Here is a 72089-nt window from a genome sequence, read left to right on the forward strand (position 1 = left end):
TTCATATAAGTTCCTTTTATCTTCATATATGTTTAATTGTGTTTGATTACATTACTATATTATTGTTCATTTATGTTCATATATGTTTGTTTATCTTCGTTTGTTTATGTTCGTTTAGCATGTTCACGAACATAAACGAACGAACATGAACAATGTAATTTGTTAAACGAATGAGCATGAACAAGAAAACTTGTTCGTTTAACCATTCGTGTTCGTTTATTTGTTCAGTTAACTTAAACGAACGAACATGAACAATCCACGTTCGTGTTCGTTTGGTTCGTTTACAGCCCTACTAGTGGCCGATTTTGGGTGCTAAGGGAGTCCTTTTATAGTGTGGCAAAGTCTAGGGTTACATCTATGCAAACCCTAATCCCATGACCTTTCATATTACTTAGGCTTCATGGGTTAAACCTCCATGGACTATCCATGGACTACCATATTGGTTTAGCCCATTCTAAATAACAATTGGCCCACACTATAAGAATTATTGATTTACCAAATCGATCCTCATATATTTAATTAGTCTCTTTTGATCACATAATTAATTCCAAATTAATTCTTGATCAATACTAATTAAATAATATGATTTCATATTAATATATTAGAACTTATAATATATTAATAAATCATAAGTAACCTCTTACTCAAGTATCCATCCTATCAAATTGTCCTGGTGATATGCAACCCGAAATGGATCATGCTACTCTCGGGTCAAGTACATACTAATTATAGTTATGGGCTTAGACACCTAATCCAACATAGATATCACAGATTCCAACGGACGACTGTTGTCACACCCCCACCCGCCGTCAGAAACACTGAGATGCGCGACTTAAATTAGTGATCACGGTTATTGAATATACTGTTAGATGTATTCTATATGCATCTTTTAGCAGTTTTTGTTAGTGTTTTCTTATAAAAAGCTAGCTATCTCCCCTATTTTACTATGAATTGTGTATTTATCTTTATTTTCATAGAATGTTTGTACTACTCACTTTTGTTATTCTTTTCAAGCAGGGATTGAGAATACGACACCTTGAGGATGCGTTTGATGGAGCATTGGAGCCTAATTGGAGCTGGAAACTTATGAATGATGCTGAGGAATGTTTGGAAGCTGCTTTAATCAAAGAAAAATGAATGTTACGCTCGAAAGACGAAAATATTGATCATACTTCTACCCAAAGCACGATCGTGTGAAAGCCCCGCGGATGTTTTTCCTTGTTTTGAAGTCTCAGGAAGAAAACAAGAAAATTTTGATCGTGCTTCCTCCAGAAACACGATCATGTTGATGCTACGTAGTCCTGAAATCTTCGAAAAACATTTGGGTGCCTTCCATGAGCCTGGCACGATCAATTTCCAAAAATTCGAACGTGTTTTCCTTAGAAACATGATAATGTTTTTGTCAAGAGTGTTAGGAATGGAAGCACACTTCATTAAACGGGCTTTGGACACGCTTTAAAGAAAACATGATCGTGCCCATCAAAAACACAATCATGGATCGGGCCGACGACTCTCTATACGTATAAATAGCACTTTATAACACTTTTGTCACCCTAACTTCGACCAGAGGGTGCAGAGGAGCAATTTTCTGAAGATTCCAAGTGAAAAACGAGGATCTGAAGAACACAGTTCAATCTGTATCATCAGTTTAGTAAGATTAATCATTTAGGACTTAATTTTATCATCTGTAAATTGTTTTTAGCCATGTCAGGCTAAAACCCAAAGATTTTAGTTTCGCAAAAGACTCAACTTTTCATGCAAGTAATCATTAGGCACGACTTTTGGTTGTGATTTTGTTTAATTTGATCAGTTTTATGCTTAATTGAACGTTTGATTTTGATTCAATTTCTGTTGGCCACTTTAATTGCTATTGAGTCATTACAGTTATCTGATTGTTTAGATCCGTAATTGTCTTTATTGAGCAGTAAAAGTAACAAATATTTGATTGGTTCTGTGTTTAGGATTAACTCTGATATAAGCTTATCAGACTATTCGCATGATTAGGAGAGTCATCGCAAAACTAAAATTTGTTTTATTTCTGAATTTTTCTCAAGTATTTAAATTGCATTTTCTTTTATAATTTCTATTCAAATTAGTTTTAATAATCATCACCCCCCCCCCCATTTGATTTTCTGTCATACTAGTGCCTGCCTTACGCAATAAAGGCATAGACTTTAGGACGTGTCCCCTGTTGATTCGACCTTGCTTTCCTGTACGACCCCTTAGTGCATTTGAGCAACATTTTTCTTCATATTATTTATTTGTTTAGGCATAACGACACGTCTTTAACGCATACATTAAGCAGTACAAAAATAATCTTCTATTATTACCGAAATATAAATTACATTGTCGATGACTATTACTAAATCACGACACACGCCTAACAATTCGACGTTTACAAAGGTAGAGTAAAATAATCGAAAGTCTTTTGTGCAAACTCTTCCGACCTACTAATAAACCTGAGAATACACGCATTAAGATACGTTAATAAAAATTGTTGGTGAGTTTTACAGGTTTTGACACAAAGTACTTTTATAACCAAAAGTGTTTTATAAAATTTATCTGGTTGACTAGCTTTTATAAATTCATACTTTGCGATCGAAGGTATAAAAATAGATGAGTTATAAAAGTGTTTTTGGATTCATCCCTATCTTATATGAAAGTTTGGGGTTGTGAAGCCTATGTTAGACAAGAGGCTTCCAACAAACTCGAGCCTAGGTCTACCAAGTGTATCTTTGTAGGATATCCTAATATTTATATAGGATATTACTTCTACATCCCTAGTGAGAATAAGATCTTTATCTCACGAAAAGTTGAATTCTTAGAAAGAAAGTTTCTAATGGATGAAGCAAGTGGGAGGTGCATGGAACTTGAAGAAGATAAAGAACCACAAGCTGATGTAACTCAAGTTGACACTAGTACTGAACAAGAGGTTGTTGAAGATGAAGAGATCAATCAGATCATTACTCTTCAACCTATTGAAACACAAGGCGTTCGCATATCTGGTAGAATTAGTCAAGAACCTGAGAGGCATGGATTTCTCATTGATGAATGCTTCATGATGATGAATGTGTTGGATTAATGTCTAAGTCCATAACTATAATTGGTAAGACTTGACCCGACCCGTCATGGTCCATTTGGGTTGCATGGCATCATGCATTTGGATAGACTATAATGAGAGAAATAACACTTAAGGTTGGTTAATATATTATAAGTTCTAATATATTAATAAGGTTATTTAATTAGTATTGATCAAGAATTAATTTGGAATTAATTAAGTGATCAAAAGGAGACTAATTAAATATATGGGTTGATTGTGTAAATCATTCATTCTTATATATGTGGGCTTGTGATCCAAGATTCCTTATGTTGGACTAAGTCCATGGGGTGACCCATGGATACTCCATGGAGGTTAAAATCCATGGAGCATAAGGAATGGGTAAAGTTATGAGTTACATGGTGTAACCCTAATAGCCACCATATAAAAGAATCCCATGGCTCAAGAAATCGTGCACTAATGTGTGAGTGTGAGGGCTAGACGATTTCAAGGAGTGTTCAAGTTTCTCTCAAGTTATTCCAAGTGCATTTGGTGTTGTGTGAACCATTTGAGGTGTCACACTTGGGGCACTAGGCACTCAAGCTTCATGAAGACATTCTACATCAAATAGGTATGTATTCTATCTTGTTATATTTATTATTTTGTATGCTAGATTAGGATAATACCTTGGATGTTCATAATTGTATGTATAATAGAGAAAACACAGATCCAAGGTATTTAGGGTTGCATGTACACTTAGGAGTGTTAGAATGCTCATAACCCAACAGTGGTATCAGAGCCAGATTTGTTTTCTTGTTATACTTGCAAAAGTAGCTGAAAAATCGAGTTGGATGCATATATTCGATTGTTTTGGCTGGAATTGGACTAGGAACATTACCCTAAGATGTTTTTGGACTTATAAACTTGTTTTTGATGTGGTAATGTTCATGCTAATCCAATTTCTAAGATAATTGTCATAATTTCAAGATTTGTATTAGTTTGTATGTTCATGCTAATTTCTTGAAGATTGATGATTTGAATTATCTTGTTCTTATGAGGTTCTTAGATTAATAGAAAAGTTGTGTGAAATAGTTGTTTTCAATCCATTTTAATCTAAGAGTTGATTCCAAAGTGTGTTTTTGTAACTTGTCCTCAAGTTATATGAAAAGTCACATTTAAGAATCATAAAACTCATAAAAGTTGGCAAAGGTTACAAAATGAAGAGTCTCTTCATTAAATTTAAAAAAAAAAGTGTAACCTTAATTAGTTCCATAAGTTACAATAAAAAAAAGTTATTTTTTTTATTAATTAGTTTAAAGTCTTCCATAACTTGTCCTCAAGATATGGAACTTGAAGAGTTTTTTTTTTTTTAATTAAAACTACTTTAAACTCATAAGTTATAGAATTAATTAGTTTTGAATAGTTTCAAAACTTGCCCTCAAGTTTTGGAATTTGAAAAGTTTTCACTTATGAATACTTTAATTCCAAGTTAGCCCTTAGAATTTTAAAAGTTAAAATTCAACCCTTATACTTTATAATATTATAAGTTAATAATATTTATATATATGTATAAGAGTAAAGTCAGTCTTACCGTTAGTAGGCCTCATTCACGAAGTCGGTCTATAAGGGGGGTATAAGGTTACTGCCTATAAAATGGCAGTTTAATGGGTGTCCACTCTCACCCACCGCTTCCTTGACTGGTGGAGGGTCGTTAGCCGAACGGGTAGGACAATGACTATAATTCTCCTTTCATTAAAAGTATTAATGATAAATACTAAGTAACTAAACTCTTATTAATACCCAATCTTAGTTACTTAGGAAAATGTGAATTTGGTGCTAACCCATGAAATTACACTTTGCACTTTGCTTAAGTCGTTAGTGGAGCGTGTGTGGTTAACCGGCACACTAACCTTGACTTAACAAGGTAGGCAAAGGGTAACTTAATATTTATCATAGTATCGGTGGAGCGTGTGTGGTTAACCGGCACACTGATTAAGGGGTAAATATTAAGGGTACCAAGTATATTTGCATGGTTATTCACACCTTGTTTTGTGATCCTCGGCATCCCAGTCACAAAACCTGAAGGGCACACTCGAGATTGAAACATGCCTTTGAACAGTTCAATGAATCAAAAAGATCTAGGACTTTCAAATCCAATTAAAACCTAATAAATTATTTCGTTTTTCATGGTGGAAATTGGTGAATCGTCATTCACCTACCTTCAAATATTTTATAGCTTGGATTACGACATCCCTCTTCTAAGTTATAAAATAGTTTGTTGGGTCCTACCCTTAATATTTCATATTGGGTGTCATATTAAGGACTTTAAATCAACTATCTTGAATATCTCCCAAAAAGATGTCTGGTCTAGACATTTATGATCTTGCCAAATCTCTTGAAACAAGCTTTCCTAAATGAAGATGATGTCCCATGGATATCATACTTCTTTCACCTCCTCCAATTATTCTCCCTAACCCACAAGTTCCTAAAAAGTTTAAGGTCACTCAAGCCCTATTGGCAAGGCAAGGTCTAGGTGTGATCACATCTTGGAGATGTAGTCACATATTGACAAGCCGGGAGAGTTGGGTGTCAAAGTCTTGAGAAAGTTGGTGACTCAACTACTTTCTAAGTCACATAGTGAGTTCTTTTGGGAATCCTATGAAACAGACTAAGACAAGACCCTTAATGATCTTATCTATTTGCTAAGATCAACTTCCTAAAACGCTATGGACATTGACAATGATGACATTGGATATCCAGTAAAGCTCTCTCTTCCCAATGGAAAGGGATCGGCCATCGTCAACTCGGTTGACCCAATGGTAAAGAGAGAAGCGAAGTCTGAGATAGTCCCATTATCAAGGGTCCATAGGTAACTATTGCCAAAGGAAGGGGCATTGGTTACGAAGCTGCCAAATTTACCTAAGGATGTTAAAGTCAATAAGTTTGGCTCTACTTCAGGTAAAGTCCATTGTCTAACTCTATTAAGTATATGTTGATTCTGATCGCGAAGATGGATTTCAATCGCATGGTTCGGTGATCAGAATTTTGGGCTATTACTTAAGAGTTATGATATTTATATTGCGTAGGAATAGATAACAACAAGGTTTTCATATGGATTGTAAGGATAAGTTTTTCCGCAAAGTTTTAAAATAAAAGAAAAAGGTTTTGATTTTATTTATTTTAAGTATCCTTACAATGGCATTTGTGAAAAGTTGTTGCTTATAAGATTCCATTGATAGCAATATTGGAAAAATGGATTTGATTCTTTCGGTTGTGGTAGTGTCTAATATTACCAAATAAGGAAAGATTCTCATCACCCAAGGTTCAATTGGACCGAAACTTGGAATCATGCAAGTTGTATAGTATGATGAATGAGAACTTTCAGCTTGGAAAATTAAGACTAATTCCTTAAGTGAATAAGGAAAAGACTAAGGGATCGAGTACACATTCTTGTGCACTGGTCAAGTCCACCACAAAAGATCAAGAAGACTATTCGTCATGATTTACTTAAGTTCAGTAAATATGGTTATACTTATAAGTTTAAGTATAAGTGTGTAGCATTGGAGAAGTTTCAATGTGAGACAGAACGAATAAGAAGAATCAAAGTATGGCAGAAAGATAAAAGTTTCTCAAATCTGAAAAGATGGGAGAGTACTTTAGTATCATGTTTATGATCATCTTAATGATTAAGATACCATATCACAATTGGTCCTCTAAAGTCATCTTAGTGCATTCTTATGACTAAGAAGAGGAGTCATGAATTGTTGAAATGGTTAAATCAAAAAGATGAGTCATACTTCGTTCCAAAACAATTCTTAGAGTCATACTCCAAGATTGTAACTTGAGTGACATATCTTAAAGAGGGTTTGTTAACACTAGTCAAATGTAAGAGTAAAAGGTTATCTACTCTTGTACATTTGAAATTGGTAAGTTGTGATGTTTTGGATAAAACAGAGACCAACTTAGGCCAATTGTGTAAAGTGTTAGTCTTGATAAAGAATCCGCACTATCTCTTGAATATTTGACAAGGGAGTCTTATATGTCAAGAGGACAGTGGGAGTCTTAAAGCTCTTGAAAGTTTCAAGACTTAATCAAGAATAAAACCTAAAGTCCTTCACTAGCACACGACTTGAGGTTTATAACCTATCGTGTTGAAATTTTTGTGCCTATTCAAGTTGGCTTTGCATAGGAGTTATGAGAGTTCTCAATTGGTTGCACAACTACTTGGAAGCAATGGCAGGCACCTGAGCTGCCAAATGGCAAGAATTTAAGATTGCACAAGTTTAATCAATGAGTTTGGATTTATCACTAACCTTGTCTTGTGATTATGGTTTTGACAAATTCACATGGATAAGAACACATACACTATTAAATCTAAGTGTCATAAGGTTTCTCTCCGATTCATGAAAATGATGGTGAGGAAACACTTTCACTAAGTAGATTTTAGCTAGATAGCAATTGTGATATTTGCATTCTCAAAGTCGTTAGTGGAGCGTGTGTGGTTTACCGGCACACTAACATGGACTTGTGAGAAGTGGCAAAGGTCTAAACAATTAAGACTATGATTACGGCATCCCTTTTCATAGTTCTAAAATTATTTAGACACACATGTGAGCTATCTAAGAGAGGTGTATGATTTTGATAAAGTTTTATCAAAACAATCTAGTATCAGAAATCTGAACTTTGGTAAGAAAGTCAGCTGATTTCTGAGTACATGTCAAAGCTAGTGGGAGCATAAGTGTTATGCTAATAATCATCATGTTAGTGGGAGCATGATAATTATGACAAAGGTTGCAAGTTAGCAATGTTAATTATAGAAAACAAAAGTTTCAATTCGTGAGGTTGCAGGGGTTGAAAAAGTTGTTTTGCTATAATTAAGGGGGAGGAAATTATACTTCATTTCAATTCTAAAAGCTTAGATTGAGATTTTAATCGTATTTAATCAAGGATATATATATGAATTTCATGTTGGAATGGCTCAACATAAGGAAATTCTATATATGGGTCCATTATTTGCGTTCTAAAATTCGATTATGATTACGACATCCCTTTTCATAATCTGAATTTTGAGAACTTGGCAAATTGAAATGGAAATATTATAGCAAAAGACTGGTTTAGTCTTTATGTGAGACATCATGAATCGTGTCCCATATGCTTCGGATATAGGATCGATTACATGTGCTATATTCATCCTTTCTAAAATTTTCCAAATGCCTGGGGCATTATGAAGGGAAAAGGTCTAGAATTGGATATGACTAAAATGATTAAGCAATTGTCGAGGACAATCTAAGGTTTACCAAAGATTGGTTGCTCAAGGACAGTTGGAAGTATAATGTTAATTCTGGAAGGACCATATTGACATAATCTGTAAGGAGGCAACTCTTGTTCAGAAGTGATAGTCAAAATGGAATATGGAAATGTTTCAAAGTTAGAAATTATTCAATCTGTGTAAGATTAGGAAACTTAATGAAAGAAGGATGTTTCCAAGGAGCTGATCTCCTTTGGAATGCTCTGTAATGATTGTTGTCAAGTCTTTCTGACTTTGTGCCTAATCATTAAGAGGATCAATGCATATAAGTTTAGAATCTAACAGATTTCAGTAAATGGCATGAATTTGGAATTCTTGCATTTGCAGTAAGGATTTGGGACTGTGAAAAGAGGATCATTGGAGTGATGTTCAATTGATCTATTTTACAAAGTAAAGATCATAGACAAACATAGTATGCATACTTGGTGTATGGCATGACTAGTGTTTAGAAAACATAGTGTACATGCTTGGAGCATGGGACAACTATTGTTTTAAATTCAAGTATAAAGTTGATAAAACCGAAACAATGAATAATGAGTAATCAGTATGGTGATAAATAAAAGTGTTTATTTATATTCATAGGGTTTGATACCATATTTGGTTCATTTATTCTTGTGTTTCACTTTGCATGTTTTGACTTCCAGAATAACTAAGTCGCTCTTCCTGAATGATTAAGTTATTCAAACCATCCACAATCGGTCATATGTTGGAAGTAGATATGAATCAAGACTGTCATGGGTTGGTTTGTAGAGGTCCAAGTTGGTGGACAAAGTGGTGCTACAACACTCATGAGTGCTCATAGGTTCTGAGTATTGGATTCAACCCGCGCTCATTTGAATCACTTCATGGATTTTATCACGAGTGATCATGAGACGATAATATCTTATATTCTTCAAACCTAGAGATATGAGTTGTTACTATGAGTTGGTTATACATTGATTGCACGAAAATGCATTGGTAACTCGATGTTATAAAACGTGCCTTTGTGTATGATTCAACAAGTAGTAGAACAAGCCATATGAGTCGAAGTTTATCCAATCCTTTTACCTTCGGGATAAAAGCGATATTTGTGGGCCCCTCGATGATTTAAAGATGATACATGTGAGTGCTTGGCCAAGCCAGGACTGATTTGATTTGTTCAATCAGTCAGTCATCATGAATCGCAAATCGGGAAACAACAAATGGACAGAGAGAATGATTGATAATACATGTCTCAGTCCATATGATATCTAGAATGGAGGAATATATGATCCCTTATCTAATGGACAAGTCATTGACAAAGGTCAGAGTTCATCGACAAGGTCAGAGTTCGACAGAAGCTTTTGAGAGCTACGATTGCTGATCGGTTCCTGAATTCATACGCAATAATAGTTTTAGACTTATCCAAGTGGGAGACTGTTGGATTAATGTCTAAGTCCATAACTATAATTGGTAAGACTTGACCCGACCCGGCATGGTCCATTTGGGTTGCATGGCATCATGCATTTGGATAGACTATAATGAGAGAAATAACACTTAAGGTTGGTTAATATATTATAAGTTCTAATATATTAATAAGGTTATTTAATTAGTATTGATCAAGAATTAATTTGGAATTAATTAAGTGATCAAAAGGAGACTAATTAAATATATGGGTTGATTGTGTAAATCATTCATTCTTATATATGTGGGCTTGTGATCCAAGATTCCTTATGTTGGACTAAGTCCATGGGGTGACCCATGGATACTCCATGGAGGTTAAAATCCATGGAGCATAAGGAATGGGTAAAGTTATGAGTTACATGGTGTAACCCTAATAGCCACCATATAAAAGAATCCCATGGCTCAAGAAATCGTGCACTAATGTGTGAGTGTGAGGGCTAGACGATATCAAGGTGTGTTCAAGTTTCTCTCAAGTTATTCCAAGTGCATTTGGTGTTTTGTGAACCATTTGAGGTGTCACACTTGGGGCACTAGGCACTCAAGCTTCATGAAGACATTCTACATCAAATAGGTATGTATTCTATCTTGTTATATTTATTATTTTGTATGCTAGATTAGGATAATACCTTAGATGTTCATAATTGTATGTATAATAGAGAAAACATAGATCCAAGGTATTTAGGGTTGCATGTACACTTAGGAGTGTTAGAATGCTCATAACCCAACAGAATGCTAATGAGCCCGTCACCTACTGAAATGCAATGACAGATCTTGAATCTGATAAATGGCTTAAAGCCATGAACGTTGAGACGAAATCCATGAGAGAAAACCAAGTCTGGGATTTAGTTGAACTTCCTCCCTAATGTAAGATTGTAAGGAGTAAGTGGGTCTTCAAGAAGAAGACTGACATGGATGGCAATTTACACATATTCAAAGCAAGACTTGTTTCTAAAGGATTCACTTAAACCCAAGGGGCTGATTATAATGAAACCTTTTCACCAATTTCTATGATTAAATCTATTAGGAAACTACTTGCCATAGCTGTATATCATGACTATGAGATATGACAAATGGATGTCAAAACCGCTTTTCTAAATGGACACTTGGAAGAATATGTCTATATGGTTCATCCCAAAGGTTTTGCCGACCAAAAGCATCCTAATAAAGTGTGTAAGCTCAACATTTACGGGTTAAAGCAAGCATCTTGAAATTGGAATCATCGTTTTGATGATGAAATCACAAAGTATGGTTTTGTTAAAAAAAACAAAAATGAATCTTGTGTTTACATGAAAACTAGTGGGAGCTCGGTGACCTTCTTGGTCCAATATGTGGATGACATACTTATCATTGGAAATCACATTCCAACTTTACGAGGTGTAAAAGCTTGGCTTGGAAAGTGCTTCTCAATGAAGGATCTTGGTGAGGCTCAATATATTCTTGGAATCAAAATCTATAGAGATAGATCAAAACGATTAATAGGTTTAAGCCAAAGTACATACATTGACAAAGTCTTGAAACGGTTAAATATGGAAACTCTAAGAGAGGATTTGTACCTATGGCACATGGCACAGTACTAAGTACATCCCAATGTCCTAGCACAAAGTTTGAGCTGGACAAGATGAAAGATGTTCCATATGCTTTGGTAGTTGGATCCATCATGTATGCCATGAATTATACTAGACCTGATCTTTCCTATGCTATGAGCATGACAAGCAAGTTCTAACAAAATCCTGGGATGATTAATTGGATAGTTGTAAAGAACATCCTTAAGTACTTGCGTAGAACTAAAGCCATGTTCCTCGTCTATGAAGGCGTTGCTGAAAGCTTAAGTGTAAAGTGTTGCATTGATGCTTCATTTACAAAAAATGGAGATGATTGTAAGTCAAAATCAGGATACGTGTTAATTGTTAATGGGGGTGCAGTGTCTTGGAAAAGCTCCAAGCATAGTGTTGTAGCACAGTCCACTACATAGTCAGAATACATCGTTGCTTCAGAAGCTGTACAAGAGGCTGCTTGGATGAAGAAAGTCATTGGAGATCTAAGCGTGGTTCCTTCCATTCAGGATACCCTAGAAGTCTTATATGACAGTGAGGGTGCAATTGCTTTGGCAAAAGAACCCATATCACACAAGAAGATCAAGCATATTAGCCAGCGATTCAACTTCATTCGTTATAAAGTTGAAGATGGTGAAATCAGTATTCGCAAAGTTCACACTGATCAAAATTTGGCGAACTCTTTCACGAAGGCCCTTCCTCAAGCTAAGTTTGAAGGTCATGCTCGAGGAATTGGACTTTGCTATTCTAGTGATTGGATTTGATCTATGTATTAGTATTAAGTATTGGAACATTTTGTAGCATCATATATTGTAATGACTATGATATATATATATATATATATATATATATATATATATATATATATATATATGGCAAATGATCTTTTCATTAAATATTTGTTGAGTTCTTTATTAACATGTTTAATCCTTGAGTAAATTTAGTCACTCTAAAATCCATAGTCGGTTATTATTGTGGGAACAATAATGAAATAAGACTAATATGAATTGGAGTGGTTGACAAAGTGTTGTAACCAGTTTCATAAGTAATTGATAGAGAACAAGTTATTGGATGACCCGTTCAAGATCAATTCATGGATCGTTTTCATGAATGATACTTGATAAAAGGTAATATATGTATACCCTTAATGCCTTAGATACATATATGGGTCTTAAGTGTATGGAGTGTTATGTTTTGATATAGTCAAATGCTTTTCTTTAATCGGGCAGTTATAATTATCAGGCATGATATGAAGCATGCAAGAGGTGTACATAGTCAAGAATGGATTTGTTCCTCTAAGAGTTAAGACATATAAGGTCTGATGTAAGGTTGAACGCTTATATGAGATTGACTACGATATATATCTCATATTCAAGATAATGTATGTAGCAAAGGGATAACAGATAAACTTACCTTATACACCAATTGTAGCCTAGGGCTTCTGGGAATTGGGTGTTGATAGAATGGCACAAAGTCGTATGTTGATGGGGGCAGTGAAATGTTGCTAGACGTTCACCACTATCTATATCAATCTAATATGATTCTTGCGCAAGTGGGATATTGAAAGATCTAGTATGCTCAAGAGTCATATTAGAATGATATTTCTAATTAACATATGATCCTAAGGGTCACACTAACAAAAACTTGATACAATTGATTATTTATTAGAAATTGATTTTAATAAATATTCATCAAAACTCGTTTAATTAATTGGGAATTATTTACTGCATGGAAATATTAATTTTTAATGTCAAGTAACATAATATATGTCATATGGTATGATTTATTAAGTCATGTACATTATTTTGGACTAGAAAGACTCTTTTGTCTTTTTGCTAAAAGTTCAATTTTATATCTTATAAAGAGTTATAAGAATTTTATAAACTTATTTTCTCTTTTTTATACAAAAAAAAGGACGAGCTAGTTTCTAGGAAACAATACATGGTCTTTTGAATATAATAGGGAAAGTAAGCATGGCTTAAAAGGCATAAGAGACATGTAGGCTTTAGGGTATGGAGTGCTTAAAGTGTTAAGAACTCCTGGGTAATGATTTAGCTTTATGAAGGCTTTCATACCTTCATTTTTTGGCAAAAAACAAAAATTGTAGCTCCTCCTCCCTCACTCTCTCATTGTTCTTCCAAAGTGTTAGAAGAAGTTACTTACTCTCTTTAAGTCAAATTTTGGTTTTGGCTTAAAGCTTAATAGTTGTGACTAGCATATCTTCAAGTTGGTTCATTGTTGGTGTCTCAAAAGGTTTCACATTCTTCGTCAACTTCCTACCTCCCCTTGAGGATCTAAAGACAACAAATGTTGTTTATTCTTTTACTCTTCTATGGTTGGTGTTTTCTTTCTATTACTTGCAAGATGATCCTTGGTGGGTTGTAACTTGTTTATAACTATTCAAAAATTCAAGTCTTCCATTGCTAAAATATCATGTTTTTTAAACTTATTTTGAACATAAAACCCAACATTCTCCCCCACTTAGGGTTCGAAATACCACCGACATTGTAACAAACCAAATTCCAAACCAGCTTAACCAGATACATATCATCCCTGACTCTTGGAGTATATAACACAACGCAAGATGATCCTCCAGATAAAGACCAACCAACCTCAAAGAGATTTTGAATCTCAGGTGGATATCTTAGAAACTTACCAAGCATAACCACCCTTAACATCAAGAATCCCATGAAGATGCACAAGCAATAGTTCTGATAGTCCATTCATAGCACTGATTATCTATCTAACAACAAATGGACTACCACACTCCTCGCATACAAATCCCCAACCATCAATTCATCGCGAGAATCATTCATAATTACAAAGGGGTATCATTCTCATAGTCTGGATACATCAGAGACAACAAAAGTTATCGTTCCTTTTGAAACCAGAAGTACCTTAAAACATTTTAAACATAAACCGTAAGCATAAAGTTTAGTGAGTTCCCCAAAATACTACATACAACAAATATAAAAATGTGTAGCTGTACCAGATCTGTAACAACCCCGGGCCCGTATCAACCCTGAGTTCATAATGACTCCGAGCCCAGATCGGCTCCATCGGGTCCGTATCAACCCCGAGTATGTAATGACTCTGAGCCCAGATCAGATCTGTGCATACAACATACAATCATACCAACAATAATCACATAGACATGTGCATCGTACATACACAAATTAGTGGTCTGACATTGTTGCTTTCGACCCACGAGTATGGTGAGAAGACTCACCTCGATCGGTAAACGAATAGATCTCACACACAATTTGCTTCTGCTAAAGTCCACCCCCCCCCACTAAACATATCCACAAACCAAACTCTAATTATAAATTAAGGTAAATACCCCAACTCAGCAAGTCCAAATACCAAGATTAATCCTTACTTGGGCAAAAGACCATTTTGCCCTTCTAAGTCCTCAACCCCTCACAGTCAAACTGGTCAAAAAGTCAATTGTCAACCTTTTATTGACTTACGTGTGGCGTACACCTAGCTCTACGCAGGGCATAGAGCCTTATCCAAAAAACGGCTTAAAATCAGGCTACGCTGGACGTAGCCCAGATTACGCCCCGCATACAGTGTCTATTGCCAAACTTTATTTTAAGCACTTAATACATTAAGACCTTTCACTCAAGGCTCAGATCTGGTCCTAATAGCTTCATTATGGATAAAGTTTCTAACTTTATTCATTTGGATGGTCCGCACAAACAAGATCTAGTCTTTAAGTCTCAAAGGGACCAAAAGTGCATCTTTCTTAACTTAATCCATTAAGTCCAATTCTCTAACCTTCAGATCTGAATCAATATGATGTTTAGATGGATAAAGTTTCCAACTTTATCCGTAACAAGGTCACAAAATTTCAAGATCTAAACTTTATGCACTAAAATGACCAAAAAATGCTAACACAACTTGCATGGCATATTGAACAAGCACCAAACAACAACTTTCCAAGTCCAATAACTCCCAAGAGTGTTCCATATAGCTCAAAAGGTGTTGGAGTTCTTACAACTCCCAAAATACAAGCTCAAGGGACCAAAAGTGGCGATTATGACAAATAACTAGATCTATGAAACCAATGAGCAAGTTAGAAGCTTTTTACTCACAATGGTCCAGGAATGAAGTAACCTTGTTGGATCTATACTTGAACCCTTCTTCTAGGGGTGAGCAAAAACCGAACCGACTAAAGAAAAACCGACAAAACCGCAATAAACCGCAACCGAAAAACCGAAACCAATGCAAAAACCAATGGTGCGGATTTAATTTTTGCAAAAACCGAAGGTCAACGGTGCGGTGCGGTTTCTATCCTAAAAACCGGTCCACCAAAACCGAACCGCACCGCAAGTGTGTATAGTAATAAATCAATCAATGTATAGTATATACATGTTATTTAAAATATTTATAAACGATAATATATTTATTATATGTTTTTTTGTGTTTGTGTAAGACTATATGGGGTGCAAAAGAAATGTTCTATTGTTAGCCAAACGTACTAATCGATTACATGTAATAAGCTTGTAACAAATTAAGTCAAAATCAACCAACCTTCAATTATTAATTAGTTTGTGAGAGTAGTCACAAGTTGTATTTTAAGCGACTTACAATTTTTGATTATGTAATTTTGTTTTGAGCTGAAAATGAATGGTTTAAAAAAACAACACAAAACAAGCTTACATGCACATGGTTTTCAGTTCTTACAGTTTTAAAAAACCGCACCAAAAAACATAAAAAAACTGCACCAAATTCTTAACACGGTTTAAAACCGAAGCCGCACCGATACAAACCGAAACCGCATTTAAAAACCGAAAAACCGAACCATTACAAAACCGCACCCAACGGTTTTACGAATGCAAAAACCGCACCATGCGGTTTGCGGTTCGGTTTGGTCTGAAAACCGCACCAAACCGCACCATGCTCACTCCTACCTTCTTCTATACACTTTGCCACCACCTTGCTCTTCAAGATTCAACCTTCCAATGGAGAAAATAAGCTCATAAATGAAGTCAAGGATAAAAAACAAGTAAGAGGAGGCTAGGGTTTCTCAAGGAATGATCTTAGGTGATGGAGGCTGGTCATGAGAGGATTTCCCATAAGTTAGAGCCCTTAAATAGGGCTCAAAACCGAAGAATTAGGGTTTTGATCTGCCGCGATTATGCCCCGTGTAGCATTACCTACGTCATGTGTAGGTTATTAAACTTGTATCCAATATTTCAGCATTTATGCCCTGCATAATTTTCCTACGCCCTGCGTAAGACAAAACCCCCCCAATTTCCTCTTCAACTTCAAACAACCATAGCTTCTTCGTTTCAACTCCGTTTTCGGTGTTCTTTATATGTATGGAAAGGTATTGAAGATCCCTACAATTTTATTTATTTACCTTTGACTCAAAACATACCGAACTAAAATCCTTAGTTCACAAAAGAAGTTTGAAACATCACTTTTCCCATTTTACCCTTTGACTCCAAAACACAAACCAAGGGCTTGGATCTCATAACCAATACTATCAACGTCCAATAGGGTCGAAACCCTATTCCCTTGAAGTATAAGGCCTTTACGTGATCCATTTATTGTCTACAATCCCGAAATAAGAAACTTCTCAAAACATGATGTTACAGGCGAGCATCATGCCATGTCGTGGGCACGTCCGGACAAAACGGACGTGATAAATCTCGCCATCATGTTGTTGGCCTTCCTTAGCCACGTCGTGGTCTTCATTCTGAAAAGTTTTTCTTTAATAAGAGCTTAAACCATAAGGACCAAAGCTAAAATCATCAGATCTGATTCCTAATAGCTTTATAATGGATAAAGTTTCCAACTTTATCCATTAGGAAGGTCCAAACCACCAAGATCCAGAATTTAAGTCTCAAAGGATCCAAAAATGCATCTTTCTCTACTTAATCCATTAAGTCCAAGTCTCCAACCTTCATATCTGAATCAACATGATGTTTAGACAGATAAAGTTTCCAACTTTATCCATAACAATGTCACAAACTTTCAAGATCTAAAATTTAATACACCAAAATTACCTAAAGAACCAAGATAACTTGCACGGCTAAAAGGGAAGGTAAAAGATCATAAATTTCCTTGTCCACGAGATCCAAGAAGTATTCCAAACTGAACAAAAGATGCTGAAGTCCACTTAATTCCAAAATCACTCATAAAATGGACCAATAAATGAAGATATCTAAAGAACTAAAGAGCAAGATTGAAACTTTAAACTCACAATAGTCCAGAAATGTAGTGTCTTTGATGGATCCAAAATTGAAGCATCATTCTTTGCAACCAAAAGAACCTTCTTGATATTTAAACTTCATCAAAATATAATAAAAACATCCAAAAGAGGAGAGAAGAGAGAGGAGGAGATCAAATCTTGAAGGTGGAGGCCAGGGTTTCTCCCAAGGGATTCTAGAGGTGATGGAGGCTCAAAAAATGGCCAAAAAGTCGGAATCTTATACTTAAATGCGTTGAAACCCCTAAAAATCATGGGCTTGGGCCTAACAGCTTGTCGTGTCATGGAAACGCTTTCTCCGTACCGTGTCAACTGCCCTGTCGTAGCAATGTTTTCGTCGTGTCGTGGCGACGGGTTTTCACCCAAATTCATCTCTACTTCAAACAGCCATAACTTTTTCGTTTCAACTCTGTTTTCGGCGATCTTTATATCCATGGAAAGGTATTGATGAGCCCCACGACCCTATCTAGTTACTTTTGACTTAAAACATACCGAACTAAACTCATTAATTCATGCAATAATTCTGAGACATCACTTTTCCCATTTTACCCTTTGACTCCAAAACACAAACCAATGCTTAGATCCTATAACCAATATTATCAACATCCAATAAGGTCTAACCCCTATTCCCTTGAATCCCAAAGCCATTAATCGATCCATTTATTATCCAAAATCCCGAAATAATAAACTTTGAAACATGATGTTACATTTATGGCAATAACCCTAACTATATACTCTATTTTCTAACAAATCGACCCCTCCACTTTTTTTTAATGGGAAATATCCAGGAAAGTCCTAATATTTTAGTCTAATTTATGAAAATGTCTCAAACTAAATTTTGTTTACAAAAAATCACAACATAGAATACCGGCTAAACTTTAAAAAAAAAAAAAGCATTTTGGCCGATTTCGTAGATTTAGTCGGTATCTTATCATTTTTTGTTAGTTTGGTCAAAATATTGAGACTTTTCTGAAATTATATTATTTTTAATCAATAACCAAAATATTGAGACTTTTCTGAAAATTACCATGGAATTAATAGATATTATTATTAGTAAATCATTTATAAACATAACAAATTTTTTTTATTATAAACAAATGAATATTTTTGTTGCTAGTTTCTAGGAATAGAATGGTGGACTAAGTACTTCTCTATTGTTTGTTGAGCACTTCAAACTCTAGGTTTCTCCTATGCATCGTTGTGAGTGTTATGGTGAGATATACTATGTACGCTTCTCCAATTAAATACAATATTGAAAATATTTATTAATAATCAAATTAATTAATAAACAATCAATAAGTGTCTACTTGCTATAAGGTGTGACTCTATAGGATCATATATTATTCAAAAATATCATTACATAATGAGTATATAGATTTTTCATTATGTTCTTTAACCTAACTACCACCTAACCTCCGTACATTACCTGGTAACAACCACCGATCTACACACATCTATTGAGATTGAAAGGTGAAATTTAAATGACAATTTAAATAGATAATCACCCTTCACCTATTTCCATATAAACTGTCATTCGCGGTTCAAATTTCACACTCGATAGATGTGTATTAGCCGATCGTTGTTACCAGGTTGGGGTATGGATGTTGGGTGGTAGTTAGGTTAAAGAACATAAGAGGAACACTAACATTAGAGGAACACCCACATAGTACATCTCATCATGACACTCATAATGATGCATAGGAGGAACATAGAGAGTTCGAAGCGGTCAACAAGCAATAGAGAAGTATTTAGTCCACCATTCTATTTCTAGAAATTAGCAAAAATGTATTTCTTTTATTTATAATAAAAAATATATTTGTTATGTTTATAAATGATTTGCTAATAATAATATCCATTAATTTCATGGTAAGTTTCAGAAAAGTCCCAACATTTTGGTTATTGGTTAAAAATATGGTAATTTCCAAAAAAAAATCCAAATATTTTGACCAAACTAACAAAAAATGACAGGATACCGGCTAAATCTGCAAAATCGGCCAAAAAATGTTTTTTCGAAGTTTTAGCCGGTATTATTTCCTTTTTTGTAAACAAAATTTAGTTTGATATTTTTTCATAAATTATACTAAAATATTAAGACTTTACTAGAGATATTTTTTTTTTAATACTAGATTAAACATTGAAATTATTTCAAAGTTAATCCAAAAAAGAGGGCATATATTCGTGTAACTTAGAACCGGAAACCACTAAAATAAAAACTAGAATTTCAAAATACCTATATATCCTAATTTAAAGGCAGTGGGGAAATTGTACCAAAAATTAATTTTGAAATTTTGAACCATTTAATAACCTACATGGTAAAGAAGAAACATAAAAATATGTCAAAATTAAAATTGGAAATCTGGACCACTTAACCATCGTCTCCGACTATTTATTCTCCGACTCTTGAGTTGTTGAATCGCTGGGACTGCTCGGTCTCTCAGTCTTTCCGTCCGGAGTTCTTCTTGGACTTGCACAACTGTGTCTGCGATCGCCAAAGCACCTCCGGATTATGACCTCTCCATCTCACTACTACAATCTCGAACTCTCGATTAGTTGTAAGTCTTTTTGCCTCTCATTTTGTATCTTCTTATTATAGTGTTTAGGGTTTGTGTAAAGAGAAATAAGAAATTTTAAGAGGAGTTATGATATGATATTCCATGTTGGGTTGCACATAGCTGCATTTTTTTATTTGATAGTTTAACATTTAAAAGCTATGTTGTTATTATATTATAGTACACTTTATTAAATCATAGATTTAATTAATTATATAATTAAATGTAAAATGTTACATTAAATAAAGACGATGTTATATTATACATCAAGAAAATTGTTGGAACAAGTTAAAATTTAATTTTATTATTATTATATATGTTTATCTTGTAATACATGAATATGTTAAAAGTTACTAAAAAATACTTCAGTTCATTAACATAATAAAAGCACAAAGCTTTAGGGAAAAAAAAATCTAGGCTTACGGTATCACAGGACCAAAAAAATTGTGAATTACAAAATTTAAAGTCCATCAAACACGCTATTTTTTTTACAACTTGTTTGTCCTTTAAGAAAAAAAACAATCGTTTTTAGTGCTTACTTTTTGATATATTGATGTTAAAAAGAGTATAGTATATTATAGTACACTACACTAGCCGGAGGTACCCAAATTTGATCGAGTGCAATTAAACTTATTTATATGATTTTATTCTATATTTTTGGTTTCGGCCCCTTTGGTTATAGTGTTTGTGTTGCACCCTTGGCCATATGGTTGAGTAATTGCGACCATAAGTAGTTTACATGTTATAGTATTTAGCTTAAGTCCATTCATTCATTCCACTTCTCAATCTGTTTTGAGGATCGAATACTTAAAAACTAGTGCAGACGACTGTTTCATTGAACATGTAAAGTATTAACTTAAAAATGTTGGCAGGGGATTGCCTAAACCAACAATGTACATAACTTTATTTAATTATTTATCCTTCCTTTTGGGGGAAGGGATTAATTAGCATGCATGCCATTGCACCATATGAGACTAGCTGGAGGGAGGTGCGTTTTTGTGCCCCTTACCATCTGATGGTCCATCCTTTGCTGGCCTAAGAACCGGTGGGACTATTGGTGGTAATGGCCATAATCTGCCTCTAGATTTCCTTGGCTCATAAGCTCTGCTTTCTGTTGGAGAAAAAGGTGGTGGTGCTGCCTTAAGAACACCATGATGATTAAAGATCAAGGATTCATCTATGGTGGATTGCGTTGCTGATTTATTGATCTTTCCAAAAACTCTTGTTGCCTGAATCATAAAATGATCTTGATGTACAAACAAAAGAAGAAAACAAAGAGTTCGAATGAACATGGACAACATGATGATGGTTTTTTAGCTAGCAAATGTAGAACAAAATAAATAAATAAATAAACTCTTATACAAAGTAGCCGCAAATAAATGGACAACATGATGATTTATTGATTCTTTCTTGGTGCCCGGCCATGGGGGCGTTGAAGGGTGTAAAGTGGACAGTTGTACAGAACCTAATTTTTTTATTATATATTTTTATTTAAAAATAAAATCTTATAATAACGATAAGAGCCTTTTTTTATGGGTCGAGCCTTTAAAGATATTTAATTCTTCAGAATCAGCCATTTGCCTGACCCTGAAATTTATATACATGTCCACACATGTTTTGCACCCTTAAATTTGAAATTTCAGGGTAAAAACAATTTCTATTTTAAGTTTAAGTTGTTATCTTTTTTACTAGTTGAGTAAATTACACGAATGGTCCCTATGGTTTAGGGTAATTTGTACGTTTGGTCCCTAACTTATTTTTTTAACTCGGAAGGTCCCTACTATTTGTTTTTATTACGCGTTTGGTCTCTACCTTACCTAAAAATATTATTTTGCTCTTGATTTTTTAACTTATTTAAATAAACACACCTCCAACCCTACCCCCTCACCTTACCTTACTTGCCCCATCATTTTTCTCTATTTAAATAATAGTTTTTTTAGGTAAGACAGGGACCAAACGCATAACAAAAACAAACAGTAGGGACCAAGCGCGTAACAAAAACAAACAGTAAGGACTTTTCGAGTTAAAAAAATAAGTTAGGGATCAAACGCATAAATTATCCCAAACCATAGGGACCATTCGTGTAATTTACTCTTACTAGTTTGTAGTTAGAAGACAAAAGAAATGTCCATACATGTGAATGTATCACATTTATCTTCTTATCATTCACGACTTTGAACATAGTTCTCAAAAAGTAAATTATTTTATTGCGGAAAAAGCAAATACCATTTTTATTGCGAAATGGTAATGGTTTTGAAACTGGATCGCAGAATCCTATGTGAATGTCAAAGAGTTGGGTTATGCAACCGGGTCCGTTTAGGAACATAAAGTCCGGTTTGATGTTAAGCAATTTGGTCTCTTAAGGTTTGTGAAGTTTAACTAGCAGTTACAATTAATAAAATGATTAAATATGTAACTAATCCCCGGTTCCGATTAAGCAACTGGATTCATTTGAAAAAGTTAATAAATTATCATTGATCAAGGTTTCCTGTTTACAAAATTACAATCCGGATAGCAATGTACTTACAATTGTAACTCATAATGGCAACATATATACTTATAATTGTTACCCATAGGAGTTATCACCAATATGTAGCCTAAAACTTATAAAATATGACTTATTATTATACCTAATAACAATATACTCACATCTATTTCAGAATAACAATGTATGTACACTTTTTTATACATAATAACAACCGACCTACATATCTTTACACGTAAGAGCTATGTACTTATATTCTTTACACACAATAACAACGTACATACAATTCCTTATCAATAGTAGAAATGCTCGCATATTTGTTTACCAATAATACCAATGTACTCATAGTGGTATTTGTACATGTAGTCATCCAAAACCACACACAAACTTGATAAGAGAATTGTATACTTACTATTCTTTAACGGGAAATCTTAAATAAACCCCCCATGTATATGTGTGGGTGTGTATGGCTGGTTGAACCCCACACATATGTCCCATCATGAGTTTATTTAGCAACATCATTCTTTAAAACATCCTATTTTGATACATATATCGTTATAGAAATATACTTTCAATTTTTTTATCAGGTTGTTATACTTAAACAAAAAATCCATTGATAAACCTACCATATTTGACTATTTTGACATGTAAATGTACATGGTTATAGTTCTCGTATAATAAATTTTATGGTATAAAAAGATATGTGAATGGACATGAATGTGATAAAATCCTAAAGTAGATTGTAATTTTACGTAAAAGTGGGACAAAAAGGAGAAATGCTAATAGTTTTAAATGTGCTTATATGTCAAAGTTGTTTAGCAATTGTGCGGGCACGTCATTATATATGTTAGATGGATAGTGATGTAAAAAGATGTGAAGGGGAACAAAGATGGGATGAATTCCAAAGTAGAATGTTATTGTGTTTCAAAATGGGACAAAAGTAGATTCACGAAGGGGAAAATGTCATATTAACCCATCGAACTTGTCGTGTTTGTTTTAAAAGGTCACCCAATTTTTTTTGGTACATTAAGGTAATGAACTCTTATTTAACCTTTAAAAAAGTCACTCAACCCACTATAACAGGTTTTAATCTCACTGTAGTCTCGTCTCCTCCAACCTCCTCTCTGCAGTTATGTGTGTCCTCCATTGCAGGTTACAAAATAGAAGAAAAGGGATAACACTCCTAATCTAACCAAAGAACAATCTTCAGAAAATGCCCAACCTAGTATTACTTTGTGATTTGTTCATCAGGTTCAATCTATAGTTAAAAGGTAGAATGGAAAAGTGTTTAAAGTTCCAATTTTAGGGTTTTCTTTAAGGGTCTTATCTTTGTCCAACAAATTCCTCGTAATAAAAAGTTTGCAGCTCAAATTAGGGTTTGAGTTTAAACTCCGATTACAATTTTACAATTTCAATAGATTTTTGTTTTTATCTTTTTTTTAGTTGATTTGTTTATTCTGAGGTTTGGCAGATATACCTTGTTCTCCCTGAGACATGTAGAGTGCAACAGATTGAGTTGTGACTTCGAGTTGATGGTTTTGCTGCACTCCATTTTCAAGCAAACCCCAGTTGTTGGTAAAGCAATTATGTGAAGAACAGCAAGTGGTGAGCACTTCTCACTCGGTGTCGAGGTGTCGAATAGTACGAAATCCTGATTTTGTTCTTGAGTTTCTCTCTCATATTCAGATTCATTAGATGAGGATTAAAATAAACCTCAACATCACCGATAACTTTTTCATAATCCTCAGTGATAATTTCTCTCTATCTCTTTTCCCCTTCGTTTTCTTTTGATTTGTTCTTGTTTTTCAGTGTACAAAGTCATATACATACAAATCAATAATCAATCATCAAGTTTTTCCGTTCAATTGATCTGAAAATGAAAAGAACTAGTCGACCTGATCAAGAAGGGTAGATACAGTGAGTATACTTCAATGGAGGTGGAGGCGCAGTTGATGGTCAAACAGTGGTCAAGGCACACATTTTACAGCCTTACCCGGTATCAGGTCACATAAAGATATTTTAAAGCAGAACATTCCCTTAATGTACCAAAATAAAAAGTTGGGTGACCATTTAAAACAAACACGACAAGTTCGATGGGCTAATATGACATTTGCCCATTCACGAAGGTAATTAGTATTTATCATGTTTTATATGTTATAAAAATTGAGAATTTTGTTTATACATTCTATAAAATGTATTTAGATAGGAATGGTACAAAGAATACAAATATTTGACAAAAAAATCCAAATTACATTGCTATTAAGTGAAATTGAAGGACAAAACGGGAAATGAGTGTACGACACTCGGTAACAAGATATAGAACTTGAGTACTAGTTTGAAACATCATACTAAGGTTGTGGGTAGTAGAAAAAAGCTTATAATACTTGGTATATACCAACACTCACTCTGATTCTCTATCCAATCTCAAATTGCATCAATCCTTCCCAACTTGGGGTTTTAGAAAAGGGTGTCAGAATTATATGTTTATTTGTATAGTATGATGGCTTGTAATGTTATTTTCCCTTTCTTAGCCTAGGTATAAATAGTTTTCTCTTTCCTCCATTTTAGGTTTAACCCATATCTGTCGTTTACTCTTTAATATATAAAATCAAGCTTTGGACTCTTTTAATTCTACCCTAGTACATCACAAATGATTAATGAAATCAATACTATCTTCAAATGGTACATTAATATCCTAACATCTCTCTGTTTTTGTGGTTCAATACAGATTACTTTGATTGTCCCTTGACTGTTTGCTGTCAACATAGTTGTTTTTTTTTAATATATTTACACACTATGCAGCTAGGACAAGAACCTTGATTGTCCCTTGACTATTTGCTGTCAACATAGTTGGACTATCAGTTTTCCAACACACAGCACTAATGAAATATGATCCAGGATCATCTCCCCCTCCTTCATTTGTCTCAGAACTAAACCTATGCCATGCTGCAGGCCTAGAAATATCCTACAATTTATATAAAAATATATATAATAAATTAAACTTCAAGATGGAAATTAAAGTACATATGAAGCTTGATTTTGATCTGGATACATAAAGTAAAGCAAGCTTACCTTGTGGTAGACAAAAACTTCATTTGTCTCACTGCCACATGCTATGTAATCGTTACTCACTGTTAGGCCCACAAAATTCTTCTCGTTGGTGTGTCCTCTAAACTTTCTTAACTGCAGGCGGAAACAAGAAAATTGAAAATAATAATAATAATAATAATAATAATAATAATAATAATAATAATAATAATAATAATAATAATAATAAATAAAAGTATAAAGGTCAGATTGTGGTAAAAAGAAAAAGAAGGTGGTGGAGTTTATATACAAGTAAGTACATACTGGGATGTTATGTTTGACGTCCCATAAGCGTAATGTGTGGTCTGTAGAGGCAGAAGCGAGCTCGGAGTTGGAGACAAATTTTACGTATGAGACAGTTTTTCGGTGGCCACTGAATATGTGTAGTGGTTGGCTTATGTTTCTCAGGTCATAATAATGGATGTGGTGATCTGCAGAACCAACCTGTAAAAGGTGTATGGAGATGTGTTTGTGAAGATAACATAATGTAATAAAAGGTTGATGATGATGATGATGGTGAATAAATGAGAGGAAGGAATACGTACTGCAATATGAAAACTAGATCCGGGATTGTACTTGACTGAACAGATATTTGCTTTCATGTCAATGTTAAGGGCGGATGCTTCTTGTTTTGTACACCAAATCTTTACCTGTTGGAGGAAGGGAGAGAGGCCAAAATAAGAATCAAACAGACTGACCACACTATAACACTACACAGAAGCAAAACTCAAAACTTGGTGTTTAAAATTGCAGTACCTTGCAGTCATCACTTCCGGAAACTAGCATTGTAGGTTCAGTGTGTGAGAAATCAACGCTCCATGCTCGTTTCTCATGCTCCTCATACTCCATTGTAGGTTCATATTGTTTGTTACCTGGCGAGTATTTACATCCCATACAGTCACAATGCCATCATAATCACTACTTGCTATATGGCTTTTAGTGTACTTATTCCAGCTCAGACAACTAAGTTTGGAACATGTTGGCATTTCCACTATAGGACACTGTACATCTTCTTGTTCATTCACCACCTGTAAAAACACTGCTATAAGTGAACTTATTTAAAATTTTCTCATTACAAAGGTTTATAAATAAAACTAACAAAACTTGTTGGCTCAAAATATCAACAAGGAAAAGTGAAGATCTTTATGACTTACAGAAGCAAAATCGAAAACCTTGATACGTCGTGAGACTCCAGCAGTAGCAAAAAATTCATCATCTCGATCAAACTCTATACTGCAAGTGTCAAGTGAAGAAGACAGTAAAAAAATAATTAAAAAAAAATATGGGAATCGGTAAAATTAACATAACATCTATGCTGAAGAGAAACCTTGATATGATATTGGCTGAATTGGAAAGATCCCCATGCCTAAGTTCAGCAACAACCTGTAACCGACTATGGAAAAATAAAGATGAAGAAAACAAAATTCAGTGTACAAATTTTATGAATGATATAGGGAATGAAATAATAATAATAAGACAAAATTTCACAAATGGTCCTAATGGTTTTGATTTTGTCCCCAAAACAGTCCTTATGAAACCTTTTTTGCATGAGTGGTCCCTTTGGACAAAACCTAACACTTTAGTGGTCCTTATTGTGGATGTCCGTTTGATGGAGCCATTAAGTTGAGGTAATTTTGGATAAGGGCCATTTCTGACATTTTGTTAAACTCCACCTAAGGACCTTTTGTGAAACTTCACCTAGAGACCATTTCTGACATTTAGTTATATAAGTATTACATTTTCTATATTTTATTTTTTTACCTTTTTATTTGATTTATGATGACTAATACAAAATTTAGTAGACTTCTTTTAAATTTCAAAAATCATATAAAAAGGTAAAAAACTAAAATATAGAAAATGTAATTCTTATATAACTAAATGTCAGAAATGGCCCTTATCCAAAATTCTCTCAACTTAACGGCTCCATCAAACAGACATCCACAATAAAGACCCACTGGAGTGCAAGGTTTTGTCCAAAGGGACAATTCACGCAAAAAAGGTTTCATAAGGACTGTTTTGGGGATAAAATCAAAACCATAAGGACCATTTGTGAAATTTTATCTAATAATAATAAATAAATCTGACCTGTATTGTGTAAAGGAAGAATGAACGGATTGAAAATCCTTGAGTCCTTGATGATGATAACCTTCTCTTTGTACATGATTAGAATCCCTTTCTTCCTGCTTTTGACCATGTTTTGCCCAATATCTCCGTTTGTGCAAGTAACACTCTTCTAAGTCGATGAACTGATGCAATTGAGAACATGGGGTTGAATAGCTTTTACTTTAACGGTTGTTACTACTTGACAGAAAGCTACTCTCAAGTCTAATAATGTAAAGTAATTAAAAGTTACAAGAACTCAAGAAGAGTGATTCTATGTATGATACCCTATAAGCTCATGTCCCTATTATGACAACATACTTTGAAGTTTTTACTTACATGAAATATTACATGTATAGCTGCTTGACCAATATATGTATAAGGTGATGCATTCGCATGATGAAAGCTTTTGAAGTAAAGATTATAAAGTGGGGACTTGTTGTAAACCTTTATCATTGTCTCTACTCTCCAGTACTGATTGTTATGCCCAAGTATTAAACCCTTTTAACAACATACTTTTAGTTTGTTAAAAGAATCGAAGTTTATGGGACTTTTCCACAATTTATTTAATATTATACCACCAATTATGGACCTCATGTATAAATTTCTTCCTATATATGTATTATGTTGGTAGGTATAAATGTAATCACTTCATTGATATATTATTGCTACCTTAAAAGAAGGGGGAATATAATGTCACAAGTTTGCCTATAATCTATCCAGATCTAATGCAAAATGGGACAGATTTTACTAAGGATTACTTAATATTGAGTTGTACATCGTGAATTTTTAACTAGGTTTAAGGTTAGGGAGTATGTGTATTTTTCCTGTTTGGCCCAAAAACAAACTATACAAGACTACTTTAATTAACATATTGTTTGAATGCAAATATTTAACTAAATACCATAAATGCTGATGAAATTAGTACTTTACTTTCAAAGCAGCTTAAGACTACTTTGAGTTGACTATTTCTAATATTGGAACTTGCACAATCAAACTAAAAATGAAATGATTTGTAGGTGCATCAACATTCAACATAAAAAAAATCTCAATTGGACAATAATTTCAATTAAGATAATCAAAGTGCTTGACAAAGCTGTTCAGTAGGAGAAGCATACTTTGCTATATCAATATGATGTGCTGAAGCTTTAATTAATAGCTGCAGAAAATGCCAAAAATCCAGAATAAACTGTAATTATACTTTGCTATATCAGTGAGGTTTGCTTCTTTTCCTTTTCCTTTAATGGACTCTTGATAAAGTTAACAAAGATGTGCAGGTGTGCGACAGGTCCTTGACCAATGGCATGTGCTACCATCATATTTTTGTGATGTCCCAGTGTCATGCCTTGCCACTTTGGCCTTATCTTGTGTGTGGACATTGTTTCTTTGTGAATATTGGTAATTATTCCTTTTCTGGCCACGACCATGATTATTACCTTGTCCACGACCAGAATTATGGTTCTGATTATGGCTTTGGTTTCGATTAAATAGCCACAGCCTCGTCCTCGGCCACGACCTCGCCCTCGTCCACGTGTATTGTTTCGATGACCATCAATATTTGTAGCATTTGCTTCAGGAAGTGCTACTGATCCCGTTGGACGAGATTCATGGTTTTTCATCAAGAGTTCATTTTTTTGCTTTGCAATGAGCAGACATGCATTCAGTTCAGAATATCTTGTGAACTTTTGCATCCGATATTGTTGCATCAAGATAATGTTTGTTGCATGAAATGTTGAGTAAGTTTTCTCCAACATATCTTCATCAGTAACCTCTTGTCCACAATACTTGAGTTGTGAACATATTCTGAACAAAGCTGAGTTGTATTCATTTACTTTCTTGAAGTCTTGAAACCTTAGTGTTCTCCATTCATCTCTAGCATTTGGAAGTATAACTTCCTTTTGATGATCAAATCTTTATTTCAAAAGATTCCAGAGAATACTTGGATCAGTAACATCAAGATATTCAAATCTCAACATTTCATCAATATGCTTACGAAGGAAAACTTGTGTTTTTGCTTTGTCTTGTGCCAAGCAATTATTAAATTCATATATAGTATTTGAGATACCCATGGATTCAAGATGCATTTTTACATCTATCATCCATGGCACATAGTTTTTCCCACTAACTTCAAGTGCTGCAAACTCGAGCTTTGCAATGTTGGACATAATGTAACTATAAATTTTAAACAAAATTAAAATTAAAATTAAAATCCATTTATTTCAATAAATATTACACAAAAAAAAGCGGTAAAGCTAACATTGCATACAAGCGTAAAAGTAGATGAAATTTCATATTATCTTCGATGTTAAGGATTGTGATGAAAAGTAACATGACTATTATAGTCATGATTATCACAAAAGGATGAATCATCTTGAAGCTTGATTTCTTGAAATTTATTTATTTGATAGAAGAGATAAATATTTGTTATGGGTAAAATAAGCAGGGTAAAGATGTTTATTTATGGTAAAAAACATAGCCGTTGTTTTTGCTGTTTATAACCGTTGCATATATATTCCCGTTGTGTATATATGTATATGTATTTTATAAATCATGTAATAAGACTTATAATTAATACATAACTTTACTAAGTAGAAACATAAATAAATATTAGTAAATGTTTAAATAAAATTATGAAGAGTATCTAAAATATAAATAAACATGGACATTATAAATAAATATAATTTAAATGTTAGTATGCACAAATAAAAGTTAGTAGCATAATATAAATGTTAGTATGCATAAATAAAAGTTAGTTGCATAATGTAAATGTTAGTTTGCATAAATAAAAATTAGTTGCATAATGTAAATGTTAGTATAAAAATTAGAATACATAAAGAAATGTTAGCATATGAAATAAAAATTGTTAGTAGTCCATAATGTATAAGTTTCATTAATTCATTAGTATTATTATTATTTTAATATGATTGAGGTTTTTCTAATTAATAGTGTTTTTAATAAGTAATACATATCTTGATTAAGATATATGTGATTTTCCACTTGTTTAATAACATTGATTAGAGCTTTCGTGCTGATAATGTGTTGTAAATTTGACGTAATTAAAACAAGATTAATAAAACTAAACTAATAACCTTAAGAAAGAAGAATGGAGATTTGGAGAGAATTTGATAACTTATATAAAATATTCAAATTGGTGTATCTTTTACATATGTAATTGTGCTATTTATACTAGTTAAATCACTAGACATAATTAATAAGTTCTTACACATATTTAACATATTTGTTATAGGAGTTGAAAATAACTCTTACACATTTGACATTAGGGTAGAAAATGTTGTCATCCACTTATTTAGAACATGGATCATATAATTTATTTGTTTTTTATTGACCATTCAATATGCTTCTTTGTTTTATCATTTAACCTCCATTATAGTTATATTTTATTTTATCCTTTTAAATATATTTTAGTTTTAATTATTTTTTATTTACTTACTAACTAATTATTTTTATTAAATATATAATGATATTTCATTTATGAAATATAACTTATGATTATATAGCTGTTTTTTTAATCTTTTTATGACTATTCTGTAATAGTTTTTTCGTATTAACTTTTTCAAACGATATTTTGTAATATATTTGTTTTAAAACAATGTATTGTAGTATTTTTGATAACTTAAAATATGATGTTGGTTTAAAAAAGAGAAAATGACTTGCAATGGTAATTACCTTTTCGTATTGTTCATGTTTAAGCAACTTTATTTTTTTGTACACATCTGACCATTTAACTTGTTAAATATATTCACATGTTACCATTGTCACCTGCTATATCAGGTGACAATGATAATATGTTAACACATTTAACAAATTAAATAGTCAAATGTGTATAAAAAAAGAAAGTTGTCTAAATATGAATAATTTTTTTTATAAATTTCTTAAGACTTTTTATTATATCTAACAACATTTTTATGTAATTTTTTTCTATAGGTTTTTCTAATACAATGTTTTAAACTTTTCTTATAATTTTTTTTTAACTTTTTTATACATTTATATAATTTTAATAGAAGTGCTTTTAAACCAAATATTTTATAAATGTTTTAAATTTTTCTTACAAGTTTTTAACTTTTTTTTACATTTTCATACAATTTTTTTATAACGTTCATACAGTTATTTCTAAACTTGCTTTTACAACATTTTTAAAATGTTTCACAGATTTTGTATGAAAATTTAATATTTTTTATAACATTTTAAAAGCTCTTATATTTTGTTTATATGCTGAAAAACTCTTATATTTTCAGTTACCTTTCACATTAATCCAAATATCCTGATTTTTTAAGTAATTATCGATTGCTTTGTGATATGATATTTATCTTTTTCATTTTTAAGTTAACATGGAAATAAAAATAAATGATGTTGCCTCTTGTCTAAGGTAAAATGTGAGACATCAATTATTTACTCAACGACCATTTTCTTAAACAAAAATGAATCATATCACTTATTTTTTTTACATGTCAACCTAAAAACGAACAAGATAAACATCATATCACAAAACAACCGATAACTTCTTTAAAAAACAGATATTCAGGTAAATATCTGAAAAGTAACTAAAAATATAAGAGTTTCTCTACATATAAACAAAATATAAAAGTTTTTCTAAATGCTAGCAGATACATGGTTGCGTTTTTCGCATTTTGTCATCTTTGCAATTATATTATAATTTATTTATTTCAAAACATATTGATTTCTAAATAAGTCAAAATAGAAATTTTTATAACCTTAACTAAAGAAAAATGGAGTTAAATAGGTTGAAAATCAACCCAATTGTATTCAAATATTTACCATCCTCTTAATCTATCAATTAAATTAGACAAAACTGTAAAAATGGTCTCTGTGGTATGCATTTTTTCAAGGTTTAGTCTAAACTTCGATTTTTTTGGATTCATGGTCATTTTGAGCTAATTTCGTTGTGTTTTTTGTCCCTCAGAAAACTGAAAAGACTAAATGTCCTTCTGATACATTTTTTTATGTTTTTTCCTATTATATATATATATATATATATATATATATATATATATATATATATATATATATATATATATTAAAGCGCATGGACTCTTTCAACAGGAAAGTTTTTGGCTTTAGAGTTTGGCCACATAACAATTTTCAAGGTTTTGTAGTTTTAGTCCCCTTTCTTTATTGTTTCTCAATTTGGCACACAACTTTCACCGCCTCATTGGATTCCACCGCTTACATAATAATTTTCAAGTTTTGGTAGTTTTAGTCCCCTTTCTTTATTGTTTTTCAATTTTGTCACACAACTTTCATCGCATCATTGGATTCCACCGCTTTTTACTAATAAATACTTTTTTAAACAAACTTCTTATCTGACTGTCATCTATATAAAAACTGTTATAATACAAAAAAAAAAAAAAATCAACTGATATCGAATCTGCTGTTGTTTCTGAAGTCAGTAGTAAGACACCAATGGTGTACATCCGGCAAAAATAGATGATAAACAAAAAAAAAGATTGACCCGTATAACCGGCAAAAGTTGAGGATAAACAAAAAAAAAAGATTGACCCGTATAACCGGCAAAAGTTGAGGATAAACAAAAAAAAAAGATTGACCCGTGCAACGCACCGGTCTTTTCCCACTTTAATTTAAGTTTTATTAATAAAAATTATGGGGTCTCTCAATAGTTTAGGGTTTCTCTCTCCACAATTACATAATTTCCTTTTACCCATTATCAAATCTCGTCCTCAATATTCCAAAATTGGACTTCCCAATCAAATTCGTCGTAACACTCGTAATGATCAACTTTACGAAGATCCCATTGTATTCCGGAAGCTCGTAGCATGGGTCCCGACAAACCCCAATTTATTGCTTCATCTCCACCAATAATGCCTACTCCTCCAACTCGTTCTAAAAAAAATGGGATTCCGTATAATAAGCTTTTGATATTCGGCCATTCCTGTACAGATTTATAATGCAAATATAAAAACCCTTCCAGGGTTTTGCATTACTTTTGATTCTTCACAAAACCCTTCAACAGATTCAACCAAAATCGAACACATGAGGTGGATTTTTTTTTTCACCTCTTTTATATTTTCATTGGCACCCTGTGTAAATCTTCTTAAGTTTAGGCCAATAAACCGCATCAAGTAACAACGATAGTTCCCAATCACCAGCACCATACACAACCGCCTTGTTCCAGTCACCATAAACACCCACAACCCACCAAGAAGTCTTGAACAAAATGGTGAGAAGCTCTCCGTGTTCTTCGCCAATTGAAGGTACGAATCTGGGTCTTTAAATCTTACTGTGAGAAGCTTTTCGTTTTCTTCATCAAGTTGACTTGGAAATCAGTTCAAATAATTAAAATCGATGGATTAGCATCGTTCTTCTGTTTTTCCCTCTTCTTTGAGAAAACGACTCCAGATTATAGTTCTAATTTCAGTTCAAAATCAATGCATTACTTCTATGCTTTTGTCAGCTAGCATTTATGTGTTTCTTATCTGTTACAATGTTGGATCTGCAAGTGTGTGTGAACATTCATGTGACCACCTAGGGCTTGAACAGATCCGAGAAGGGTTTTCAGATCCATAGACGGATAGGGGGAGGCTTCAGATAAGAAATTGATTCAGATCAAGTTTAGGTGTAGGTTTCATAGCAGAAATCGATTCAGGTGGTGGTGACGGGCAGTTCATCAGATCCGAAAAAAAATGATTTTTTGAAAATCATTAAAAAACGATTTATAGGTTTGTGAATGATTTCTGGGTTTGTGAATGTGATGTTCTTAATCTTGAAATCAGGAAAAAGTGTTCTTGAGATTTGTATTCTTGTGTATTCATCACCACAGAAAAAACAAAAACGAGTGTTCTTCAGATTCATATTGATGTGTGTATTCAGAGAGAGAGAGAGAGAGACCTTTGTATATTTTCTAATTATAAAATATTTAAGAAAAAAAAAAGAAAAATGAAAAATAAATATGCTAAGGGTATAATAGTCTTTTTAGTTTTCCGAGGGACCAAAAACGCAATGAAACTAGGTCAAAGGGACCATGAAGCCAAAAAAAGTTGAGATTTTGACTAAACCTCAAAAAAAATACATAACATAGGGGCCATGTTTACAGTTTTGTCATGAAATTACTATATTGCTTTTTCAATGATATAATATTTAATTATTTATACGTTTCAAATAGAAAATGACAACAAGTTTGATGGATCAACTCAACTGATTTCAATCCATGAAGAAAGATATCTCATTTTGATCCCATATTCAGTTGAACCAACGAGACGATTGTAATACCACCAATTATTCTTAATAGTTGCACATTGAAAACTATTTTTGAATTTACTGATGTCTTCTTGATCAAAAGGACTTTTGTCTTTGGACAGTGGATAAAATGCTATTCCTGGTTTTTGATGGGTGAAGTTGATGTTTTACAATGTAAGTCATGGGTGATGGGACCAAGACCCCACAAGCTATTAATTATGGAGTTTTAGAAAAGGGTGTTAGAAGTATATGTTTCTTTGTATAGTATGATGGCTTGTAATGTCATTTTCCCTTTCTTAGCCTAGGCATAAATAGTTTTCTATTTCCTCCATTTTAGGTTTAACGCATCTGTATCTTCTCTTTTGATTCTACCCTAGTACATCACAACTGATTAATGAAATCAATCCTAACATCTCTATTTTTTTGGGTCAATACAGATTACATTGTTGGAGCTGTTTTTGTGTTTAAAGCATCAGGACTCTGATCCCAAACACTGTAAAAATCGGGTTTAATGTTTAATCGGTTTGTTTTTTATATATATTTACGCACTATGCAGCAAGGACAAGAACCTTGATTGTCCCTTGACTATTTGCTGTTAACATAGTTGGACTATCAGTTTTCCAACACACAGCACTAATGAAATATGATCCTGGATCATCTCCCCCTCCTTCATTTGTCTCAGAACTAAACCTATGCCATGCAGCAGGCCTTGAAATATCCTACAATTTATATAATAAATTAAATTTCAAGATGGAAAAGTACATATGAAGCTTGATTTTAGGCTGGATACATAAAGTAAAGCAAGCTTACCTTGTGGTAGACAAAAACTTCATTAGTCTCACTGCCACACGCTATGTAATCGTTACTCACTGTTAGCCCCACAAAATTCTTCTCGTTTGTGTGTCCTCTAAACGTTCTCAACTGCAGGCAGAAAGAAGTTAAAAAACAAAATAATAATAATAAAAGTATAAAAGTGAGATTGTAGTAAAAAGAAAAAGAAGGTGGTGGTGGTGGTGTTTATATACAAGTAAGTACATACCGGGATGTTTTGTTTGACGTCCCACAAGCGTAATGTGTTGTCTGTAGAGGCAGAAGCGAGCTCGGTGTTGGAGACGAATTTTACGTACGAAACGGCTTTTCGGTGACCACTAAATACGTGAAGTGGTTGACTTATGTTTCTCAGGTCGTAGTAGTGGATGTGGTGATCTGCGGAGCCTACCTACAACCCAACACAAGGTGTATCATGTATGGAGATGTGCTTGTGAAGATAACATAATGTAATGAAAGGTTGATGATGATGATGGTGAACAAATGAGAGGAAGGAATACATACTGCGATATGAAAACTAGATCCGGGATTGTACTTGACTGAACAGATATTTGCTTTCATGTCAATGTTAAGAGCGGATGCTTCTTGTTTTGTACACCAAATCTTTACCTGTTGAAGAGAGGCCAACATAAGAATCAAACAGACTGACCACACTATAACACTACACAGAAGCAAAACTCAAAACTTGGTGTTTAAAATTGCAGTACCTTGCAGTCATCACTTCCGGAAACTAGCATTGTAGGATCAGTGCGTGAGAAATCAACGCTCCATGCTCGTTTCTCATGCTCCTCATACTCCATAATACTCTTGAGTCAAAGTTAAAGTCAACAGCCGAGTTTAGTTTATATTGTTATTTGTTAGTTAGAAAACAACAAATAAATTACCTGGCGAGTATTTACATCCCATACAGTCACAATGCCCTCATAATCACTACTTGCTATATGGCTTTTAGTGTACTTATTCCAGCTCAAACAACTAAGTTTGGAACGCGTTGGCATTTCCACTATAGGACACTGTATATCTTCTTGTTCATTCACCACCTGTAAAAACACTTCTATAAGTAAAATTACTTAAACTTTTCTCATTTAACAAAACTTGTTGGTTCAAAATACCAACAAGGAAAAAGTCAACATCTTGACGACTTACAGAAGCAAAATCGAACACCTTAATACGTCGTGAGACTCCAGCAGTAGCAAAAAATTCATCATCTCGATCGAACTCTATACTGCAAGTGTCAAGTGAAGAAGACAGTAAAAAAATAATAATAATAATATGGGAATCAGTAAAATTAACATAACATCTATGCTGAAGAGAAACCTTGATACGATATTGGCTGAATGGAAAAGATCCCCATGCCTAAGTTCAGCAACAACCCGTAACCGACTATGGAAAAAAACACAAACAAAACAAAATTCAGTTTATAGATTTTATGAATGGTATAGGGAATGAAATAATAATAGTTAATAATAGATCTGACCTGTATCGTGTAAAAGAAGAAAGCACAGATTGAAAATCCTTAAGTCCTGGATGATGATGATGATGATGATAACCTTCTCTTTGTACATGATTAGAATCCTTTTCTTCCTGCTTCTGACCGTGTTTTGCCCAATATCTCCGTTTGTGCAAGTAACACTCTTGCAAGTCATTGAACTGATGCAAGTAATTACTTTAATGGTGATTTGAGATTATATTAGAACAATGTTTTTAATGCGAGCCCATTAAAGCTTTTGAAGTAAAGATTATAAATTGAGGACTTCTTGTAAGTCTTTATCAAATGACTTGTGAGGTCCAAACCTTTTTCGATAACCTAGATATACTGTACACCAATTGAAGATTTGGATATCCAATTGTTGATGACATAGCAGTTTGTCTTGTCTGTCCTGTGTCAGGAGGGGGTCGTGGTTGGTTTGACTACTAATGAACAGTTCGTTACCAATTTATGACATCAACCCTTTTATATAATTTTTTTTTTTTTTAAAAAAAGGTAAGTCCAAATTCAATAAGTAAAAAGAGCACTAACCTGTGCATGAACACGCCTCTTTCGTGCTACAGCTACTCCTGGTTGAGTAGTATTCTGTGAATCTGCCCCACTGCAAGCATCCTTTCTTTGAAGTGGTTGAGAGGTTATAGGAGGAGCTTCTACATTAGCAGCAGCAGCTGCCCTACTTTGTGAAGCACCTCCACCCACCCAAAATTGGCCTCCTCTAACACTGTTTCCAATAGACATATTGCTGCTGTTACGTTTGTCGATCAATGAAGGCCATGATGATCTTACATTAGGATCATCAGAAAGCATCCTTAGTTTTACCGAGTATCTTTCTCTTGCTCTATACAGCTCTACTCTTTGTCTCTCCACAGCATTTATGTCTTCTTTAATGTACTGAAGATCATTTTGTATCTACAATTTTTTTTAAAAGAATATTAAGATCACTCATCACTTAGAAAGTTAGAATCATATGAATAAGCTAAAAGTGGTAAAAGACTGAAGGACCTCGTTTAGCTCTTCAAGCTTTTGCTTTCGTAAGCAATGCAAAAATTCACGCATAATTTGCAGATTTGTCTCGGCTTCTTCTTGCTCCATTTTTCTTTTCTTCTCAGCAAGAAGAACCAAGAGGATGTCCACCTCCTTCACAGACACATCACATCCCTGTCTAATAGAAGATATGAGTCATGTTTCTAGTTCTACACACAAAATGTCAAATTTATTTGATATTTTACACCACCAAATATGGACTTCATGAATAATTTTCTTCCTATATATGTATTATGTTGGTAGGTAGAAATGTAATCACTTCATTGATATAATCCATCCATCTCTAATTCAAAATGGAACAGATTTTACCAAGGATTACTTAATATTGAGTTGTGCATCGTGAATTTTTAACTAAAGGGTTTATTTTTCCTGTTTGGCCCAAAAACAAACTATCTAAGACTATTTTTATTAACATATTGTTCGAATGCAAATATTTAACTGAATACTATATATGCTGATGAAATTAGTACTTTACTTTCAAAGCAGCTTAAGACTACTTTGAGTTGACTATTTCTAATATTGAAACTTGCACAATCAAGTTAAAAATGAAATGTTTTGTAGGTGCATCCACATACAACATAAAAAAACATCTCAACTGGACAATAATCTCAATTAAGATAATCAAAATAGCTGGTCGATAACTGACCTGTTGAAGTGCTTGACGAAGCTGTTCAGTAGGAGAAGCATGTTTTGCTATATGATGTGCTGAAGCTTTGATTAATAGCTGCAGAAAATGCCAAAAATCCACAAAATAAACAGTAATTATACTTTGATACTTGCATAATCATGCTCATAAGTAGGATTTCCATATATGGAAAGTGAATTTTATCCTTGAGAATTTTCAACAAGGTCTTTATCAATGAATGTTGATATTACTGTAGCTAGGCAAAGCCAATTGGAAGCTTTTACTCCCTAATTTAAGGGATTTGAGAAAACATTTTCCATTTCCTAGAAGTTGCATCCTCCATCTAGCAGTAAGAATACATATTAAGTGACAGTGATTCCTTACTGAGTTCAGACTTGACCTTAATTGATTTAATTATGGCGAGCCTTTAACGACTACATTCTTAAAAGAAGCATTTGCAATCATAAAAAAGTTGGAACTTTAAAGACTAAAATCATCAAGTCATTTTATGCCATCTGGGAAACACTGGGTTTGGATTTCAAAATCAAGTGTTGACTCTAATTAATCTTGAGTGCAAGTACCAAAGTAACAGTTAAATACGCATGTTTTCTCCATAAAATAAAATGCATGAATCAACAAGTATCATACTATCATTGGAACTTTATACACTTAAAACACCAATGTCAATTTTGCCACTTGGAAAACATTGTCTTCAGATTTCAAATTCAAGTGTGGATAGTGAGAATAACAATTCCATGTATTACAAATTATTTCATTATTGCAACTTAAATGCATGAGAGTAGAAGTATCATTTATATAATCACCGTTCAATAGCACGCAAAACTGGGAATCTGAAGGACCACGGATTTCATATATCTTTGACTAAAGCTTCTAATTGGTTCCACAAAATCAACGAATTGTCAATATCACAATCACGCCCTATGCAAATGCAAGTGCAAGTGGTGGATACTGGACAACTGAATAATTCTAGCTCAGAATTTTTAAAAAGATATACAAAATTACCTTATTAAGCAAAAAATTAGGAAAAATTTGATTAGTGGTGAGATAACTTGCGCAAGAAGGACAGTCGCTCTTGTTCTGAAGATGCGTCACAATGCACAAGTAACAGAAACTATGACCACATGATGTCAAAAAGGCATCCTTGATTATCTGCATGCATATCGGACACAGCAAATCTTTATCCGTCTCCGCCGCCTCTCGATCATCCTCCCTAACCTCCGCCTCCACCACCGCGCGATCAGACGCCGGAACTTGCGGCGGATGTAGCTGATATACCGGTGGTGGCGGAATCGGAGCAGGAGCTGGTAGTTCCGATGACGGTGCAGGCAGTCCGGACTTCACCGACGGCACAATCGCTCCTCCGATTGAACCGCCTCCACCTCCCATAACAATGTCAGTAGTTTCTCTCACTAAAAAAATGCAGTTTCTCTCTCTAAAACAATCTGATTTGTAAAGAATGATCCACGGGGTTTTGCTTTTACGCAGAGAGAGAGAATCCGTGTATGTGTTGCATTGTATGGGTGGAAACTGTCCACGTTAGTCGCGCGTTGTAACTTTCGTTTTCTTTCCTTTTCTTCCTGTATTTACTAAAACAACTCTTTTGGATTCGGACAAAGTGATACTTGGTCCTTCTTCTTCCGACTTGTGTCCAATTATACACTCTAAAACTTTTAATAAAAAAACAAATATATAAACTTATTAGAGTGAGCCATCCATTTTTTAATTGAAGAGTAGCATCATAAATTAAGAACCCAAGGATTCTTCTTCATTTATTAAATGGATATGACCGGTTTATTTTATTACCTTATGTAAAAATTTAAAGTATTATAGATGTTTAAGTTAAAAATTCAGTAAATAATATGTTTATTCAAAAACCACGATATCAATTCGTATATCAAAGCCCAATATACTAAGAAAAAAAAAATCTGTTTTAGACAATCCTAAAAAAATTAGACAGATTAGTCTGACCCATAATATAGTTTGCTTAGTTTTTTTAAGTATTTTCATAAATAATTAATGTTAAAAGTACAAATACAAAACTAAATCTTTACAATTATATTATAATTTTATTTTTTAAAAACATATTTATTTATAAATAGGTCAAAAAAATGGAAAGGGAACTTCTCTAACGAGGGTTTTCGGGCCAACTTTCGCACACCGACTAATCTCCGCTTCGAACATGAGACTCTGTCTAATGCCCTGGAGTCACCGCAGACGCACCTCCATGGTCACCGGGCTGAGTAGTGTCAGGATTTGATCATAGGTCAATAGAATATACACCATATTAGTGGCGGAGCCAAGATTTTGTTGAAGGGTAGGCCAAATAATCTACAAAATATGAATTAGTAGCAAAATACTTCAAATGATAACAAAATATAATAATGAATGCATTCTAAGTAAATTGTTCATTTAATTTGCACATGATGATCTCTTACATCATTAAAATCATCCAAAACTGAGCCTAAACTAAAAAGTTTAGCGATATCTAATCTTTTTTGCTTTGTACCCATTACTCAACGAAATTCATTAATCATAAATAACTCCAATTACAAACATAATCTTATATTTTTATTAAAAAAATAAATGTATATATAGTGCAATAATACATATAATACAACAATACAAATAATTAATTCATAGCAACAACTAATAACCAAATTTATTAGGGATTGTTTTTATAACTTTGATGGTTTACGAATAAAAATGAAAACTCAAAAGGTCATTTCCATAAATAAGATTCAAAGCATTTGAAAGATATTTAAGTATATGCTCATATAGAGGAGCACAATAGTAAAACCCAAATATGAATATAAAAATAATAAGTATGAGCTCAAGACTGAGGATCATAGTAGTAAAACTCAAATATGAAATATAAACATGATCTTCCAACAAACAATTATATGTAGTAATAATTTCAATGGGTAGGCCATATGAAAACATAGTTCATTTTACTTAACAAAATTATATAGTATATATAAGACTTCAAATATGTGTAGGGTGGGCCAATGCCAACCCTTGTACTCACATAACTACGCCCCTGTGTGACAACCCGAAACTTTTATCTTGTACACTTAGCTAATTCAATCAATGTTAAACTTGTTTTAGTTGACTTCTTGCACTGTTTGAGGGTTCATTTAAGCATTCTAAGCTTGAGTATAGCCAAGGTTGGGGTTAGGAATGAGTCAGCAAACCATAGGGTGCAAAACCGGGCCATACACACCTTTAGGAGGAGTGTACGGCCGTACACATGGGTGTGCGGCCGCACACCCCCCATATGGCAGCACACCCACCCTATATAAAGGGTAGACCCCTTTTCCTTTCATTCCTTTAACATCCTGGCAGCGCACAACACCTTTTCTCTCAAGACTCTTCAACCGCAAACCCTCCCAAGGCTTCAAAAACGTGAGTAATCCATTCCTTAGCTTGCTGTGCTTGAAGAACCTCTTGATCTAGGCCTTCAATCATCAAAGTCCGTCATGTTCTTCATCTCTTTGAAGGAGTGAGGCCATACACCCACATAAGTGGCCTCACACTCCTAAAAGACCCTCCAAAGTGAGAGTTTGGCTTCCATATTCGAGTTAGACATGACCATAGCCTTGCTACACCTTGGAAATGACATTTTCGGACACAAAACTTGATGGGTATACGACCACACACTCATGTGTGCCGCAGCACACTCCTGTGTACGGCAGCACACTCCCTTGTGCAGCAGCACACACATTTGTGCGACCACACACACACACACCATAGGACCACAAACCCATTTCTAAGACCCTAAACTTGTACTACAACCTAGTATGGACCTAGGACACTTCATGGATGCAAGTATGGACCTTGAAACACCTCAAAGACACTTTCCGACATGAGTGTACGGCCGCACACCCATGGCCGCACACAACATTAAGGTGGCCATACACTCCCCTCATGCAATCCTTTAAGGTCCTAACACTTAGTGCGAGTAGTTTCAAGTTCTTAGAGTGGTTCTCCATCACATCTAGTGGTGAAATACCATCATTTGACTCCTTTATGTGTCATTACTTGTTAATTAGGATCAAATCGTGTTCAAGGCTTCACTTGAAAATCCCGCATTCCGTATCGATCCTTCATTCAAATCGCCCGAGGTGAGTTCATACCCCTACGTTTTTCCGAGTTTTTCATATTTTCAGGGGGGAATACAAGCAAAAGTACAAGGAAACTTGTGCTCAAAATATATTATTTTGTTTGAGATAATCATATTTTTCGCATGCTTTTGACACGGAAAACAGTTTTACCAAACGATTAAGAAATCAACTCGTAGAAACAGTTTTCAAAACTAGAGCAATGAACTTGTGAATCATATAGTAAAATGTATTATTTTATAAAGGATTCATGCAAATCATAAACAGGATTTTCGGTATTATTACTTGTAAATTTGTTAGGCTATGTTTGAGACACGTCCTTGGTAACACTCACCACAAGAAACAGAGTGGAGGACTAGCACTCATGACCAGAATCTCTTGTAGGGAGAGCGTGACTGTTGTGTATAGATCTATACGGGACTGACAATCCCGCACCTCACTGCTAGCTACAGTTGGACCGGCAGGTCTGCGGGTGACAAAGTCATTAAGGATATCGGCCGTTGCGGGCCATGTCCAGTCAGTTATGGTTATGAAACTCACAACCTAGATAACAGGAATTTACTTTTGTAATAATGAATCAAATGAACTAACCTCAAAGTAATAACCGATAGATTACTGGAGGGTATTAATAATAATATCTCCAGGACTTAGTTCATCACGGTTTTCTTTTATTTAGTTTTAAGACTAATATACCTCTATGGGTGTAACCAGGGTTTTTAAAAGAAAACTGCTTTTATATACACGAGTATGGTAGATACTTGCAAACCTTAGTTTAAAACGGATAATCAACCAACCACCTTTTGGGAAAATATAGGATTTTTCCGGGATAAACCGGCTATTCAAAACGGATTCTTTTACAACCAACGGATATTCATATTCATTCCACGACTCATTGGATTGTACATATTCTGTACAAATCTGGAAGTCATGGAAGGAATGGGTTTTCAAACACGTTTTTATAAGAAAATATAGGATTTTCTTGAGGAACACTTTTTGAAAGGATTAAAGAACATTTTTCCACCAAACTAAATACTTATGAACTCACCAGCTTTATGCTGATAATCTTTCAAAACTGCTTGTATTCTCAGGGAATTAGTAGACAGGTACTTCCAAGTGTTCGGAGAAGTCGGAGCGTTAGAGTCACGTCTTTACTATTTTACTTTGATATGGATAGAACTATGTATTAAACAATGTAAACCTTTTTCACACATGTATTCAATGTCTGGTTGTGTTTACTATGCTTGTTATGATACAATTGTTGTGATACTACGCATGACGTCCTCCGCCCCAGAACGTTTCCGCCGTTTCGGTTTTGGGGTGTGACAGATTGGTATCAGAGCCCTTATTTATAGTGAACTAAGTATACCGAACCTTACATGGTATACAACTATAAATACTAAGGGGCCTAAGCGCTCTAAACTAAAAGTATACTTTCAGAAATACAAGTATTTTTATAAAAGTATATAAGTATACCCGAGTATCAGAATCCGTGTCGTAAGTAAAACAAAACAAAAGTATTTGGATGTTGGACATCGCGGTTAAACCTGGGCAGTTATGTAATCATATCTAGGGTGAATATAGCCTGATCAACTATATTCAGTCGAGACATGACTAACATGTGCTTGGGAGTGACTGTGGTGTTGCAACAAGCCTAAAACTTACCTAAATACCAGGAGAGTCCTAGAGCCAAACATAAAGATTAAAATACTATAGGAGTATTTTAGGATGCTATAACGACCAAACCTGAAACTTACCCAATAATCACTTCTTCAAGAACCAATCATGCAGCTATAATACATTGGAAGTATTATTATATTCAGTACCTATTAACTATTCCTTTACCATCACCTCGCGTAGATGGCATGACTGGATTTCATCTCCCTGGCGACCCGTACTTTCCCAACCAAGGAGATGACGGATGGATCGAGCCAGAGCCAGAAGGAAACCATAAAATTTCTTTGGACGATGACCTTGCCGAACCATTCCCTGAAAAGACCGACCCGGAACCCGAAGTCGAGAACCTACCTCAGGTAACCCCAACACCAAACCCTAACCCTCAAGTTGGATTCCAAGGTCCAACGCTCATGTAGGCCAGGAGTTTGAATAGGTGGAGCCACGAGCAAGACCAACCCCTCCCATACGACGGAAACCGCAACTTCTACAATCTGACACGTCGAGTGGCTTGCAATGTGGAGCTAGGTATGGCAACCCTTCAGCGAGCAGTGGAGCTCGAAGCTGATTCGGACACCAGCACGGACCGCATCTGTCGCTTTGAGATTTCTCATGCGAGGGCCACAAGGAGCAATGAAGCTCTGCAGCGAGAGTTAACTACAACCCGAGCCGAGGTCATAGAGCTCTGAGCCCATCAGTCAGAGTACGAGAGACGCCTGCATGACGTGGAGCGTCAGCTGGCCGAATTAAGGTTTCACCTGAGGAGTGCCCGTCGCCAATAGGGGAATACCCTCCTCATTCTTCCTTTTTGGCCTAAGGAATAACCTTCATATCTATGTTCTGAGTAGCTCTTTTCCGTAAACATCTCTGTCCTTCATATTGTCAAAATTTTCTCTTTGTTATTAGGACTTAGACCTATTGTTAGGTCATGAGTTCTGAAATATGTAATCTCAGTTTCAGTTATGACGGCAACAATCATATTTCAGTTAAAGCATGTATCATAGGATGTGCTCATACCTTAGAACGATCATTCCTTTTCCCCATCGATTTCATATCAGTCTTCATGAAAAGCTTCAATGTCCTAATCGGCATAGGACGAATGAGTCTCCCATCGTGCCAATGTCCCTTGCTTCGAGAAAGCGATTCGTCTCAATCTTCCTTCTGACGGAGTCCTCACTGGTTTCAGTGATAAGTCTGTTTTAACCTTAGTATCATTTCATGCGTCAAAGCCAAGGAGCATCGACGGAAGGAATGCTATGTATTCCTGGCTCATATTGTCAATAACGCAAGAAGTTAAAGACCTCGAGAGCATCTTCGAAGTCCGCAACTTTCCCGATGTCTTCCCCGAGGACATTCCAGGGATTTCTTCTGAGTGCCAAGTTGAATCCTGTATCGACTTGATCCTCAGAACTACCCTTATAGCCAAATCTCCATATCGTCAAGAGCCGACAAAAATGTGAGAGTTACTCAGCCAGCTCAATGAGCTGAGCAACCAGGAGTTCGTAAATTTATTCTATGTGAATTCTATTGTGTTCAGATCTTTTCTATTCTTGCTAAGACCACATCATGGGGATGTGGGTCGAATCAATGAGAGTCAGATAGCAAAACGAGAAATTCCAATGCATAGATGAACATTTAGGATACGTCCAGAGGCAACCATTGTTGCTCACAATCTTCTTTTCTTGACATGTAGCAGATCATGCCTCCGAAGAAACGTAACCAACCCACCAGTAAGACACCAATCCTCCAGATGGACTCAGCTACGTTCTAAGCTTCCGTCATAGCAGCTGTAGCAGCCGCCCTAGCTGTTCTTAACGCTAACAACACAAATGTGGGTGGAAGTGTGAATGGCAATCCGAATCTTGGTGTTAACCAATCTCAACAACAAGTGCCTACTAGAAAGGACACACCTGATCTCCAACCTAACATCCTAAAACGAAAGTTCAAAGGGAGTTTTTCAACCCAAAGACCTACTGAGAGGCAACGAATTGGGACAGTCAGTACCCCAGTCAGCCATGATGTTCCAACACCAACCATACCCTACTGTGGAAATCTCCCGCACTGCAGCAAATGCAACTACCATCATCATGGAGTCTGTCGAGTGCTGCATTGCACCAGATGCAACAGGAAGGGACACACCACCCGCAATTGTAGGACCCTAATCAAGTTCATCACTCCGACTACCAATGTTGGGACAATCCCAACCTGTTACCTCTGTGGAAGTGTAGGACATTTCAAAAGAGACTGACCCACATAGAGGAACAATGAGGAAACAGGAGGAGCCTGACCTCAGAGAATGAGGGAGCATCAAAGAAACCTGCTGTGTAATGGTACGTTTTCGAAAACCCCAATAATTGTTCATAATTGTGATTACTTTCTCGCTCGGATTAAATCACAAAATCCTTATAAGGTTTAAAGCCCTAATAAGCAAATCTTGATAGCGTAAGTGTCTACACTAGGGTCAGTTGTAATTATACACGGCTTGTGTACACCAAATGATCATAGAGAAATCTAGTAAGAACCATTTCATGAAAGTTCATAGTTTCAAGACATCAGAACCCTCGTGTTAGTAGTACCTGTTAATTTCGAATCAAACACAACAAACACCAGAGACACTCACCCGAAGGCATCAATGTGCTAACGAAACGATCTTTTCGGACGAACTTAACGCGCGATTCTACGACGTCATCCTGTTTAGTCTAACCGAGTCTATGTCATACTAAACCCTTTTGTCTTAAAATCGTTCGATCGCAAAACTCCCGTCGCTCGTAACGGCAAATTAAATGTGAACCTCGAAAATTCATCTCTCTTCGAAGCCCGAAAGTATTTATGCGAATAGTATCATCCACCAAGAAATAGACGGAGTGAGAACAATCCAGACAATTGAAGATGCGTCGTGGGACACTCATCTACCCTTAATTGAACTTTCCTGCAATGATGGTGACCTTCCCAGTATCGAGGTTGCACCGTTCGAAGCCCTCTATGGCCGTAAGTACAGATCCCATCTGTGTTGGGCTGAGGTGGGTGACACGCAACTAGTCAAGAGTCAAGTCCCCGACAACACTTTCACGAGTCCTGAAATCATCCGAAAGACGACTGAGAAGATCGTACAAAAGGGGCTACGCCGATGAGAGACAAAAACCATTGGAGTTCCAGATTGGTGGACGTGTCTCTTGCAGGTCTCACCCTGGAAAGGCCTGATACGCTTCGGAAAGCGTGGAAAGCTAAAATCAAGACACGTTGGACCGTCTGAGATCCTTGCTAGGATCGGTCCCGTAAGCATACAACCTCCAGTTACCCCAAGAACTCAGCAAAGTCCATCCCGTCTTCCTCGTGTCGAACCAAAATGAGTGTTCGTCCTATGAGACACCTGCGATTTCCCCTCGACAACCTCGAGTTAGACGAGAGTCTACACTTTGTGTGAGAATCATCTGAACTCACGGATCGAGAAGTCAAACGAACGAAATAACGTCACGTCCCGATAGTGAAGGTCCGCTGGAATGCCAAGCGGGAACTTGGACTCACTTGGGAGCACGAGAGTCCAATGAACCTTAAGTGAAACATCCCAAAATACGACCCAAATTTTTTTGTTTATTTAATAATAAAATCATGCACTGAATATCATATCATAGAAACCGTACGTCAAATATCTCAAACCATAGTGAAATATCATAACAAAACTGTATCATCTCATATCAAATAAACTGATCAAACTCCCAGGACTAAACTGAAGCTGTGGTGTGTGCGATGCCATCATCCCGAGCTCTTCCCTTTACTTGCGGAAGTACCTGAAACCAAAACTGAAACTGTAAGCACAAAGCTTAGTGAGCTCCCCCAAACTACCACATACCATACAATACATATAAAGCAACTACTGGGCCTTGCCCACTGCATCGGACCGAAGTCCGGAAACTACATCGGACCGAAGTCCGGAACTAACCAGGGACTTGCCCTCTGCATCGGACCGAAGTCCGGAAACTGCATCGGACCGAAGTCCGGAACTAACCAGGGCCTTGCCCTCTGCATCGGACCGAAGTCCGGAAACTGCATCGGACCGAAGTCCGAAACTAACCAGGGCCTTGCCCTCTGCATCGGACCGAAGTCCGGAAACTGCATCGGACCGAAGTCCGGAACTAACCAGGGCCTTGCCCTCTGCATCGGACCAAAGTCCGGAAACTGCATCGGACCGAAGTCCGGAACTGACTGAACATAACATAGCATAAACATATCAACTAGCATGAACACATATATTGCATACTGCATCGGGCCGTAGCCCGGAACACATAACACATAAATCCTGTCTGAGCCACGAAGGCATCAAACATATTAACTACTGCATCGGACCGAAGTCCGGAAACTACTGCTAACTAAACGGGCCGGCATTGTGGCCGTAGACCCGTTCCTACTGGAAGGAAACTCACCTCGTAACGCTGACTGTCGAGATGCTAAATCTGAAACTGTCTAACCGCTGCTCCGGAACTCCCCGGCTACAAATTTCCATAAACACTAAGTCAAATACTGGTAACTAATCTTAGGGTAAAATGACTGTTTTACCCCCCTGGTCAAAGTCAACTTTCTGGTCAAAGTCAACTTCCTGATTGACTGGACTCGCCGAGTTGGCTCGCCAACTCGCCGAGTCCCTTCCATCAGTTCTAGTTTTATACTCGTTTCTACTCGTCGAGCTTAGCGAAGACTCGACGCGTTCTTCTTCGATGTACACATACTGAGTCCAAGTTCATCCGACTCGCCGAGTTTGAAGAACAACTCGTCGAGTCTAAGGCAATCTTCATCGGACTCGCCGAGTTGCTCATCCAACTCGCCGAGTTCACGGCTATATTCATAGGACTCGCCGAGTCCAACGTTCTACTCGATGAGTTCATTCAGTCCTTTTTCCATATAGACCTTATTTGAGCCATGCAGCGGCTCCAAACCACAGATCTAGGCTTCTAGGGCATGCTTATCACGTAAAGTTGCAAACTTTACGTGCATGCATAGCTTTATGGGCTTCAAATGTCCAAACTAAGCTCTTAATGGGGTTCTAAGCTCAAGAGGGACCTTAATCACGAATATGACTGAAACTTAACACTTCCAGAAGGTAATGAGAGTCCAGATCTGAAGTATAACCCAACCATAAGGTTTCTCTACAAAGGATTTGGGGTTTTAGGGCTTAAAAGCAACAATTTAGGGACAAACAAGATCTAATAGATCAATAATCAAGATGTAAACTTTATTACCAGAATATGAAGCAAATGAAGCCTAGAATCTGGATCTCCTTCCTTTCCTTTGGACCTTCTCTCCTTCCTTCTATTCTTCAACACCAAAATGCACATAAAACACACTAATTAGGAGGAACTCACTTAAACTCAACAATGGGGGGGCTAGGGTTTACATAAAGAGACGTTCTGGAGGTGATGGAGGCTGTAAAGGGGCTATAATGACGTTTAAATAGGGTGCAAACCCTAAGGATTAGGGTTTCCTCCTGACTGGTCTACTCGCCGAGTCCAGCCGTGGACTCGCCGAGTAGATCACTTAAAGCCCGCGTCCAATTCGAGATCTACTCGGCGAGTTAGGGCTACAACTCGCCGAGTAGCTCTTCCAAAAAGAAACATTTAATTAAATTAAATACGTACCAGGAACGGGGCGTTACAATTCTCCCCCACTTGTCTCAGACTTCGTCCTCGAAGTCTGCTGCTGCTGCATCTGAAAACAACTCCGGGTAATGCTCCCGCATCTCCTCCTCGGACTCCCACGTCCACTCTGAACCCTTCCGGTGCTGCCACTGCACCTTCACTAACTGAACCACCTTGTTCCTCATGGTCTTCGCCTTTCGATCTAAGATCGCAACTGGTCTCTCGATATAATTCAGGCTGCTATCAACCTGAATATCCTTCATGGGTACTACTGCTGTCTCGTCCACCAAACACTTCCTCAACTGAGAAACATGGAAAGTGTTGTGGATCTGGCTAAGCTCTGCCGAAAGATCCAATCGATAGGCAACCCGACCCACCCGGGCCAACACCCTAAAAGGACCAATGAACATGGGGCCCAGCTTGCCCCTATTTCGGAATCTGATGACACCCTTCCAGGGTGATACCTTCAGGAGGACCATGTCACCCACCTGAAATTCCAAGTCTGAACGCCTTCTGTCGGCGTAACTCTTCTGCCGACTCTGCGCAGTCTGCAGTCTACTACGAACCTGCTGGATCAACTCTGTCGTCTTGAGCACCACTTCGGTGCTCCCAATGACACACTGACCGACCTCGCCCCAACATATCGGGGTCATGCACTTCCTCCCGTAGAGCATCTCGAAAGGAGGGCGGTCAATACTCGCATGGTAACTGTTGTTATACAAAAATTCCGCTAACGGAAGATACGTATCCCAACTGCCACCGAAATCTAGAACACATGCCCGGAGCATGTCCTCGAGAGTCTGAATCGTCCTCTCGCTCTGCCCGTCCGTCTGAGGGTGGAAAGCGGTGCTGAAATGGAGACGAGTCCCCATCTCGTCGTGAAACCGCTTCCAGAACCTGGAAGTAAAACAGACGTCTCGGTCTGACACCACCGAAACAGGCACTCCATGCCGTGCCACAACCTCTCGCACATAAATATCGGCTAGCTTCTCCGCCGATATACTCTCCTGGATCGGTATAAAATGCGCACTCTTCGTCAACCGATCCACTATAACCCAAATCGAATCCACTCCGCATGCGGTCCTGGGGAGCTTAGTAATGAAATCCATGGTGATATCTTCCCATTTCCACACGGGAATGTCTAACGGCTGCATCTTGCCGTGAGGCCTCTGGTGCTCTGCCTTGACCTTCCTGCAGGTCAAGCACCTCTCTACATACCAGGCGACATCCCGCTTCATGTAGGGCCACCAATAGTAGGGTCGAAGATCTCTATACATCTTCGTCGCCCCTGGATGGATGGAAAATCGAGACTTGTGGGCCTCGTCCATCAGCACCTGCCGTACTCCTCCCCAGTATGGCACCCAAACCCTCCCATGAAGGGTCAACAATCCTCGACTGTCATAGTCAAAGGAAGCTACCCGACCCACGATCCTCTCACACTTCTGCCTCTCCTCCTTGAGGCCCTCGACCTGTGCCTCCCTGATCTGCTCCAACAATGGAGTAATCACTGTCATCCTCAGGCATATATCCCTGATCAGGGCCGCTGCCGCCTTGCGGTTCAGGGCATCGGCCACCACATTGGCCTTCCCTGGGTGATAAAGGATCTCACAATCATAATCCTTCAACACATCTAACCATCGCCTCTGCCTCATGTTCAGATTCGGCTGATCCATGAGGTACCTCAAGCTCTTGTGATCCGTGTAAATGGTACAACGGACCCCATAGAGGAAATGTCTCCAAATCTTGAGGGCAAACACCACTGCCCCCAGCTCTAAATCATGCGTAGGATAGTTGGCCTCGTGAGGCTTCAACTGTCTCGAGGCGTAAGCTATCACACGCCCTCTCTGCATCAACACTGCTCCCATACCTGTGATCGAAGCATCACAATAAACTACTAAATCCTCTACTCCCTCTGGCAGAGTAAGAATCGGTGCCTCGCACAATCTCTGTCTGAGGGTCTCGAATGCTGCCTGCTGCTCAGGCCCCCAGCGGAACACCACCGATTTCTTAGTCAGTCGGGTGAGCGGTACAACTATCTTGGAGAAATCCTGGATGAATCTCCTGTAGTACCCTGCTAAACCTAGGAAGCTCCGAATCTCAGATGGAGACTTCGGGACCTCCCACTACATCACGGCCTCTATCTTGGCCGGATCTACCAGAATACCCTTCTGGTTGACGAGGTGACCAAGGAACTGCACCTCGCGCAACCAGAACTCGCACTTGGAGAACTTTGCAAAAAGTCTCTCCCTCCTCAAAGTCTCTAGCACCTCTCTCAGGTGTTCCTCGTGCTGCTCCTGAGTCTTGGAATAAACCAAGATGTCATCAATGAACACTATCACAGACCGATCCAGCATCGGTCTGCATACGCGGTTCATGAGGTCCATGAACGCGGCTGGAGTGTTGGTGAGCCCGAACGGCATCACCACAAACTCATAATGACCATAACGGGTCCTGAAAGCAGTCTTCTGCACATCCTCATCTCTGACTCGCATCTGATGATACCCGGAGCGCAGATCAATCTTGGAGAACCAAGATGCTCCCTGAAGCTGATCAAACAAGTCATCTATCCTCGGGAGTGGGTAACGGTTCTTCACCGTTACCTTGTTCAACTCCCGGTAATCTATGCACATACGGTGCGACCCATCCTTCTTCCTCACGAAAAGGATCGGGGCTCCCCATGGTGAACTACTCGGCCTGATAAAACCCTTATCTAGCAGCTCTTACAGCTGCGTAGACAACTCTTGCATCTCTGGAGGAGCCAGCCGATACGGTGCCTTGGCTGTCGGAGCCGCACCAGGTACCAGGTCTATCCTGAACTCGACCTGTCTCTCGGGAGGTAGTCCAGGCAAATCCTCTAGAAATACATCCGGGTAGTCTCGCACTACCGGAACATCATCAACAGTCGTCTTGCCCTTCTCCCGGGCATCTAAAACATAGGCAATATAACCGGCGCAACCCTGCTGGAAGTAGCGCCTCGCTCTCGCTGCTGTACACAGAATCGGTCCGCGCTGTGGCCTCTCGCCCTGAATCACTAACTCTCCCCCACTGGGAGTGCGAACCCTCACCAACTGTAGCTCACAATCTATCACCGCCCCATTGGGGCTCAACCAATCCATGCCTACTATGACCTTATTCCCTCGCGGGGGAATAGGGACCAAGTCCACTAGAAACTGCTCATCGAATAACTGAAGAGAACATCCTCTGTGTACTCTCGCAACCCTAACGGTCCTGTCAGCTGCTATCTCAACCTCGAGTGGACAATCTAGCTCCCCTGGAGCTCTGCTAAACCTCTTACTAAGTGCAAGAGAGACGAATGATCGGGTGGCCCCCGAGTCAAACAATATTGTGGCTGATATGCCGTTCACTGAGAACGACCCTATACAAAACATATAACCATAAGAAACAATCAATAATAAATGCAGAGATAAGGGAAAAATACACACCCGTCACCACATCAGGAGTCGCTCGCGCCTCCTCTGCTGTCAACTGAAAAGCCCTACTCTTCGCCACCGGCGTCTCAACTCGGCCCTGACGGCCATTTGTAATCCTCAAAGTAGCAGGGGCAGGTGCTGACACCTTCCCTGCAGCAGCTAAAATCGGACACTGGGACTTTTTATGTCCCCTCTGATTGCACTGAAAGCAAATCAGATCTGATGTCGCAATGGCGGTAGTAGTGGCTGTACAATCTCTGCTCATATGCCCAGTCCGGCCGCACTTATAGCAGTCGGCACTCCCTGCCTTGCACGCCCCATCGTGCAATCTACCACACTTGCACACCGACCGTGGCTCTGCTGACCTCTGGATCTGTGATCTGACACCTTGGGCTTTTTGCCCGAAGTCCCTGTACCCGAAGTCGCCTCCGGCTTCCTCTTCCTTTCCATCTCAAGGTCAATCTCTCTCTCTCTCTCTCTCTCTCTCTCTCGAGCCCTGGCAATCATGTCATCCAGCGTTTTACAGCTGGACCGGCTCACAAACTGGCGGATATCGCTCCGCAACATCTCATGATAACGGGCCTTCTTCATTTCCTCATCAGCCGCGTACTGAGGAACAAGAAGAGCCCTTTCCCTGAACTTGGCGGTAATCTCCGCCACTGTCTCTGTAGTCTGGGTAAGATCCTGAAACTCTCTGGCTAACTGCTGCACCTCAATAACCGGTGCGAACTCAGCTCTGAACCTGGTAGTAAAATCAGCCCAGGTCATAGCATCTAAAGCTGCATCATCTCCAGTGGCATGTCCGACCTCCTCCCACCAATCCCGTGCCCTGTCCTTCAGTAGACAGGACGCCAATCTGACCTTGTCCCCCTCGGGACACCTGCTCGTGCGGAAAGCGTTGGCCACATCCGCCAACCATCTAGTACTCGCTATGGGGTCCCGCGCCCCGTGGTAATCTAGAGCTCCACATGCACGGAACTCCCTGAAAGTAAGCGTGCGTGACCCCATCATGGCCACCACCTCAGCACGGAAGGTGCTCAACCTCTCGTCCATCAACTCCAAGATACCCTCCTTGATCGAACCGAAGATCACAGGAGTCTGCTCAAGTATGGTGCGAGTAATCTCTGAAGAGAGAAACTCCCTAGTCTGCTCATCCAACTGCCAGGCCTCCGGGCCTGATCCTAATCCCTCTCCGGCACCTGAACTGCCGACTGCTGGTCTAGGGCGTAAAACCACCATTCTGAAAAACACATCATGACAAACGTCAGAATCACGAATATATCTCGAGGGATCACTACTACTGCAAGTTTCCTGGTCTCATCTTAGCTTTCCTTGATTCGAGTACAGATCCTCTGCTTTCAGTAGTACGGGCCCATACTACCTTCCACATCTATCCGTACTTTCCTCAAGTACTGCCTCGACTCCACCAAGTCACTTCTACTACTACTGATCTCTGCTACTCTCATCCTAGGCTTGCCCTAGGGAAATCTCTGACTCTATCCAATCCAGTCCTCAGCTACTGAAGGCCTCCTTGTAATGCCAATTAGTCATCACCTGAATACCATCACATGTGGCGAGGCTCAGATAATCCTTCGAGTAAAAGACTCGTCCCTACAACGGTTAGACTCAAACAAGAGCTGCGTAATAGGGCCAAATCTAGCACTCTGATATTATTCAACCCTGATCACATGTGACGTGATGTATTCACCTAATGGCTAACTCCCATCACTCCGAGTCCCACAAAGCACAAAGCAAGCAGCATTCAGACACAGGAAACTACTCAAGCAAATCTATCCTCATAACGAGAAACTGTACTAGCATACAATGCTAAGCTCATACTATCAGGCATAACCTAAACAGGCTATCCTACTGCTGTCTACTCAATACTAGCATGCAATTTTCATCAAGCTGAACACATAAAGCAGGCACATAAGGCATCCTCCTAGATCCTTAGTCCTATACTAGCATGCTGTTCTACTGAAACTGAAACTGAACTGATCTTGAAACTTAAACTGAAACTGATAACATAAACTTGTATGGGTAATTTGGGAGTACTTACTTGAGCTCGGCTGATCGCATGCACCACACCCTTTTCTTTTTCTCAAAAACTCTTTTTCTTTTTAGGTTTCCACTTTTCAAAATCTTTTGAAAACATTTTGAAAATCTTTCTATCTTTTCCTTAGTTTGAGTCCAGTCACACCCAAGAGTGTGCCTGAATCCCTCAAACCAAGGCTCTGATACCAACTTGAAACATCCCAAAATACGACCCAAATTTTTTTGTTTATTTAATAATAAAATCATGCACTGAATATCATATCATAGAAACCGTACGTCAAATATCTCAAACCATAGTGAAATATCATAACAAAACTGTATCATCTCATATCAAATAAACTGATCAAACTCCCAGGACTAAACTGAAGCTGTGGTGTGTGCGATGCCATCATCCCGAGCTCTTCCCTTTACTTGCGGAAGTACCTGAAACCAAAACTGAAACTGTAAGCACAAAGCTTAGTGAGCTCCCCCAAACTACCACATACCATACAATACATATAAAGCAACTACTGGGCCTTGCCCACTGCATCGGACCGAAGTCCGGAAACTGCATCGGACCGAAGTCCGGAACTAACCAGGGCCTTGCCCTCTGCATCGGACCGAAGTCCGGAAACTGCATCGGACCGAAGTCCGAAACTAACCAGGGCCTTGCCCTCTGCATCGGACCGAAGTCCGGAAACTGCATCGGACCGAAGTCCGAAACTAACCAGGGCCTTGCCCTCTGCATCAGACCAAAGTCCGGAAACTGCATCGGACCGAAGTCCGGAAACTGCATCGGACCGAAGTCCGGAACTGACTGAACATAACATAGCATAAACATATCAACTAGCATGAACACATATACTGCATACTGCATCGGGCCGTAGCCCGGAACACATAACACATAAATCCTGTCTGAGCCACGAAGGCATCAAACATATTAACTACTGCATCGGACCGAAGTCCGGAAACTACTGCTAACTAAACGGGCCGGCATTGTGGCCGTAGACCCGTTCTTACTGGAAGGAAACTCACCTCGTAACGCTGACTGTCGAGATGCTAAATCTGAAACTGTCTAACCGCTGCTCCGGAACTCCCCGGCTACAAATTTCCATAAACACTAAGTCAAATACCGGTAACTAATCTTAGGGTAAAATGACTGTTTTACCCCCCTGGTCAAAGTCAACTTTCTGGTCAAAGTCAACTTCCTGATTGACTGGACTCGCCGAGTTGGCTCGCCAACTCGCCGAGTCCCTTCCATCAGTTCTAGTTTTATACTCGTTTCTACTCGTCGAGCTTAGCGAAGACTCGACGCGTTCTTCTTCGATGTACACATACTGAGTCCAAGTTCATCCGACTCGCCGAGTTTGAAGAACAACTCGTCGAGTCTAAGGCAATCTTCATCGGACTCGCCGAGTTGCTCATCCAACTCGCCGAGTTCACGGCTATATTCATAGGACTCGCCGAGTCCAACGTTCTACTCGCCGAGTTCATTCAGTCCTTTTTCCATACAGACCTTATTTGAGCCATGCAGCGGCTCCAAACCACAGATCTAGGCTTCTAGGGCATGCTTATCACGTAAAGTTGCAAACTTTACGTGCATGCATAGCTTTATGGGCTTCAAATGTCCAAACTAAGCTCTTAATGGGGTTCTAAGCTCAAGAGGGACCTTAATCACGAATATGACTGAAACTTAACACTTCCAGAAGGTAATGAGAGTCCAGATCTGAAGTATAACCCAACCATAAGGTTTCTCTACAAAGGATTTGGGGTTTTAGGGCTTAAAAGCAACAATTTAGGGACAAACAAGATCTAATAGATCAATAATCAAGATGGAAACTTTATTACCAGAATATGAAGCAAATGAAGCCTAGAATCTGGATCTCCTTCCTTTCCTTTGGACCTTCTATCCTTCCTTCTCTTCTTCAACATCAAAATGCACACAAAACACACTAATTAGGAGGAACTCACTCAAACTCAACAATGGGGGGCTAGGGTTTACAGAGAGAGACGTTCTGGAGGTGATGGAGGCTGTAAAGGGGCTATAATGACGTTTAAATAGGGTGCAAACCCTAAGGATTAGGGTTTCCTCCTGACTGGTCTACTCGCCGAGTCCAGCCGTGGACTCGCCGAGTAGATCACTTAAAGCCCGCGTCCAATTCGACATCTACTCGGCGAGTTAGGGCTACAACTCGCCGAGTAGCTCTTCCAAAAAGAAACATTTAATTAAATTAAATACGTACCAGGAACGGGACGTTACATTAAGTACCTCCATCTTTTTCCAAGTCCATGAGTTATATCCTTATTCTTGAATTTCGGGACGAAATTCCCTCTAACGAGGGGATGATGTGACAACCCGAAACTTTTATCTTGTACACTTAGCCAATTCAATCAATGTTAAACTTGTTTTAGTTGACTTCTTGCACTGTTTGAGGGTTCATTTAAGCATTCTAAGCTTGAGTATAACCAAGGTTGGGGTTAGGAATGAGTCAGCAAACCATAGGGTGACAAAACCGGGCCATACACACCTTCAGGAGGAGTGTACGGCCGTACACATGGGTGTGCGGCCGCACACCCCCCATATGGCAGCACACCCACCCTATATAAAGGGTAGACCCCTTTTCCTTTCATTCCTTTAACATCCTGGCAGCGCACAACACCTTTTCTCTCAAGACTCTTCAACCGCAAACCCTCCCAAGGCTTCAAAAACGTGAGTAATCCATCCCTTAGCTTGTTGTGCTTGAAGAACCTCTTGATCTAGGCCTTCAATCATCAAAGTCCGTCATGTTCTTCATCTCTTTGAAGGAATGCGGCCACACACCCACATAAGTGGCCTCACACTCCTAAAAGACCCTCCAAAGTGAGAGTTTGGCTTCCATATTTGAGTTAGACATGACCATAGCCTTGCTACACCTTGGAAATGGCATTTTCGGACACAAAACTTGATGAGTGTACGACCACACACTTATGTGTGCGGCAGCACACTCCTGTGTGCGGCAACACACTCCTGTGTGTGGCAGCACACTCCTGTGTGTGTTAGCACACTCCCTTGTGCAGCAGCACACGCATTTGTGCGACCACACACACACACCATAGGACCACAAACCCATTTCTAAGACCCTAAACTTGTACTACAACCTAGTATGGACCTAGGACACTTCATGGATGCAAGTATGGACCTTGAAACACCTCAAAGACACTTTCCAACATGAGTGTACGGTCGCACACCCATGGCCGCACACAACATTAAGGTGGCCATACACTCCCCTCATGCAATCCTTTAAGGTCCTAACACTTAGTGCGAGTAGTTTCAAGTTCTTAGAGTGGTTCTCCATCACATCTAGTGGTGAAATACCATCATTTGACTCCTTTATGTGTCATTACTTGTTAATTAGGATCAAATCGTGTTCAAGGCTTCACTTGAACATCCCGCATTCCGTATCGATCCTTCATTCAAATCGCCCGAGGTGAGTTCATACCCCTACGTTTTTCCGAGTTTTTCATGTTTTCAGGGGGAATACAAGCAAAAGTACAAGGAAACTTGTGCTCAAAATATATTATTTTGTTTGAGATAATCATATTTTTCGCATGCTTTTGACACGGAAAACAGTTTTACCAAACGATTAAGAAATCAACTCGTAGAAACAGTTTTCAAAACTAGAGCAATGAACTTGTGAATCATATAGTAAAATGTATTATTTTATAAAGGATTCATGCAAATCATAAACAGGATTTTCGGTATTATTACTTGTAAATTTGTTAGGCTATGTTTGAGACACGTCCTTGGTAACACTCACCACAAGAAACAGAGTGGAGGACTAGCACTCGTGACCAGAATCTCTTGTAGGGAGAGCGTGACTGTTGTGTATAGATCTATACGGGACTGACAATCCCGCACCTCACTGCTAGCTACAGTTGGACCGGCAGGTCTGCGGGTGACAAAGTCATTAAGGATATCGGCCGTTGCGGGCCATATCCAGTCAGTTATGGTTATGAAACTCACAACCTAGATAACAGGAATTTACTTTTGTAATAATGAATCAAATGAACTAACCTCAAAGTAATAACCGATAGATTACTGGAGGGTATTAATAATAATATCTCCAGGACTTAGTTCATCACGGTTTTCTTTTATTTAGTTTTAAGACTAATATACCTCTATGGGTGTAACCAGGGTTTTTAAAAGAAAACTGCTTTTATATACACGAGTATGGTAGATACTTGCAAACCTTAGTTTAAAACGGATAATCAACCAACCACCTTGTGGGAAAATATAGGATTTTTCCGGGATAAACCGGCTATTCAAAACGGATTCTTTTACAACCAACGGATATTCATATTCATTCCACGACTCATTGGATTGTACATATTCTGTACAAATCTGGAAGTCATGGAAGGAATGGGTTTTCAAACACGTTTTTATAAGAAAATATAGGATTTTCTTGAGGAACACTTTTCGAAAGGATTAAAGAACATTTTTCCACCAAACTAAATACTTATGAACTCACCAGCTTTATGCTGATAATCTTTCAAAACTGCTTGTATTCTCAGGGAATTAGTAGACAGGTACTTCCAAGTGTTCGGAGAAGTCGGAGCGTTAGAGTCACGTCTTTACTATTTTACTTTGATATGGATAGAACTATGTATTAAACAATGTAAACCTTTTTCACACATGTATTCAATGTCTGGTTGTGTTTACTATGCTTGTTATGATACAATTGTTGTGATACTACGCATGACGTCCTCCGCCCCAGAACGTTTCCGCCGTTCCGGTTTTGGGGTGTGACACCCTGCACCATATATTTCACATGTCTTACCAAGTCACCACAAGTCAAGTTCAAAATACAAATTTTTTAAACCTTAACGAAAGAGAAAAGGAGTTGGTTGAAAATCAACCAATCTACCAATTAAAAATCTATATTACTTTTCTCAATGATATAATATTAATTATTTATTCATTTTAAATAAAAAATAACAACAAATTGATGGATCAACTCAATTTATTTCAATCCATGAAGAAAGATATCTTATTTTGATCCCTTATTCAGTAGGACCAACGAGTCTATTGTAACACCACCAATTATTCTTAATAGTTGCACAATTAAAACTATTTTTGAATTTATTAATGTCTACTTCATCAAAAGAACTTGTCTTTATACATTGGATAAAATGCTATTTCTGGTTTTTGATGTGGGGGAATGAAAATGAAAGATATTGGTTGGTGAAGTTGATGTTTTACAATGTAAGTCATGGGTAATGGGACCAAGACCGCACAGGCTATTAATTTTATACTTAAAATGCTACTTGCCGTTGATTTTGGTTATTTTTAAATACATCTCCTCTACCAGTCTACCTAATGAATATACATTTATTTTATGATTATATAATATATTATTATTATTATATTATTATTATTATGATGATATTATTAATCTTATATTTTTATATATTTAATTTATACTTTAATTAATAGAAGAATCACTTTTAAGTTTGATGTTACTACATACTTTTGATTATATATATATATATATATATATATATATATATATATATATATATATATATATATATAGGCTTAGGTTATTTTGTTTAAAGTAATTATTGTGTTATTGTATGCATAAATGTAGGTCAATCAAATTTACTTATTTTAAGAAAGTGATTAATATATATTATTGAATTAAATATAATTGAAAAAATCATCTTAATTAATTACAAGGGTAATTTAGTCAATTAATATAGATTTAATGAAGGAAAATTGCATTTTTTAAGGGATCATAGATTCTATTAATTTTAAAAATCCGATTTTACGAATTATAATTCTTTTAATTCGGACATTCTGACAGAATATGTTTATGAGTATATTCAAAAATAAAAATATTCTTGAACTATAAATAATAAAAATATTCTTGAACCTATTTCTTGATGATGAATTTAAAAACTTCTTGAAGAATAACAACTCCTTAGAATAACAAAATCTTGAACAATCAATTGAAGAATAAAAACAAAAAATACATTATTTCTTATAGAATACGGGTAACAATTGTTAAGAATTACATTTATTGTTAAAAAATAAAACTAAAAAAACAATCAAAACGGGGAAGAAAACATCAAAATCTAACAACGACTAATACATTCTAAAAGAATAATGTGATCCGTTCTTCAAGCATCAACTTCTGTGATTCCAAAAGAATTGGAATTCGTCATTCCATTCCAATAGAATTGGAATCTCACCAATATCATCCATTGAATCATCTACATAAATGAATAAGATTATTCCAAGATTCACAATGTACAGAAAGCCAAACATGATCTGAAATAACAAGAAAGATATTAAGCCAACAACAAATTTATGTAATTGTCAAATACCAAATGCAAGTAAAAAATCACCTGGGCAGGATACAGCTGGCCTCCTATAACATATTGTATGTCACCTTCCTTCTTTAACAACAAAATCGATAAATAATGTTTAAAATATATATGAGAAAATGAAAGAAAACCCATTGAAATATGAATTTAAAACCTTAAAACGGGTTCTTAAGCTTTTGTTCTGTTCTTTGACATTTTATGGTCAACCCATTGAAGTCTGAATTGAGTCCACCGAAGTAGTCCTGTTTTCAGAAATGGCATAACGAATTACAATCAAGACCTGTATACTAAAAATAATGGAGAAAATGTTTGGTAGATTGTTTTAATAATTCCTGTTTTTTAAAAGATTTGTGAGAAAATATCAATAACTACATCATACGTTATGATGAGTGAAACTATGAAAGACATTGCATTGTACCCATTAGGTTCACTGAGTCGAAATGAAAACAACACTTAACAATGTCTTTTTAGTATAATAAATCCAGAATAGTAAGAAACTTGCCATGATTTATGAATTCAGGCTCGATGATGTTGCTTCCAGTGCTACTAAAGTGGCTGAGACTATGAGTCGATGTACAGATACTGATCTCGATTTCGCCTCTGATCGTTTCAACGGATTCGGAATCTGGATCGTCGGGGTCGATTCTGGACCTATCGAGAACTGAATCTGCGGGAAGAATTCTCTCTTGGGCGTAAGAACCCACCTCCGGGCTTGCGTAATCCATGGCATCTCCAACTTTGCAGAAATAGGTTCTTATTAAAAAAAATGCAGAAATCGACACAGTAGAACCGTAGGCGATGGGGGAAGAAATTGACATTCGAAGTAAGGAAGAAGACATGATGATCAGTAAGGAAGAAAGGGAGAACATCGATTACCACCACCAAGACCACCTCTGTTCGATGCTTGATCGCTCGATTCTTCCCTCTCCCGATCTATGAAGAAGACGATGAAGGGTCGCTGGTGTCGATTTGTTCAATTTAGGGTTTTCGGAATCGGTTTTTAGATAAAGAGGAGAACGAGATTTAAACTGGAGAGATACCATGATTATAGGGATTATTTTTGGAATTTATTAAGCAAATTACTAAATTACCCTTATTTATTTATTTAATTTTGATTGACCCACATTTATGCATACAATAACACAATACTTAGGTAAAACATTTGAACCTAGCTCTCTCTCTCTCTCTATATATATATATATATATATATATATATATATATATATATATATATATATATATGTTTTAATACTTTAAATCCAATAACTACCTTAGTTATATAATAATTTCTTTAATACTACACATTATAAGACTTGGATTTAATATATATCTAATTTATATATAATAAATTCTTTACCGAAATTCTTTATATTTAATTTTATATATAAATTCAATTGTAAGTTTTTTTATGCTTGATAAACAAGTAAATATTAAACCATAATTTATTTTTGTTAATTATAACAAACAAAAATTTAACAAATGCGACAAAAAAAATATCTATTAAAAGATAAAAGTATTTTATTTATGATGTATATAAAATAAATATAATAAGTGATGGATGGATCGATAGGAAATAAAGTAAACACTAGTTTTGTAGTTTGTAAGAGGAATGGAGGATAAGAGAACTAGCTCGTTCTAATTGAAAGTGAAATATATGTGATATCTTCCTAGGGATAAGAGATCGTGTTATCAAATCCAAAATTAGTTGCCGATGTATCAACTTCTACTTTTGGTTGTTATGTGTTTTATTATAAATTTATACTAAATTTATTACATGTTCCCAAACATGTTTTTTTTCTGAATTAACTCTAAACAAGCTAATTTGTATGAATTTCATTTTTGAAGGTAAAAAGTTTGATTATATAAAAAAGTACAAATGAGAAAAATAATAATGCACAAATCTAAATGAGAGCATGGACAAATGTAAGTGGGAGTAGAGGAAAACAGAAATTGAGATACTAGCTAGCATCTAGCTAGGGATAGGATGAAGATGAAAAAGATAGACATTAGGGAAATAGACTTGGTCCTGATGACTAAATATTGTGTCTACATGATGATAGGATGGATGAAGAGTAGATTAAAGTGAAAAGATGATGCATTAAAGTTTATCCAGGATATAATAATGAGATGTTAACTCTACAAAATGATACTACTTCATAATATCCATTGAAATGGCTAACAAGAATTAATAATTTATTGGTTTGTCAATGTCAAAGAAGAATGAGAAAATTACACGGTTGGTCCCTATGGTTTGGTGTTACTTGCACGCTTCGTCTCTGGAAAGAATTTTTAACTCGGACCATCCCTATAACTTTATTTCGTTACCCGCCTAGTCCCTTAGTTAACATTCCGTCTGATTTGGGGTTAGGAACTCCTCACGTGAGTGGCACGCTGGGGGCATTTTTATCCTTTCAACCCATCTTCTGTAACTACATGATTCTTTCTTTTAGAAGCACCTCCAATCCACTCAACATCTGGGTCAACATTCAAGTGGAATTCTCTCATGTCAACTTCAACATCATCAATGATATTGTCTTCGTCCACAAGAAAGTCATCATCTTGACTCTCACTATCAACACCACTGTTGATCTCATCACCACTGCTACTATCATCACTACTATGTTCAATTTCAGTTTCCATGTTTATTGCATTATCAGTTACCATGTCCACATTGTCAATTGAAGGCTCATTTCTAGTAGGTGAAACAGGAGGGTTGTTTCTATTAGGCTCAAATGTCGACACATCAGTAGGCTCAACTTGTGTATCATGCCATTCCAAAAACAATCTTTTTGGGGTACAATCAATCTCAACTATACGTACCTTAGATGGGTTTGGTGACATCGAGTATGTGTGTAATTTCGTTTGTCCGTGCTCTGTATACACCTCTATTAGCTTATGTTGACCAACATATTTTGCTAAATGCCTTACGTCATCATCTGAAGCTAAAGCAAACAAGCCAAAATCCAAATCACAAAGTGGTCTTCGAAAATGATAGTACATCTCCATATGTAGGTTTTCATCGATATACCCAAGTTTCACCATCATGTCATCAATATCGTGAACACAGTAAGTCTCGATGTCTACTAACTCAACGTAATGTCTCTTTCCGTTTACATACTTCCTTCCAGGAAAATCAGTAAACTTTCCACCATGGTTTAATAGCATGCAAAACATGGTCGGATGATCACCTATTAAGGAAATGCCCAAAAAAATTTGATTAACACTTGATTAGGGTTGTAGGATTTCACGAAGCAAATGCAAATAAAAAAGAGATTAGGGACTAGGCGGACTTACCATATTGAAGACGAACTTCTGCTTCATTGATGATCGGACCTCGTGCTTCACTTAAATTCCAAACCGGAATTGTTGATTATTTGGAAAAGCATACAAAGTTTTAGCTAGCAATTAGGGTTTTTCGTTTGAGAGAAGAAAGGGAATTCGTCTGACAAGTGTGTGTTTGTGTGTGTTTTGGTTTGACGATGATCGGAATCGTAAAACCATCCGTCTTCTAAATGGCGCTAATATATTGTAGGGTTGAAAGGACAAAAATGCCCCCAACGTGCCACTCACGTGAATAGTTCCTAACCCCAAATAAGACGGAAGGTTAACTAAGGGACTAGGCGGGTAACGAAATAAAGTTATAGGGATGGTCCGAGTTAAAAATTCTTTCCAGGGACGAAGCGTGCAAGTAACACCAAACCATAGGGACCAACCGTGTAATTTTCTCAAGAAGTATTCCTTGAAGAAGTTAAGGAGTTCCAGTATATTTAACAAGAAACAACTTCATTTTACCAATGTTAGAACTCATAGAAATTGTAATATGTACTTAATGATTTTTACTTTAATGGAAATTCAAGAATACAAAAATTACAAAAACATTGAAAAATAGAAAGGGAAAATATTTTAATGGGACAACATTTTTTTTATTTTTTTCATCATCAAATCGGGCAGTTTGTTAGGCTACGAAGAGTTGTTCGCTAAGCATGTTCGCTACTAAGTCGCTAATCTTGTTGCACACCGCACCCTAGCATGCTATGGGTTCGCCACCAACAACTCGTTAGAATCTTAGCGAGAGGAGAGAGAAATGATTTGATTGGGTATTGGGTCTTTGACCATTGACTCTATATTAAAATACTATTGACCATCAAATTTTTTTAGTGTTTTTTTGTTGTAAACAAATCTGAATAAATACATTTTCAATGTACATAAATTGACCATTTTTTTTAAACAAAACCTTTCACTTTTTTAATAAACAACTTCATTTAAAAAAAATAGCCTTTTTTGCTTTTAAAATTCAAATTTTAAACATCTCTTTTAACCAATATAAATAATCATTCACCTTTCATAATCTATTTAAGTTTTAATTTATTATAACTTTTTTAATTTAATATGAAATATTTGTGTTTTAAAAAAGTATAATTTATTTAATGTTAATTATTTGTGTTTTAAAAAAATATAATTTACTTAATATGAAATGTTTGTATATGAAAAAATACTCCTCCGTCTCATATTAATAGTTCATGTTTCCTTTTTTGTCTGTTCCAAAATAATACACTACTTCTAAAAATATTTTTTTTTACCAAAATACCCCTCATTATTAGTTATCCTACCATGAAATTAAATGCAACAAAATGATATAATTCTCATTTCATTTAATAAATTTAATGGTAACTAATATTTTCTTAATTTGTATATTTTTTGTCTGTGGACAATAATTTTGAAACAAAGAAAGTATAATTTATTTAAGTTTGAAAAAAAAAAAAGTTCAAAGAGTCCTAGGGGTACTACCACTCTCTATGAAATGCTAAGAATAAGTTGTTAGCAAGGTGGCAGACAAAAAAATCACATGGCAATCAAAAAAATGATTTGATAGGATGTTAGGAATGCTACCATTCCCTCCGGGCTTAGTCCCAAATTATGTTTCGTGATTTGATTATGACAATTTGTAATAATTGTCCTTGCGTAAAAATTAGTACCTTATAAGTAGCGAAATATGTGCCAATATCATATTCTGAGACAACCAGTTTTAGGACTTGAATGTATTTTTCTAAGTGTATTAAAATATAACATAGCTTTGTCCATATGATCGTGGACAATTCCGTATAAGTCAAGGACTAGCATAGAACTACACATTAAAGATTTGAAGCAAAGAGTTATGTTGATCAAGAAGCAGCAACACTAGTATATGAAAGAATACATCTGAATAATATAACACATGAGGAAACAAAAATGTTGATCAGTTTATTGTAAGCCATAAACTGACACCACTTCTTGTTAAACAAAGGTCGGCACATTTTATTGGAAGTTAAAACTGTTACTAGATTCAAGGCAATGCTTGTGTACGATCATATATTTAATGCATCACAATTTTCATATAATTTGATGCACACAAAGAGCATGAGACAAACAATACATACAGCAAAAGAGTTGATTAATTCAACTATAGTAGACATATATTTCCTACTAAAGACAAGTAACACTTTTAATAACCCTAAAATTATTTTTCATAAAAAATGTATGGTTTTCATGATATCGATCTTCATAGAATATTTTGCATTTTGTGTGTTCATTTGCATGTGTGTGTGTGTGAGAGAGAGAGAGAGAGAGAGATAGAGAGAGAGTATACTCTTCGAGGATTTTAATTTTTAGATCAAACACCCGAAGGCAAATCCATAACATGATCTGAAAAAATATGATGATATATTGCATAATCTAGTCAAAAAAGTAATCTACAAAGTAACAACAAAACCAAAATTGATATATAACTATTACAACCAACAAACACCTAAAATGAAACACCCTTCCATGTTTCATATAAGAAAGTTATTTCACCTTTTTTAATATTTAAGCTTGTATCAAATCTCTCTCTACATATGTATCATGTATAAATCAGATACTACCCTCGTTATCTTTATTTACACGTTTATGTATGTTTATGGCTTAATATGGTTAGCGGGAGGATTTGTGATGGATTTTTTTATACAATCTACAATACCTTCGCATTCTGCGCCAGGCAGAATGCACCCCAAATCATCTTCAGAAGAAACAGGTGTAACTGTTTCTTCTGAAGAATGAGGGGAACGAAGGTTCCCATGTGTTTGGCATGCTTTCATTGTCTTGCAATGTTCTGCTTCATCGTCTCTTATGTTCAGAAACACATCATACATATTTTCTGAACATAATAATAATAAATAAAAATATAATTAAGTACGTTGCTACTTTTTTTTTGTAATTTGATTGGAATTATTAGAAAGAATTAGATTTTGTTACCTATTTTTGGCCTTCGAGTATTGGGAATCCGTGCAGTTTGAAATTCATCTGTATATAGATGCTAAAATTATTAGATACAAGAAATAGCAATGTACTTTCATTAATTTTAAAGTACAATGCCTTTATAAGAAAATAGAATTAAAGTAACTTACCAAACAAGTACAGATCTTCTTCTGTGTAGTATTTCACAGCAACTTTAGATGGAGGAATTTCTTTCAATTCATCTATTTAGCAATTATTATTAAGGGTATTTTAGATATTTTATACTGAACTAAATGTAATGAAAAATAAATAAATTAAGAGGCATACCTCCTTTTTCCTTGATAAACTTGTCATATGTTTCAAATGCATGCCCCTCCACACATTCTGAAAAATGATCTGCAGAATAAATCAATGAACATATAAAAATCATAAGATTAATTATAAACAAGAAGTTATAATATTATTTATATATATTTTTTTCAAACTCACATGCCATTCTTGGGCTCAACATGTACATAAAAACAGTCATGAAATAATAGAAGATAGCAATATGTTGAGCAAGAAACCGGTCAAACCACCATGCATTTCCTCCCAATTCCTGCAAAAAAAAAAAATAGCAGATGAAAATAAAATTAGTTTAAATCAATTATTGTTTTAAAAATATACTAAAGATAACAAATACAAAAGTTTTATTAGTAATTTAGTATATACTGTTTGCTAAAACACAAAAGCCAATATTGGTATTAATATAGTGTAAATCTTAAAATTAGGGATTTGGGTATCTTACTAAGTTTCAAATAACAATATCTTATGAATTATTACAAGTGTTATCTTATATATGAAATATTACCTCCATAATAAGCAGATGATGCATCTCATTCCAGCTTTCAGCAAAGTGGACTTTCAAATACTCTGATCTTCTCCACCAACCAAAAGTCTCATACATGTGAAGAACAGACATAAAAGCTACATTTCCAAAAAATAAAACATCATTATATGCCTAACATACATGTTCTGTATACATCTCTTTCACTTTAGGCATTCGTATTCAATGTTCATGTAGTTCTTGGTCCACTAAAAACAAAATAAGAAAAAGAAACTGATAAATTGGAAAAGAAATTATTAACACTTACCAAAATATGGGACTCTTGCAATAGTTTCAAGAACAAAAAACCGTGGATAGTCTCTATCATGATACAATGTGTCGAGTACTTTGATTACTGTATCCTGACATGAGAAAACCAGTATTATGTTTATAGTGAGAAAACAAATTCTAAAGTCTAAAGGGAGCAATTTATGCATAAAGCATAATAATTTAATAAGAAAAGATGTTTACTGTAAGAAAGATGTTTATAGATTGTTCAATCTTTATGACCAATTTCTCCATAGAACTTGAAGGGGGCTCACTTGGACTTCTATTCTCTTCATCAGGAGAAGTTTTGGGTTGAAATGTTTCTTCTACAATCACTTTCTCCTCATTCTCTTTTAGGACACTTGCTTGGACCTTACATGACCTCCTATGTATGTGAAATTACAGAGATGATCAAGAAATTGCATGAAAATGAATTATAAACAAGTAAACATAATATTTGTAACATAATGATAAACAAAGAGACCATGAATTATTCTTACATAAAGATTCAGATTATCGATTATTTTCTCAGAAAATTCAAATTCCTTTCATCCTCTAATATCAAGGTGGATTATTGATTATTACTCTTTGTGAGAATGTTTGGGAACTCAAATCCATGGCTTAGAAATGTAATTGGAGCATATCTGGGTACCAATTTCTGATACAATTGCAAATCCAAATTCCTTGCTCATAAACACTAGATTAACATAAACAGGGAGGTTGTCTTCTATTTCCCTCAATCAACTTAAAAATTGAGTAAATTGACTGGCCTAAATCTGAGTTTTGATCAAAGGTACTAATCTTAGAATTCAATTTTAGCAGGATCTCAGTTTCTACGAGCTGAGTTTTAGAAGAAAAAAATCATCAATCATCACAACCAACAATTCAACACTTGAATCACTTGTCTCATTCGAATTCAATATCGCAGGATCTCAGTTTTTTCAAAAATCAATAAAATCATTGTTACAAGTAGCTTTACGGTATTCATCACAACAAAACATCTTGTTTTCCTCTAATTTAAAACAATTACATCATTTCTCCATCTTAAAACGAATAGACTTCTCAGCTACAAAATAAAAAATTCATCTCTAAAATTTGAACAGAATCTGAACTATTCACGAAACCAATAGAAAGCAAAACAATAAAAAAGGAAATTTACCTCAAATGGAGCCGATGAGGAGAACCTATTGAAGCACGAGACAAAGAACATGAACTAGCGTAAAATTTAAAAGTACTTCTTGACATCGTAGATGAAGAAAATGAAACTGCGATCGAGGAACACGTCGAAGAAGGAAAAAAAGATACCGCCATAGCTACTCTCTCCCAACTCCGGGGCTAGAAATCAAAGAATTTCTGGGTTTCGAACACCGAGAAGTGAAATAAGGTAACGTATAAGGACCAGTTTTGGTTATGTTAAATAGTTAAGGGGCTGGAAATGAACATTTTAATTAAAAAAAGATCTTTATGGTGTTGTCGTTTTGGATGGCCGTTGATTCGTAGTTTAGGAAGGCGCATATTCCAATCCTATGGGCGGCTTTTGGGCCAAGCCCATTATTATATTATTATATATATATATATATTAAAGTTGTGAAAAGTTTTAACAGTAAATTTAAGATATTTTGGTCAATTTTGGTCTCTTAAATTACATTTCCGGTCCCTCTATTTTTGTTTGTGTGTCACTTTAACTAGGTTACTGTTCATCGGGCTCGCTCCTCGACCATGGTAAGAAATATCCGTCGTTCAGGTCTTTATCTCCCCCCACTGTATTGCGTCTGCACGTGTTGACCATCGTGCATCACATCGATATGTTCTGGATTCTTCTCATATTTCTGCTTCATACCTTTCTTGCCATCAACCACACATGATCGAAACTCCACTAACCTTTCGTGGGATGAGCCACCTCCAACTTCTTGAGCATGTCGATGTTCCTGAAAAGCATCGATCGGCGCCGTTACCACCATCGGTCGTTCCGAGACTTTGTAAGAAGCGATTGAGCACCGCCATCGCCACGTCTGCTTCAGTCCGTGTCAGATTAGGGCTCGATTCTGCCACCTCCAACTTCTTCAGCATGTCGATGTTCCTGAAAAGCATCGATCGGCGCCGCTACCACCATTTGTCGTTCCGAGACTTTGTAAGAAGCGATTGACCACCGTCATCGCTACGTCTGCTTCAGTTCGTGTCAGATTAGGGCTCGATTCTGGTTTTAAGAAACATCTCAGGTCCCGCTACCCCCCTTTTCCTCTTTGAATCACTATTCGTTTTTCGTGCTTCAGTTACCGCCTACACCCTTTGTGCCCTATCTGAAGCTATTATATTTTCACATGTAGGAGAAGATGAGGTGACCAGAAGAGACCGTAGACCATCGAACATAGTGGCGATGAAACATCCTAATTACTCTTTACTCTACCAGCGTTGTTTCTAGACTTCAGTCCACTCAATTGAAGGAAACATAGT

The 72089-nt window shown here is 36.4% G+C and overlaps 3 protein-coding genes, 2 long non-coding RNA genes and 1 pseudogene across 7 annotated transcripts; 2 read left to right on the forward strand and 4 right to left on the reverse strand.

Moving 5' to 3' along the window:
- Positions 1 to 23645: 23645 nt before the first annotated feature.
- Positions 23646 to 24753, forward strand: LOC145125802 (uncharacterized). Its single transcript, XR_013716156.1, has 2 exons — positions 23646 to 23845; positions 24046 to 24753. It is a non-coding gene; the product is annotated as an uncharacterized LOC145125802 (long non-coding RNA).
- Positions 24754 to 25240: 487 nt separating this feature from the next.
- LOC145126486 (E3 ubiquitin-protein ligase COP1-like) lies at positions 25241 to 28217 on the reverse strand (annotated as a pseudogene). The gene is made up of 10 exons (XR_013716415.1): positions 28113 to 28217; positions 28049 to 28065; positions 27747 to 27938; positions 26989 to 27054; positions 26816 to 26894; positions 26418 to 26689; positions 26207 to 26311; positions 25926 to 26105; positions 25647 to 25757; positions 25241 to 25539 (listed from the first exon to the last, which is right to left on the reverse strand). The product of XR_013716415.1 is annotated as an E3 ubiquitin-protein ligase COP1-like (transcript).
- A 5227-nt stretch (positions 28218 to 33444) lies between these two features.
- On the forward strand, positions 33445 to 34609 carry LOC145124341 (uncharacterized). The gene is made up of 2 exons (XR_013715599.1): positions 33445 to 34012; positions 34259 to 34609. It is a non-coding gene; the product is annotated as an uncharacterized LOC145124341 (long non-coding RNA).
- A 776-nt stretch (positions 34610 to 35385) lies between these two features.
- Positions 35386 to 40473, reverse strand: LOC145124340 (E3 ubiquitin-protein ligase COP1-like). 2 transcript variants are annotated; one of them, XM_079059646.1, is made up of 13 exons: positions 40004 to 40473; positions 39002 to 39079; positions 38314 to 38469; positions 37843 to 38220; positions 37300 to 37472; positions 37140 to 37205; positions 36969 to 37047; positions 36707 to 36862; positions 36530 to 36628; positions 36327 to 36431; positions 36034 to 36213; positions 35805 to 35915; positions 35386 to 35713 (listed from the first exon to the last, which is right to left on the reverse strand). In XM_079059646.1, the coding sequence occupies exons 1-13, from the start codon at positions 40385 to 40387 to the stop codon at positions 35543 to 35545; spliced, it is 2136 nt and encodes a 711-aa protein (XP_078915772.1). In that variant the 5' UTR covers positions 40388 to 40473; the 3' UTR covers positions 35386 to 35542. The 2 variants fall into 2 exon arrangements, with proteins under 2 accessions (XP_078915772.1, XP_078915771.1); XM_079059645.1 differs by having other exon boundaries at positions 38314 to 38473; positions 40004 to 40142.
- Positions 40474 to 64460: 23987 nt separating this feature from the next.
- LOC145126784 (uncharacterized) lies at positions 64461 to 65831 on the reverse strand. Its single transcript, XM_079062084.1, has 2 exons — positions 65546 to 65831; positions 64461 to 65439 (listed from the first exon to the last, which is right to left on the reverse strand). Exon 2 carries the CDS (start codon positions 65423 to 65425, stop codon positions 64655 to 64657), a length of 771 nt encoding a protein of 256 aa, XP_078918210.1. The 5' UTR covers positions 65426 to 65439; positions 65546 to 65831; the 3' UTR covers positions 64461 to 64654.
- A 2098-nt stretch (positions 65832 to 67929) lies between these two features.
- IM (Alternative oxidase family protein) lies at positions 67930 to 71002 on the reverse strand. The gene is made up of 9 exons (XM_079058459.1): positions 70795 to 71002; positions 69840 to 70020; positions 69637 to 69730; positions 69354 to 69469; positions 68993 to 69101; positions 68831 to 68899; positions 68674 to 68745; positions 68522 to 68569; positions 67930 to 68423 (listed from the first exon to the last, which is right to left on the reverse strand). The coding sequence occupies exons 1-9, from the start codon at positions 70944 to 70946 to the stop codon at positions 68185 to 68187; spliced, it is 1080 nt and encodes a 359-aa protein (XP_078914585.1). The 5' UTR covers positions 70947 to 71002; the 3' UTR covers positions 67930 to 68184.
- Positions 71003 to 72089: the final 1087 nt, after the last annotated feature.

Source organism: Lactuca virosa, chromosome 7 (genome assembly GCF_052849685.1).
Source record: "Lactuca virosa cultivar CGN04683 chromosome 7, Lactuca_virosa_CGN04683_v6, whole genome shotgun sequence".
Lineage (NCBI taxonomy): Eukaryota > Viridiplantae > Streptophyta > Magnoliopsida > Asterales > Asteraceae > Lactuca > Lactuca virosa.

Bases quoted from the DNA above. Each gene is read 5' to 3' on its own strand.
- LOC145124340 (XM_079059646.1), bottom strand. From the start codon at position 40,387: ATGGGAGGTGGAGGCGGTTCAATCGGAGGAGCGATTGTGCCGTCGGTG. The intron at 39,080-40,003 runs GTAATTTTGTAT...CATTTTCTGCAG, and splicing joins CTAATTTTTTGCTTAATAAG to CTATTAATCAAAGCTTCAGC. The intron at 37,048-37,139 runs GTTTCTCTTCAG...TGACACTTGCAG, and splicing joins TCAGCCAATATCGTATCAAG to TATAGAGTTCGATCGAGATG.
- LOC145126784 (XM_079062084.1), bottom strand. From the start codon at position 65,425: ATGTTTTGCATGCTATTAAACCATGGTGGAAAGTTTACTGATTTTCCT.
- IM (XM_079058459.1), bottom strand. From the start codon at position 70,946: ATGGCGGTATCTTTTTTTCCTTCTTCGACGTGTTCCTCGATCGCAGTT. The intron at 68,746-68,830 runs GTATGCCTCTTA...ATTGCTAAATAG, and splicing joins GTTTATCAAGGAAAAAGGAG to ATGAATTGAAAGAAATTCCT. The intron at 68,570-68,673 runs GTAAGTTACTTT...ATCTATATACAG, and splicing joins AGAAGATCTGTACTTGTTTG to ATGAATTTCAAACTGCACGG.